We start from the raw sequence: 61,153 nt of genomic DNA, 5'->3' as shown, positions 1-61,153 counted from the left end.
AAACAGTATTACAGTGGATGCACATGGTGTACATTTCTGCAGATGATTATGCCAGCTGACAGTATTCCCTAACTAAGACACACAAGCAGAATTCAATATATTCATTGAGGAATGTTCTTAAAATATGGGAATCATGGAATGAGGGGTTGTTAGCATTTGGAAATGATTGTTAGGGGCCCCTAAAGTGTTTAATCATATGCTGGACGGAACTTAAAAGTTCTTGTGCTAACATGGGTGTAGAAGTTGGACAGCACTGCCTTATGTCAAAGGCCCAGAGGTGGTATGGAAATATAACTGGTTCTTATGAATCTCAAATACCCTCTTTATGGTCTTTTCTACTCGCCACAATCTGCTCCTGGGTGGGAATGGAGGCAAAATGATTTAATCAATAACTGTACTGTTGTTGGAAATGTTGTACCACTATCCCACCTTTAAAACAGGCCTGGGCTCAGAAGTAGAAGTATCCTAGTGAACCTTTCGCTGGTGGACTCTCTCGATCTTACCCTTCTTCCCCCAATTCTAGTAAATTTACCATCAATATGATTCAGTGAATAATGACAAATACTGTAGAACCTCAATTTTACATCTCCTGATTTTTCTTCATTTTACATTGTTGTTTTGTGGGCCAAACTTTTTGCATAATACATTCCCTGATTTTACATTTTCCTGGATTTTACACCATTTTTTTCTGGTCCCCTGTAAAAAACGTTAAATGGGGGTTCCTTTTCATTCCACATGTAACAGCTGGGCTGAAGTCAGGGCTTTGTGCAGACCAGTCAAGTTCTTCCACTCCCATCTAAGTAAACTTATTCTGTACAGACTTGTGATCATTATTGTGCAGAAACTGAAAAGTGCCTTCCCTGAACTGGTCCTACAAAGAAGGAAACAAGAATATCACTTTATGCTGTGGCCTTAAGGTTGGTTTTCACTGTTACAGGTACAGTTGGAAACTAAGATTTCTTTTGGACTGTGGCAATAAAATGAATTAACACATTTTAATAAAAATAGCTTCATTAGAAGAATTAAAAACTTAGTGGAGTGACTTTTGAATTATTTTATATTGGCAAGTGGTTTAGAGTAGTATTTTCTTTCATTATGCAAAAAAAAAAAAAAAAGCAGTTTATGGGGTGTAGCTTCCCTTATATGTATAAATGTAGAACACACAGAAATACAAAATAAAGTTTTTTGTAACTATCACAAATTATTATTCCAAGAATAATTTAACATTTTATTCCCATTACAATTGGCTTAATATTATAAATTGATACATGCATTCATTACAGAAAGGCTAATGTGGAGAAATACAGCCTCTCTCTCCATTGGTCACTGATGAGCACTGCAACCAAGTGATCAATTGCAAGTTTTAAAAACAGTCCGTTCTCCCCATATTAAATAAAAACAGACTATATTACTAGGCGTTATCCAAACTTAAAAATAATTTGAGGCTCTGTCACCTGCTATGTTTATAACCATTACATAAGGGTCACCAGTTCCATAATAATCACCTCCAAATTAGCATTAAAAAAGTCTAGAAAGAATGTGAAACTTTTGGAGCAGAATAAAGAAAATATAGAAAGTATGTAAAGTTAATGAGAAACCTGATATGCATCTTACAGAAAAAAAATGTTTTTCCCTGTGTAAAAAGTCAAAGAGTTTAATGGGATAATGAAATAAAATAAAAAAAAGTTGGATGTTATATACAATACCCGATTTCCTTGGGATGACATTTTCTAAAATTTCCAGATTTTCAGCTTCCTAAAATTCCCATTCTGGCTCACTAAATGTGGCCATAGACGCACCAATTAATATCATATGAAACAATGTGATATTCGGTGGGTCTATGACAAGAGACAAGCCGACAGATATCGGTAGAAGACTTGGACATTGGTTGGCTCCTCGATCTGGTTGGGCTGAACATCGGCCACTGTTCTGTGCTGAAATCACATACAGGTAGAATTCTATTGTTTCTACCTGTATATCTAATGGGGATGCACTGAAGTCCCAATGATTTTTTGATGTGCGCTGGGTTTCGGGCAATACACCAAAGTTTTCGGAGTTTTTGGGTGAAAATTATGAAAAAAATCATGAAAATCAGATGGAAAAAGGTAAAAAATTTGTGAAAATCAGATTTTTTCCCGCAATGCAAATTTTCGGGAAAATGTAATAATAAATAAGCGTTAAAAACCTGAGCGGATTTGATCGAAGTTTGTAGTTGAAAATACTGAGATAAACTAGGACTTTGATAAATAACACCCTCAGTATTGAAAACAAACGATCTTTCGGTCCCAGGAAAGTAATTGTAGCGTCTATTGCCACCTTAAGAAGTGTTTAGGAGGGTAATTGTAGCGACTATTGCCACCTTAAGAAGTGTTTAGGAAGGTAATTGTAGCGTCTATTGCCACCTTAAGAAGTGTTTCGGAAGGTAATCTTAGTGTCTATTGCCACCTTAAGAAGTCTGGGAAGTTTCAGGAGGCAAAGCAGTAATAATCTGACTTCCGTGCTCCTTGTTAAAACAGGCAGCTGCACAAAAAATAAGTCCTTCCCAAAGAATTTAATTCTGGGGATATCATAACAGTGATTTTATAAATATTTACCCTTAGAAAAAAGAATGACCTCTGAAATTGCACCTCCCCATTGAGTGTTCACGGATTCCCACGAAAAAGAAATAATTTTAACTTTTAATAGCCAATTATAGAATTATATAAAAAAATAAATAATACAATTTTTAACTTTTGGCTGTTTGGATTATTATTTTATAATTGGTTAAAGTAATTTGTAAAAGTTAAATGGTATTTATTTTTCGTCTGAATCAGTGAACACTCAATGGGGAGGTGCAATTTCAGAAGCCATTCTTTTTTCTTAGGGTTATATTCAAAAAGTATTTAACTTGAACCTGCACACCATTTTTTGTTTCTCCATATAATGGAAAGTGCTCCCAACTCCACAATTTTGCATGATTTTATAAATATGTAGGAAGCAGCAAAATGTAAAAACAAATCTATACTTTTAAGGCAATGACACACTTGGGAGGTTATTTACTAAACTCTGAATGCAAAAATCACGAAAAATTTGTGATTTTTTTTTTATATAATCAGACTTTTCCAGATTTTTCGGAATTTATTAAACCCTGAGGATGGAAAAGTCAGAATCAAAGAATACAGAATCTCAAACCTGTCGAGGTTTTAAAAATCAATAGGAGAAGTCCCAATGATTTTTTGATGTGCGCTGGGTTTTTGGAGTTTTTCAGATGAAAAATCTGATGAAAAATCAGAAAAAAATCGTGAAAATAGGATTTTTTTTCAACAAAGCAAATTTTTGGAAAAATGTAATAATAAATAAGCCCATAAAACACGAGTGGATTTGATCGTTGTATTTTATAAATAACCTCCTTGGTGTTTAGTCTCCAATGTTTTGTTGCAGAGATAAAACGATAACAGGTATAAAAGGAACCGAGACAGAGAAAACACTCTAAAATATGTAAAAATGCATTTTCTTGTGATTCTCAGAATTATGGCAAATCATTTTCGTTATGTGACCCGTTTATCTCCATTTAAACATTAAGGACCATGACAGATGGAGCTGTTTGTGCTTGTGGGACTTGTGGGAAAATCTTCTCTCCTGCAGGCCACGAAGCGACTATAACTACCTGCCACTCAGTACTAGTGATGGGTGAATTTATTCGCCAGGCGCGAATTTGCGACGAATTCCCACGATTAGCTGCAGGCGAATAAATACGCAAAACTGTCGTGAAAATTCGTCAGCGAAAATTCCATCTGTTTTTTTTGGACGCTGGTGCATTTTCACCAACGGATGTGTGCTGGCGTCCGAAAAACGAGATGTCGGTGCCATTTCACGAATTTTTGCCGTTTCTAGGGAAATTCGCTAATTTTTCGGAAAAGCAAAATGCCCCAAAATCGCCCATCACTACTCAGTACCCATTGGCATTGCTCGATGCAAAACACTTTAAGCTGACCATAGACGTGCAGATTTACCTTCATATCGGACGAACAATCGTTGCTGTCTCCCGACCTGCCACCAACCATTCAGATCAAATAAAGTAGTAAAATAACAGATCAGCTGATGTTCTGCCCCTGACAGCAATCGTACAAGTTATGTCCGACAAAAGCTAGTGACAGTCTCCCACTGATATCGGCAGACAGGCAATACATGCAGAGATATTATCGGTATCCGTCAGAAATTTTCTAACCTGTCCGATCAACTGAACGAACAACGGCAACTTCCGAAAAATGTCATGACACTCCATACACGGGCCGAAAATCGTACAAATCGCCATTGCGTACGATCAAATCTTTACATAGGGTAATCCTGGGTAATTGTGCAAAAAATGCAGAAGAAAGAATATTCACGTGATTGTTGCATGTAAACTGTTATGCATGCAGAGAATTCAAAGGAACAGGTATTTTCAGGGTGCTTAATTGCCAGCGGGAGACGAGAATTCCCACTAGCAATAAAGCACCCTGTCGGCCAGGGCCCTTACACTATTGCATTCTAATCAGCTTATCTTTTATTAGCTATGAAAGGTGGGTTCTAAGGCCATTTTGATTTTGGCAGCCCCATTTCTACATATAAACTTACGTATTTACTCTATATTGGAGCTTCAAAATGAAATACAAATTTTCAAGCTCAGAGTACAGCTGTCCATACACGTAATGAGTAAAAGAGTTTATGGGGCTTGTTTATCAAAGTCCGAATTTATCTCAATGTTTTCTGCTACAAACTCTGATGAAATCCGTTCAGGTTTTTCATACGTAGTTATTATTACATTTTCCCGAAAATTTGCTTTTGTGGGAAAAAAAATCAGATTTTAACAATTTTTTCCATCCAATTTTCTTGATTGTTTCAAAAATTTTCACCCGAAAACTCACGAAACCCAGCGCACATCAAAAAATCATTGGGACTTCTCCTATTGACTTAAATGCAACCTCGACAGGTCTGAGATGCCGGATTTTCTGATTCAGACTTTTCCATCCTCAGGGGTTTAATAAATTCCAAAAAATTCGTGATTTTTTAAAAGTCTAGTTTTATAAAAGAAAATCACAAATTTCTACATATAAACTTACGTATTTACTCTATATTGGAGCTTCAAAATGAAATACAAATTTTCAAGCTCAGAGTACAGCTGTCCATACACGTAATGAGTAAAAGAGTTTATGGGGCTTGTTTATCAAAGTCCGAATTTATCTCAATGTTTTCTGCTACAAACTCTGATGAAATCCGTTCAGGTTTTTCATACGTAGTTATTATTACATTTTCCCGAAAATTTGCTTTGTGGGAAAAAAAAATCAGATTTTAACAATTTTTTCCATCCAATTTTCTTGATTGTTTCAAAAATTTTCACCCGAAAACTCACGAAACCCAGCGCACATCAAAAAATCATTGGGACTTCTCCTATTGACTTAAATGCAACCTCGACAGGTCTGAGATGCCGGATTTTCTGATTCAGACTTTTCCATCCTCAGGGGTTTAATAAATTCCAAAAAATTCGTGATTTTTTAAAAGTCTAGTTTTATAAAAGAAAATCACAAATTTCTACATATAAACTTACGTATTTACTCTATATTGGAGCTTCAAAATGAAATACAAATTTTCAAGCACAGAGTACAGCTGTCCATACACGTAATGAGAAAGTTTATGTGGTTTATTTATCAAAGTCCGAATTTATCTCAATATTTTCTGCTACAAACTCTGATCAAATCCCCTCGGGTTTTTTGAGCTTATTAATTATTACATTTACCCGAAAATTTGCTTTGCGGGAGAAATCCTATTTGGATTTTTCATCCGATTTTCAAGATTTTTTCCGAATTCTTCACTCGAAAACTTCGGGGTATTGCACGAAACCCAGAGCACATCAAAAAATCATTGGGACTTCTCCTATTGACTTAAATGCAACCTCGACAGGTCTCAGATGCCGGAATTTCTGATTCGGACTTTTCCATCCTCAGGGGTTTAATAAATTCCAAAAAATTCGTGATTTTTTAAAAGTCTAATTTTATAAAAGAAAATCATAATTTTTTTGTGATTTTTGCATTCGGAGTTCAGTAAATAAGCCCCTATGTGTAGAACTCTATGCCAGAAAGGAAGAGTCCCAACAGGAAGTGTTATGAACACCCCAGAACTTTAGCATTTGTGACAAATATACTTTTTGTATCCAGTCTCAAAGATACACAAGTGCTGCGTAGATAATAGCACCACAAAAACATGTCACAGTTGTAAAGAACTTTGTCCAGTATCAAGACAGGAATTTGCCTTTTCTTGTGAACTGGAGAACTTGGTAGAGAGGAGATTTATGTCATGTATTTTAGCAGTAGTAGTATAAATAAACCATGAACTGAAAGAATGAAAAGATTGGTTTCTTTCAATTTGGTACATGCTTTGTGTATGTATTAGAATTTTAATTAAAAGTGTCGGACTGGCCCACAGGGATACCAGGAAAACTCCCGGTGGGCCCAGGTGTCTGTGGGCCCTTGTGCTGCTAAACATTTGGCCTATTTCATGGCCATTCCCTATTTCTATGAGAAAAAGAGGCTAAATAGATGAAATAATTAATTATAGTATGTAAAGAAGAGAGACTAGGAGAATAGAGGTTGAGTGATGAGAGGAATATTAATAGTTCTGAGAGTGGACCCTGGTCTAAGGTTTTTGGGTGCTTCTCACTTTATCAATCCCATAAGAACCACAGCCAAGAGCAAATCAACATAGCAGACATCTCACTAAGCTTTAGAAATGGCCAACCTGGTTGACTCTTTAGCTTTTGTATGAGGTCCTCCAGAATCGTTCCCTTTGTAGCTGTTCTCCATAATGAGCCTGGTAGAATTCATAAAACATTGGTTTGGTGCTTTTGAAGAGGCCCGACTTTGGGCTGAAGTCCCTTTCCAGCTGGGATAAAATAATCCAGTTTCTTTTCTTTTGCAGTTTTATAATGAAACTATAAAAGTATACACAGAGGTAAGAAAACTTGTATTTCATTTTTTTTTTTAATTATTTTTTTATTAGACAACAATATCATTACATACATCTTACATTTGTGAAATTGTTTTTTTCTGTTACAAATTTACAATAAAACATAACTTCACTTCAAACAACCTTGGTGTCTTCATTTCTTTCATATTATCTCAAAAGACCTTTACAAATTTATATCCTAACCTTTGCATGCATTTCCTTACCTTTCCCTATTGGTTTAAAAGGTTAGTGGCTTAGGTGGCGTCTGGGTGGGTTTTTTTTGGGATCTTCATCTGTCCATAGTACCCAGATCTTGTTGAATTTCTCCAGACAACCCCTTCTCATATAGGTACGTTTGTAGCGTGGTAGGGATTTTTCAATTAATTGTTCCCAGCCCTTTATAGTTGGCCCTTGCCTTCCATTTTTGTGCTATTGCTTTTTTGGCGTACATAGAAGATATAGCAATAACCTCTGTGCCCTTATTGGAGATATATCTTCCATTTGGTTAAGTAATAATGTTTTTGGGTCCATTGGCAATGATATATTCGTCTTTACTCGGATCAATAGTATTACATGCCTCCAAAATGTTTGAATACATGGACATTCCCAAACCATGTGTATAAACTCAGCTGGGGAGTAAGGACACTTGGGGCATTCATCCTTTACATTTGGGCATAATTTGTGTAACCTGTACGGGGTGCGGTACACTCAATGGGGGTTATTTACTAAACTCAGAATGCAAAAATCACGAAAAATCGGACTTTTAAAAAATTTAGAATTGTTTGGAATTTATTAAACCCTGAGGATGAAAAAACCAGAATTAGAAAATCCAGCATCTCAGACCTGTCGAGGTTGCACATAAGTCAATAGGAGAAGTCCCCATTATTTTTTTAATGTGCGCTGGGTTTCATGCAATACCCCAATGTTTTCTGAGTTTTCGGGAGAAAAATCTGAAAAAATTGTGAAAAACGGATAAAAAATCTGAGAAAAACGTGAAAATCAGATTTTTTTTCCCCACAAAGCAAATTTTCAGGGAAAATGTAATAGTAAATAAGCGTAAAAAATTTGAAAAATTGATCGGAGTTTGTATCAGAAAATATTGAGAAATATTCGAACTTTGATAAATAACCCTCTATGTATATATTTCAGTTGGGTAATTTTGTCACTACTACAAATAACCCCTTCTAACCCTGTTTCTAAGATTTCTACCCTGCTCTCTGGAGTGATTTCAGGTATATCTCTTTGCCATTTCATTAACAGTTTGTTCAGCAAACTACTTCCTACTTCCAATTGCGCATAAAAGTGTAACAGTCGTTTCTTTAGACTCTCCTTGCGTATTTCTAGCTCAATTTTCCTGGGGGTGGTATCTACCGCTAGATGCTTAAATTGAGTCTCAATCGCATTCTTCAATTGTCATTATCTGAAGAGCATTGAGTTTGGAAGGGAACATTTTTTGTTTAAGGTCTTGAACTATAGTTACCCTCTGTCATAACGTCTATTTAATGCCAAATTTCACCCAAGCCTGTGGGTCTGTAACTGTTTGAAGCTGTTGTAGTTTGGGGTTGCTCCACAATGGGGAGTATTCTGAGCAGTGCAGAAAACTTGTATTTCTAATATTAGTTTGCTGTTCTTCTTAGCCCACAGTTTGGGGGAATAGAGAAAATATACATTATTTGTTTTTTATTGTGCTCACCTGCAGAAGCCTATTGTGCCTACCCCTAGTTTCAGCTCTAATGGATATGCACAACCCGAATATAAAATTTTATGGGGAAACACAAGAGAGTCATAGGGGTAAATTTACTTACCTTCGAAGTTGCACCAGCGTTGGCTTTGCTGCACTTCGGCCGGTGATGTTTCGCCAGGGCACCGCTAATTCACTAAAATCCGAAGTTGCACTCAGGGAGGCAAAAGGTAGCGAAGTTGCGTTACCGTTAATTCGTCAAGCAAAGCGTAGTTACTCTAGCGATGCCTAATTTGCATATGGCGCCAAGTTAAAGTACAATGGACTTATATGTAACAGCAAATACATTACACTACACAAGCCTGGGAAAGCTTCATAAAATAAAATAGAGTTGTTATAATGCCCTATACATGTGCCCACTATATAGTTTAGGTGCCTTATGTTAGGAAATGTAGGGGGAAGTAGGCTACCCCAAAAAAACTTACAATCTTTTTCAGCCTATCACCCTTAAAAAAGTAAAAGACGCCAGCGTTTTTTAGGACTTCAAAAAAATTTCAACTTTTTTTGAAGCAAGCCCTATCTGCTCTTTTGCACTTCGCCTGTCTGTTGTGGCGAAGGCAAGTAAGGGTGGTGTAAGGGTGCCGAGTAGCGCTAGAGTAGGTCCATTTCGCTAGCGAATTTACGCCAGCACCCTTTAGTAAATCAGCGAAGTAACGAAATTACGTCACACTGGCGAATTTGTGCTAGCGTTAGCCGCTTCACGCTTTAGTGAATTTGCCCCATAGACTTCAGTCTGTACCTGGAGCATTGGGAGGAGAGCGCCCTCTGCTGCTCTACCTGGAGACTTTCTGTCCGGCTAGAGTCCGGCTGGGAGAGGGCTGGGGAGGGGGTTAACCGCAGCTGGTGCAAGGTGGAGCCCGTGTTTGAGTCCCTAGAACCCTACAGGGGCCCTGGGCCGGAAGGAAATGTTACAGTGCAATCAGAGTGTCTGAGCAGCGGGAACCTCTCCAACCTCTTCAGCACTTCGTCCCATTCCAGTCCCCTCGGCACCCCTAACCCCCTGGAAAGCAAGAGAGAGGGCATGTCAGGGACATCTGGAGTGGATCGGGCAAATCGAAAAAGTCACTGCACGGCGGGCTGCAGAGGCGGCCATCTTTACTAAGGGGCTGTGCATTCCACAACTGAACACACATTCCTTTACCAGCAGCGGGAGTGGCGACAGGTGTTCCATATCCCCTCCTCTCTGGTCCAGGCAGCTGGCAGGTCACGGTCTACCAGAAACATCACTGGGATCTACTGGTAGACCACGATCAACGAGTTTTGCATTTTCACACTGAAATCCGGCACTTTTGCCTGCATCCGGGCCCAGGGCCGCCATTAGAAATCACGGGGCCCCATACAACAACATTTTTGGGGCCCCCTGGGCCCTGCCCACCCAGGCCCCACCCCAGATCCCGCCCACTCCACACCACAGTTAAAAGACCACACAGACATCAGTACTAAAAAGGTACCCCCCCCACACACACAAGTTATAAAAAGCAATTGATGGTCAGGGCCCCCTTACAAGTAAAAAAAAAAAACTGTGGTGAAAGGGCCCTCCACAAAAGTTTTTTTTAAAAAAAAAATTGGTGGTCAGGGCCCCCCTACAAGTTAAAAAAAAATAATTGGTGACCAGGGCACCCCTATAAGTTAAAAAAACAAAAAAACTTTGGTGCCAGGTCCCCCATAAAAGTTTTTTTACAAAAACATTGGTGCCAGGGCCCACCTTACCAGTTAAAAAAATTGGGGCCCCAAGAATATATGGCGCTAGGGCCCCCTTACAAGTTATAAAAAAATTCAATGTCGGCTCCTTTCGTGACTTCGGGTCTTTCGGCACTTCCGCATTCGGCATTTCGGGACTTCGATCGAGCGGCACCGCTTTGGAGCTGTCAAGGAGGGCCCAGCTCTTCAAAAAAATGCAGCCCTGCCGGGCCCCCCTGTCCCCCCCTGATGGCGGCCCTGTCCGGGCCTATACAGTTGTTTTGGTTGCAGGCAAAGTAGAACACTCAGCGTTGGGGCTGACATCATTAGGCTAATGCCACATGAATAGGCATTAGCCTATTGGTGTGCCTTTCTATTGCAGAAATCAGTGAGTCACAGTCTGGAATTGGCTTCTGTAGTCAAGGCATTCTTTTATCAGTAGAAACATTGATGTATTTGTCTGTCTGAAAGTGCTGTCAAGGACAGGCTCCCTTTTCAGCTCCAGGACAGACACACACAATAAGAAGTTTGAGTCATGCTTGCTACAAGGCGCTGGCATGTTTTCCTGCCTCTCACATTGTAATAAGAAACAATTATAAGCGCAGCAGCATATTCTTTTCTACTTGTGTTCTTTATGGCTGAGATTCTATTTATTTACAACATATTGTGCCTGCCGTGACCAAACATCCTGAAACTTAGGCAGCCGCACCAGTACAGTTAAAGAAATGTGCTTTAATGATACCAGCCACCCTAAGAAATCATTTCCAATCATTTTCTGTCATGTTAATTGAGCCTGAGGTATAGAGGCGGTGCAGGCAATTTATCAGATTCGATTTTTAATTGCATTTGTAACAGGTAAGGATGTTATAATAAAAAAAATTGGCTTTTATGCTTAATTTGCAAAGGACTTTTATTACACAGCATTTTATGTGGCAGGTCCCCTTTAAAAGATAAGAAAACTATTTTGGATTCAGCCGAATCCTTTGTGAAAGATTCGGCCGAATACCAAACCGAATCCGAATCCTAATTCGCATATACAAATTAAAGGTGGGATGGGGAAAAACTTTTACCATATTTTGTGACAAAAAGTCACGCAGTTTCCCTCCCTGCCCCTAATTTGCATATGTAAATTAGGATTTGGTTCGGCCGGGCAGAAGGATTCGGCCGAAACTGAATCCTGCTGAAAAAGGCTGAATTCTGCCCGAATCCCGAACTGATCCTGGATTCGGTGCATCCCTAAAATTTGTGGCATCAAACATGATTCTGCAGATTTAAAGGTAAAAAAAAAGACTACGGTAAAGAAAATTGGATGATACATACTTTAGTTATTAATATGGATGCTATAAGAATTTCCAATATGGTGGTGCTTGGTTGGTAAATATACATATAAGAAAACAAACAGATATGACATCCAATCAAACTGGAGCATTTAATTTGAGAAATCAGCAAATATTATTCACTGACTGCTGGGCCCGTTAGTTTTTTAATTAATTAGTTGGCAAGGTCTGGGTGCTGCATATTAATCGGGCTTTACATCTATGTTTTTATTCCCTATACATAAAAATATTCTGAGTGGGCCCTAATGTACTGCGTGAGTCTATGAAATCTTTGGAACTGGAACCATAGCAGTGTGACATGTAACGCTTCAGTCTGGCCACATGATGGCACTTTTCTCCCAGCAATAGGGAGCCAGCGTTAGCACCGGGATGCAGCTGCAGGAAAGCTCTGGACCCCTATGGAGAAAATCCCTTGAGCAGCAGGGGCTCTGTGATCTACTTTCTGAGGCTCAAACTGTGCTAGCGACCCGCTGATCTGACATCTTATGGGATGCCATCTTCTTAAAATAACAGACAGTAAACATGGAGATACCAGTGTTGATTGTAGTATAATAGCGGCGTTGACCAGGTGCACAAGCCCCAGACCTTCAGCTTTTCGGAGGTAATAAATGCGATTAGATATACATGATAGGACTGGCACAAACCCCACTTCACTCCACTGCTTGGTGCGATTAAAAGTATATTTTATTTAACAAAAAAAACCATCCCAAATGATGTAGCCTTACGCGTTTTGCGCCTTGTGGGCACAAGGCATCGTGTATATCTAATCGAATAATTGTACCTGCAAACTTTATATAAATCATTTCATATATCTGTAAAAAGTTACTGTGATGTCCATTTTATTAAGGATAATGATAGAGCCACACAGCTGCACAGATTCATGCTGGAACAGGCCATCTTCTATATATATACATATACATATACATATATATATTTATATATATATATATATATATATATATATATATATATATATATATATATATATATATATATATATATAACCATTATATAGCAAGCTGTACCAAAGGAAAGTAACACTAACAATATATATATACTATATATAAACTGGATTAATGTTTCAGTTATTTCTATACATATGATATGGCAAAGGTCGAATTTCGGATTCATCAAAGTTTTTCTAAATTCGAATATACTCGAAATTCGATTGGGGGGTTATTTATTAAAACAAATTGAATATCTAAAACTCGAACGAATATTACTGACACGAAAATTCGAATCGAATAGTAAGGATGCACCGAATCCAGTATTCAGTTCGGGATTCGGCCAAGATTCGGCCTTTTTCAGCAGGATTCGGATTTGGCCGAATCCTTGTGTCTGGCCGAACTGAATCCAAATCCTAATTTGCATATGTAAATTAGGGGCAGGTAGGGAAATCGCATGACTTTTCTTCACAAAAGAAGATTATTTTCGACTTTTTCCTTTCCTGCCCTTAATTTGTATATGCAAATTATGATTCGGATTCGGTTCGGTATTCGGCCAAATCTTTCACAAAGGATTCGGGGATTCGGCTGAGTCCCAAATAGCGGACTTGGTGCATCCCAATCGAATTCGAACCGAATTCGCCTAAACTCAACTTTTTGATTTGATTTTAACATAAACAAGTGACAGCAAATACCATGCAGATTCTACAGTAATAGGTACAATGGCATTAAGATAAAATTAATAACATTAATAGACAATAAACATGGAAAAATGAACAAAAACTAACTACACCAGTGGATGTAAAGACAACTAAAAAGAAAATAAAGAAAAAGCCCATTGTTTTCGGGAAAGTCGAAGTACGATTAAGCTTGAATCAAGTTTTTTCACTGAAAAAACTCGAATGTCAGGAAGGCTAGTAACAGCTTAAAAATGGTCACTGGACCTCTCCCATTGACTTATACATGAAGTCGGCAGGTTTTCGGTGGCGAATAGTGGAATTCGAAATTTTAAAGGGCAAGGCTTGATAAATCTCAAATTCGAATTAAAATTCTAATTGAATTTGAATTAGTCATGATTCGAATTTGAAAGTTTTGAATCAAATTTGAATTGTCAATTCGAACCTTAATAAATCTTTAATTGAAGCAAATCATGGATTTTACAGTGTGCGTGTGTGCTCAGGGCTGGATTTACATAGCAGGCACCCCTAAGCCCGCTGCAGTTCATTGCCCCTGTCCCCTCCCTTTGATTCGTTCAAATTTTAATCTGGATCGGAGCAATGGGGATTGGTGCATAGGAAGTTAAAAAACTTTTGTATCTCCTGCGCCTCCCCAGTGTTTCTGAACCAATGTGGGTGTGCAGCATGCCGCCCCTAAAATCCTGCCCTCTAGGCCCAGATCTTGGTGGCCTCTTCACAAATCCAGGCCTGTGTGTGCTTGCAGTTATCTGGTGTATCAAGGCACCTTTTTGAAACATAAGGTGCTTTTAATGTCTGCAGTGATCACACGGGAAAATCACAGTGTTTCAAGCTGCTTGCCATTCATTTAACCCTTTACTATAGAATCTGCTGCACCAACCTAAGCCATCATCACAGAGTCTACACTTCCGGCTGCCAATACATATAGCAAGAGTCAGTGACCCTAGCACAGAAAGGGTTAAATGGTAAAGCTGCTGCCTAAAGCCGGAGCGTATATTGTCAGACAAGGGTATCGTTTGGGACAGAGATGAGAGGTTCTGAGCATTCTCCTTCTGACATCTGTCATAAGTAGGGTTGCCACCTGGCCGGTAAAAATGATGGCTGATCCCAATGTTATTAACAGGGGAAAAAGATAAATATATAGGAAGGCCGGTATTTCCAGAAAAGGTGGCAACCCTAGTCATAAGGACCAAGATGCCCATTAACCTGCATTGGAAAGGGAAAAAGCTGCTGGTGGAGGACATTTTTGACTCCCTAAAACTGGCTTTAAGCAGTCGGACTGGCCCACCAGGATACCAGGAAAACTCCCGGTGGGCCAAAGTGTCAGTGGGTTCTCATGCTGCTAAACACTTGGCCTATTTCATGGTCATTCCCAGTATATGAGAGCAAAGAGGCTAAATAGATGGAATAATAGATTATAGTATGTAAAGAAAACAAACTAGGAGAATAGAGGTTGATTGATGAGATGAAGAATATAAGTACTGAGAGTGGCCCCTGGTCTAAGGTTTGATGGTGGGCCCCTGGCCTAACGTTTTTGGGTGGGCCCCTGGTATCCCAGTCCGACACAGGCTTTAAGTAAAGGTGTCAGTGCTGCAGCTGCTCATTGTGTGTTCTGGTTCTTCAGCAAATTTTAAGAGTAGGGGGTATGAAACACATTACATGCATGGTTTTTGCATAATCACACAATTGCATGCCCTAGACACTTGGCACTGGAGAACACAACATAAGCTTTCTCTAGACATAATATTTTTAGCATGTAATGGATTTAATACCTCCGACACTTAGGCTAATGTAAAAAGTATTATTTCCCTAGGGGAGATAATACTTACAGTATATGGCCCATTACCACTCTGTGTATGTTACCCTTAGAATGTGGCGGATTATAGAAAATGTGGCAAGAAGCCTCAGGAGAACAATCTACCTTCCAAACAAAACTAAAGTTATCTTTAAGCTGGCCATGTCAGCTTTAGTAGTCATTTCTGTGCTGCCTTCCATGGCCAACAATCCTTTGCAACATTCAAATGTAAATAAAAGTTGTATAGCAACATAAGCTTGCTAAAAGTCCATGGGGGTGCCAATTACAGGCTGTGGTTGACTATATTGATAGCCCCTATGTGGACTGGCAGCCTATAAGAGGTCTTCTGTTTGGCAGTACACCTGGTTTTTATGCAAACAAAACTTCCTCCAAGTCTGGAATTCAAAAATAAGCTCCTGCTTTGAGGCCACTGGGATCAACATCCAAAACATCCTAAACCAGTGGCTCTGGTACAACATTTCTCACCAAACCCCTGGATGTTGCTCCCAGTGGCCTCAAAGTAGGTGCTTATTTTTGAATTCCTAGCTTGTGGCAAGTTTTGGTTGTATAAAAAAAAAGATATACTGCCAAGGTCCACATTGAGGCAAACAAAAAACTAACCACAGCCTTTATTTGGCACCCCCTGTAACTATTTGTATCCTTGTATAGCTCCCCAACTTTTCACATTTTATTGTGGCTCACGGGTAATAAAAGCTTGGGGACCCTTGTCCTAAACCAACTCTCCTCCATCCCCAACCTCTGTCTTCAGTTGAGTTGTGTGTGGGCAGGGTGCAGTTCAGGCCATGGTAAAAGTTTGTAGGTAGCAATACATTTGGCCTTCTAACTGCCATGGCATAGAATTACTGATCATGGAATGTGCTCTTTTACTGTTAATTTATATGCAAAATTCCTGTAGTCGTACTCTCTTCTAATAGTTCGTCATCATTAAAAAATCATCCTAAAAATAATTGTTTCATATCAATTGTGGTCCTATTTCCCATACCTTTAAGTGTATTGTGAGCAGTTTAACTAATGGCTATATGGTTAACACCAATGTCAATTAGGGATAATATCAAGTCAATAGGGATAAATTATACTCACATGTACTGAGCTATGTCTGTGCTGCTGTGAAATGAGTGCATTAAAGATGGCAGTATATGGCATGTATTCGTATGCTGTCTGTCTGTCCAATCGACCAATATACAGTACATACATGGCATGGCTGCTGGTTTATGTGTATCAGTAAGTGGATGATTATAACCTAAGTCTTCACAGAGAATTCTATTAATTAAAAAAATGTTTCGGTGAATCTGAATACATCCCTTTAGGATCTCAGAGATAAATTCGTTTTGTGAAATCGTTTTGTTTGGCATGTGTTTTAATCTTCCAATAACTTGCATAACAATCTATTCAGGCATGGGATCCATTATTCATAATACACTTATCCAGAAAGCACCACATTTTCTTTTTCAGGCATCCATAGTAAAGAATTAAACTTGTACATGCAGATTTGCATTTGGAAAATCTGTCTCTACTGTACAGACCTATGGCCAAATGAAAGTGGTGATGCCTGGGAATGAGTTAAGATGAACATTTGCCCCCTCGGGGAAAAAGGTAAAAACAGTTGGATTAGCTATGGGGTTGCCTAACATTCCTTTGTCCTTTAAAATAAAACTGCCATGAGACTGAACAGATTAAGTGTATTTTAAAGGAGAACTAAGCCCTAAAAATGGATATATATATATATCTTATATATTGATTTTATTGTACCAACCTAAAAGTTCGGCATCTCTACAGTAGTAATGATTCAGGCCTTCAAATTTGTTACAGAATTTTCCATCTTGGATTTTGTTAGGAGTGTCTGTGACCAGGGCTTGGCCGCGCCGCACAAACGCCCAAGGCAAGCCGGGCTGTTGCGGCGCCAGCGTGGAGCGGAAAAGTAGAAAGTGCAGAGTCGGCCAGAGAGGGGATCGAACAGACAGAGGAGTTACGTGCCTGGCACCCCCCCCCCAGCTTTGCGCCCTGGGCATGTGCCTATTCTGACTACCCCTTGGCCCGGCCCTGTCTGTGACACTCACATGCTCAGTGGGCTCTGAGCAGCTGTTGAGAAGCTAAGCTTAGGGGTCGTCACTAATTATCAAGCAGAAAATGAGGTTGGTCTGTAATATAAGCTGATATACTGTGGCATTTCTATTTTATGTGTACTGTATATTACACAGTAAGTGACAGCAGCACAGATCATGCGCAATGAATCAGATGATGCGGAGCTACTGGAGGCATATATAGAGGCACATGTCTTCACAGCTTTAGGACTGAGTTGTTTAGACTAAATATGCGCAGGCCAGGCAGCCATTTAGATGCTTATTTTAACCTACTACATGTGCCAATTGTACTTTGTATGACCATTGATCTGTGCCTGCCTCATTTTCCTCCATTTCTTCCCCCCCAACTCATTTTCCCAGTACCTCCATTTCTTCATATAATGCACCAATCCAGATCTCTCCATTTGCTCCATGAGAATTGTAAGTTACCATTTCTTCCAGTTCTGGCCCTGCACCATTTTTTCGATATTCTCTTTTGTCCCACAACAGATTCATATTCTGATTTTCCCTTGTGCCAGGTTTCTTTCCCATTTCCAATTTTTTTGCCTGTATTGCTAAAGGGGGTTATGCAATAAAAGGCACTAATTTTGCTCAGGAGCAGTAACCTATAGCAACCAATCAGCTGGTAGGATTTCCTGTCACCTGCTAAAAAGCAAACGCCTTATTGGTTGCTTTGGGTTACTGTTCCAGGGCAAACTTAGTGCCTTATATTACATATGGGGGTATGTAATTCTGTATGTTTATTGTATAAACCCATTTATTGTACAGGACTGCGGAATATTAGGCTGATATGTAGGGGGGGCATGGGGGCCCCTGAAGTAGCAGCAGTCTGACACTGGTAAGAATAATTTCCCTAGCTGACACATTAAAGGATACGTTTCAAATACGAACATAAAATTGATAGGAGTGCTTTTCTAAGCACTTTTGCAATTAACATTATTTTATTTTTTTTATTCCAAGATATTACGATATACATATACTTTTTTTTTTAATAGGTAAGTTTTATTGTTTTTACAACATAAAACAAACAACCCAAAACAGAATTAATAGACAGTTTTCAGTTATGGTTACGAGTGAAGGTTTTGTTGGTGCAGGTGCAGTGGCATGCCTTTAATTAGTTATTGATTCGAACAATGTTAATGCCCACATGGGTGTCAGAGATACAAAGCAGATAATGTAGGTCATGTGTGGTCCAGGGAGTCTAGGTCGCACCAAGCCCCCCACACCTTGTCAAATTTGTCTGTTGCCCCTCTTGTTTCATATGTCAGTTTGATCAGTGGAAGAGCTCAGTCTATCAGCCGTCTCCAGAAGAGTATGGTAGGAGGAGTATTCCCCATCCAGTGCATGATGTTTTTTTTTGCATGAGGGAGCGCAACCGGGTTCTAGCGCGTTAGTGGGTATTACATGGTCAATCACTCCCAATAAGCAGACCACCGGATCAATTATCGATGTTGTGCCCAGTTCAATGACTAGGGTTTTCATTACCTTGGCCCAGAATGTCTTTACCGGGGGGCAGGACCAGATCATATGAATAAAATTGGCACCCGGGGATTTGCATCGGGGCACAGATCATCTTGGCTTTTCCCAATTTTTTTCATTTTGAGAGGGGTTATGTAAACTTGATGAAGGACCTTAGATTTGATCAGTCTGTCTCTTCAAGAATAAAGAGCTGTAGGCCGTTTCTATTGCCTCTTCCCACTGCTCTTGATTGAGGTCTGGAATGGCTTGTCTCCATAGGAGGTAGGCTCTATCTAAGGGAGGTTTGATCGTTACCACGATGTTCTGTTATAGTCTAGACAGTAATTTAGCAGGGATGGGGTGGTAGAGAGTATTCTGTATACTAACCATAGTCATTGCTGGGGTAAGGGTGTGGAACATCGCCTGAAAGGCGTGTCTGAGCTGGAAGTACCTATAGAGTAGATTTGTTGACCAGGAAGTTGCTCTTGTAAGTCTTGTAATGTGGGAAACTGCTCATCCGGTACTAAGTCAGACAGCCTTTTAAGGCCTAGTTGTGCCCAGTACACAAAGTCAGGCAGGTCATAAAGGGGAGGAAGTAATGAGTTGCCCCACAAGAGGAGGTTGCGTGTGGTACTGGGTGGCCCAGAAGTTTTAGCGCTATAGACCATGCTTTGTACAGGGTGGCAAGGGTGCCATGTCAGATGGGTGCTTGAAGGGGTAGGTACCAAGGCCCTCAATAGATTGTAGGCAAGGAGGACCAAATTAGGATTGAAGGGGTTGGAAGGAAGCACCATTGCAGGTAGTAAATTTGGGAGGCTAAGTAATAGAGGTAGAAGTGTGGGAAGGCCAGTCTCCTTTTGGTAATGGGGGCCGTCAACCTTTCCCAGGAGATGCTTGGCCCAGATTAATGGAAGTATACGTTTATTACGTTTCTTGAAAATGGATCGGGGAATGGTGAATGGAGTGTTATGGAATATGTAAAGGAGTTTAGGAAAGTATATCATCTTTATGATATTCATGCTCCCCCATAGAGTCAGCGGGAGATTTGTCCAGTATTGGAAAGGGAGTCAATGATTGGGTCTAGATTGTGCTGTATGAAGGAGTGTGGATGTGTGTGTAAGTGAACACCCAGGTATTTGAATGAGTTGGCCCATTTCAGGCATAGGTCTGAGGGTGGTGGTGAGGGGAGGTTAGAGTCAATATTATAGAGTTGTGATTTTTCCCCAGTTAATTCTCAATCCAGAATACTTCCTAAAGTTCTGGACTGTGGCCAGGAGGGCAAAGAGAGATCTTTTCCATAATGTTAGCATATTGTAGCCCTTGTATAGGTGGACAGTCTTGTATCAGAATGGCTAGGGGTTTTGATTGCCAGGGTGAAGAGGACAGGGGGAGAGGGATTCATGTACTTTTAAATATAAATGAATATTGTTACCACAGCACCACCTGCTGAGCAGTTTCAGGCCATTCTAACTACCAAGTAATTGAGGAAAGAATAAGGGCTGGTCTGATATTCTCCTGGTTAGGAAAGATGTGAGAAAAGTTATCTGAGGGTTCTAAACCAGAAGAACATCAGGGTAGCCTCTTTCTTTCTCCTGACTTCCTCAACTACTTGGTGGTCAGAATGGTTGGAAACTGACCAGCAGGTGGCGCTATTGTATTGCTAATGATTGAATTTTGTTACATGTATCCCTTAATATCTAGGAATTGAAAAAAAAAATAATGTAAATTTCAAAAGTGCTTACAATTGCACTCTCATCCTCTTATCCTTAATCTGGTTCCCTTGCGTTTTATCAGGATTCCCATTTTTATGCTCACAAACGCAATCTAACACATAAAAATCATCATCCAGTGCAGCTCAGTATAGTGATTGCAACGCACACGTGGATCTCTTTGCTAAGATCTCCTCAAACTCATATCTTTTATTAAATGCCACACAAGGGGGTGCAGACAAAAAAAAAAAAACACACAAGAAAGAATTAACATCAAATATAAAAACTCTCCTCACACAGCATGCTGGTGAGCAACCCCTTCAGAGCTGGGAAGTATTGGCAGCACTGAAAGGATCAGCAACTGACTGGTACAAGCCGTAAGGCACATCAGGACTCAGTTTGCCATCACTGACTCGACTGATTGTGCTGCGTCGCCTTGCGGTCACTTCCCCGCCACTCCCCAACCCATAACACAGAGACGTACACAATGTACTTGGTGGTGCACCAGTGGAGGTAGCCAGTACAGGCTGTTAACACATAACGGCTACCCAGCACTTCCAGGACATAAATACATTTCATGGCGACCAAAGGCCATTACACAACAGTGATGCCAGCTCTGGGTTGAGGTGGATTGCGCACACACACACACATACCATATCTGCATATGTGATCACAGAGACACATATATCTAGACATTTTTCTTACAGAGTTACAAAAAGGAATGTATTTACCCAGATACAAAAAGAACTCAAAATGGCACCCATCCCTCTTCAAAAGAGTTGCCGGAAGAGGGTTCACATAAAACAGATTCCAACTTTTAAACAAGTTAAACCAAACACTGAGCCCCTGTCATGCAAAAAGGGAAATTGTCACGGTCTCCAGCACATTGTCCCAGTTCAAAGCATGAAGAGTGCAATGGATGAAGTCAAATAAGATGGTCTGGCTTTGCTTGGCACTTACTCCCAATGATAGGGTCTAGTTGGCTGCTGAAGAGGCAGATTCTTCTGTGAACCCAAAAGGCATCTGGTGGGCAGTGGAATGGATAATAAAGGCTTTGGAGGAATGATAACCCTCTGCCGCATCCTTCAAACACCTGTAGGAGTCCAATAACTGGGAAACTCTTTGCAAACGAAAGGATATCATAATGGCAAACACAGCTTGGTTAGTAGGCTAAGCTTGTTATGTCCCATCCACCCCATCACGCAGAGTATAGTGAGCCTCTTCCTGGGTGTGTGCACTGGGTTACAACAACAGGGTTGTCATGCAGAGGGGCTCTCCACTCAAAAAGTGTTTTTATTTTTTTGTTTTTTTCCACTGCCAGTGCCTTGTTGGACAGGGCACGCACTGTGTGCTGCATATCTCTTCCTATGTCCAGAACATGCATTCTCTGCCGGTCGCCTTATGCAAAAATCCCTCCAAACGTTGAAGCAATGACAATACCCAGAACCACACAGCAGATGATGATCATGATTTTCTTCTGCAGGAGAAAAAAGATCACCGTTACATTCACAGTACAAAAGTACAGTCACACTCTTACAACGGGACTCGCTAACTCTTTAATGAAATAATTAAGTGCAATATTAAAAATTTTCTTCTAGAATAAAAATACTAGCATTCAAGGCCCTTAGAGGAGAACTAAAGCTTAATGAAAAAAGTAGCTAGAAATGTTGTTTGGGGCTTCTGTACCAGCCCAAGGCAACCACACCCCTTTAGCAGTAAAGATCTGTGTCTCCAAAGATGCCCCAGTAGCTCCCCATCTTCTTTTCTGCTGATTCACTGCACATGCTCTGTGCTGCTGTCACTTACTGAGCTTAGGGACCCACTCACAATATACAGTACACATAGAATAGAAATGTCACAATATAAGGCTGATCAATAATATTGATTGCATCAATTCTGCATAGAGAATATATTGCTTGGCTATTTCTTGTTTAACCCTTTCCCTGCCAGCCGTTTTGTCCTAGATGCGAACATCTACTGCCAAGCAGTTTTTAGATATTTTGCACTCTTTCACTTTAAGGGCCTTTCCTGGGGTGGTCTTTTAGTTAACCCAGGAAAACAATGTATTGTTTTTTTCAGGACAACCTGAACTTTCACAATATGCAAGAATTTTGGTGTAATTCTACTTCTCTAATAAAATATTGGATTCTAAGTGTCAAATAAAATGAAAAAAATCATGTTGCACGAAGAACAATCACATATATCAGAAACATCATTCATTTTATGTACGAGAACACAGCCGATTTAGAAAGGTCTATGTCTCCTGAACGCGACAATATCAAATATATATAGTTTTATGGAGATTTCTCACTTGTATAGCTCAAAATCTACAAGCAGTACACAACCAAATTTCCAAAGCAACACTTCCCAAACGGCATACTTTTGATTTCAAGGCCAAACATTCCGCTAACAGTAGGTTTACCCTAGAAAACTACCCATTACTAGAAAGAACAGATTCTGGTGAATCAAAAATGGGTAGAAATATCTTTGTACTCCAAACCACCAAGTTGCAATTGTTTCCTAAAGTTATAATGTTTTATAGAAATTGGTGAATTTTTTGAAAAATGACCTCAAAGCTTCCACTCTACAGCAACATATCTCCCACACATCATTAGGTATCAATGTAAAACACCCCAAATATAAAATCCTGGGTCCACTGAACAGTTTGATGCCCAATATGAATAGATGTACCCAAGCACGTGGCATAGGAGGCCCCAAAAGGAAGACCCCCCATTTGTTCTGTCATTTCAGATACTGCAAAATCAACACATTTACATCGTTTTGTGGGGCGGCAAAGGTAGAAAAAAGTATGTTCACCCCAGAAAACCATATATTTTCGGAAAGTATACATTCCCCTGAATCCAAATTGGGTATGCATGTCTTTCTACACCAAAGTACCAAGCGGCAAACCATTACTAAAGTTGGTGATTTTGGCGACATTTCCAAAAATCACTTAAAAATTTCTACCCTGCAGCATCGTATTACCCACATACTTTTAGGTATCAAGACAAATCACCCCAAATATGAAAGCCTAGGGTCCTCTGAACAGTTTGATGCCCAATATGTATAGGTGTACCCAAGCAAGTGGCATATAGAGGCCTGAAAAGGAAGACCCCATATGGTCTGTCATTTCAGATACTGCAAAATCAACACATTTACATCGTTTTGGGGGGCGGCAAAGGTAGAAAAAAGTAAGTTCACCCCAGAAAACCATATATTTTCGGAAAGTACACATTGCCACGAATCTAAATTGGGTATGCATGTCTTTGTACTCCAAAGTACCAAGCCGCAAATCATTCCTAAATTTGGTGATTTTGGTGACATTTCCAAAAATCACTTAAAAATGTCTACCCTGCAGCATCGTATTTCCCACATACTTTTAGGTATCAAGAGAAATCACCCCAAATATGAAAGCCTAGGGTCCTCTGAACAGTTTGATGCCCAATATATATAGGTGTACCCAAGCACGTGGCATATAGGGGCCCCAAAAGGAAGACTCCCATATGGTCTGTCATTTGAGGTACTGCAAAATCAACACATTTACATCGTTTTGGGGGGGGGGCAAAAGTAGAAAACAGTAAGTTCACCCCAGAAAACCATATATTTTCGGAAAGTACACATTCCAACGAATCCAAATTGGGTATGCATGTCTTTCTACGCCAAAGTACCAAGCCGCAAATCATTCCTAAATTTGGTGATTTAGGTGACATTTCCAAAAATCACCTCAAAATATCTACCCTGCAGCATCGTATTACCCACATACTTTTAGGTATCAAGACAAATCACCCCAAATATGAAAGCCTAGGGTCCTCTGAACAGTTTGATGCCCAATATGTATAGGTGTACCGAAGCATGTGGCATATAGGGGCCCTAAAAGGAAGACCCCCATATAGTCTGACATTTCAGGTACTGCAAAATCAACACATTTACATTGTTTTGGGGGGGCAAAAGTAGAAAACAGTAAGTTCACCCCAGAAAACCATATATTTTCGGAAAGTACACATTCCCACGAATTCAAATTGGGTATGCATGTCTTTCTACGCCAAAGTACCAAGCCGCAAATCATTCCTAAATTTGGTGATTTAGGTGACATTTCCAAAAATCACCTCAAAATATCTACCCTGCAGCATCGTATTACCCACATACTTTTAGGTATCAAGACAAATCACCCCAAATATGAAAGCCTAGGGTCCTCTGAACAGTTTGATGCCCGATATGTATAGGTGTACCCAAGCACGTGGCATACAGGGGCCCCAAAAGGAAGACCCCCATATAGTCTGTCATTTCAGATACTGCAAAATCAACACATTTACATCGTTTTGGGGGGGCAAAAGTAGAAAACAGTAAGTTCACCCCAGAAAACCATATATTTTCGGAAAGTACACATTCCAACGAATCCAAATTGGGTATGCATGTCTTTCTACGCCAAAGTACCAAGCCGCAAATCATTCCTAAATTTGGTGATTTAGGTGACATTTCCAAAAATCACCTCAAAATATCTACCCTGCAGCATCGTATTACCCACATACTTTTAGGTATCAAGACAAATCACCCCAAATATGAAAGCCTAGGGTCCTCTGAACAGTTTGATGCCCGATATGTATAGGTGTACCCAAGCACGTGGCATACAGGGGCCCCAAAAGGAAGACCCCATATAGTCTGTCATTTCAGGTACTGCAAAATCAACACATTTACATCGTTTTGGGGGGGGGGCAAAAGTAGAAAACAGTAAGTTCACCCCAGAAAACCATATATTTTCGGAAAGTACACATTCCAACGAATCCAAATTGGGTATGCATGTCTTTCTACACCAAAGTACCAAGCCGCAAATCATTCCTAAATTTGGTGATTTAGGTGACATTTCCAAAAATCACCTCAAAATATCTACCCTGCAGCATCGTATTACCCACATACTTTTAGGTATCAAGAGAAATCACCCCAAATATGAAAGCCTAGGGTCCTCTGAACAGTTTGATGCCCGATATGTATAGTTGTACCCAAGCACGTGGCATACAGGGGCCCCAAAAGAAAGACCCCATATAGTCTGTCATTTCAGGTACTGCAAAATCAACACATTTACATCGTTTTGGGGGGGGCAAAAGTAGAAAACAGTAAGTTCACCCCAGAAAACCATATATTTTCGGAAAGTACACATTCCAACGAATCCAAATTGGGTATGCATGTCTTTCTACGCCAAAGTACCAAGCCGCAAATCATTCCTAAATTTGGTGATTTAGGTGACATTTCCAAAAATCACCTCAAAATATCTACCCTGCAGCATCGTATTACCCACATACTTTTAGGTATCAAGAGAAATCACCCCAAATATGAAAGCCTAGGGTCCTCTGAACAGTTTGATGCCCGATATGTATAGGTGTACCCCAGCACGTGGCATACAGGGGCCCCAAAAGGAAGACCCCCATATAGTCTGTCATTTCAGGTACTGCAAAATCAACACATTTACATCGTTTTGGGGGGGGGGCAAAAGTAGAAAACAGTAAGTTCACCCCAGAAAACCATATATTTTCGGAAAGTACACATTCCAACGAATCCAAATTGGGTATGCATGTCTTTCTACGCCAAAGTACCAAGCCGCAAATCATTCCTAAATCTGGTGATTTTGGTGACATTTCCAAAAATGACCTCAAAATATCTACTCTGCAGCATCGTATTACCCACATACTTTTAGGTATCAAGAGAAATCACCCCAAATATGAAAGCCTAGGGTCCTCTGAACAGTTTGATGCCCGATATGTATAGGTGTACCCAAGCACGTGGCATATAGGGGCCCTAAAATGAAGACCCCTCCTTGTATGTTCTGTCATTTCAGGTACTGCAAAATCAACACATTTACATCGTTTTGGGGGGGGCAAAGGTAGAAAAAAGTAAGTTCACCCCAGAAAACCATATATTTTCGGAAAGTACACATTCCCACGAATCTAAATTGGGTATGCATGTCTTTCTACTACAAAGTACCAAGCCGCAAACCATTCCTAAATTTGGTGATTTTGGGGACATTTCCAAAAATGACTTCAAAATTTCGACCCTGCAGCATCGTATTACCCACATACTTTTAGGTATCAAGACAAATCACCCCAAATATGAAAGCCTAGGGTCCTCTGAACAGTTTGATGCCCAATATGTATAGGTGTACCCAAGCACGTGGCGTATAGGGGCCGCAAAACGAAGACCCCCATATGGTCTGTCATTTCAGGTACTGCAAAATCAACACATTTACATTGTTTTGAGGGGGGCAAATGTAGAAAAAAGTAAGTTCACCCCAGAAAACCATATATTTTTGGAAAGTACACATTCCCACGAATTCAAATTGGGTATGCATGTCTTTCTACGCCAAAGTACCAAGCCGCAAATCATTCCTAAATTTGGTGATTTAGGTGACATTTCCAAAAATCACCTCAAAATATCTACCCTGCAGCATCGTATTACCCACATACTTTTAGGTATCAAGACAAATCACCCCAAATATGAAAGCCTAGGGTCCTCTGAACAGTTTGATGCCCAATATGTATAGATGTACCCAAGCACGTGGCATATAGGGGCCCCAAAAGGAAGACCCCCATATGGTCTGTCATTTCAGGTACTGCAAAATCAACACATATACATAGTTTTGGGGGGAGCAAAGGTAAAAAAAAGTGCATTCACCCCAGAAAACCATATATTTTCGGAAAGTACACATTCCCACGAATCCAAATTGGGTATGCATGTCCTTGTACTCCAAAGTACCAAGCCGCAAGCCTTTCCTAAATTTGGCGATAAAAGCAACAGTTTTTACATTTTTGAAAATTGCCTAAAAATATTGCAATTGGCCGCATTTATCTCACCCAATTTCTTACATACAATTCTAAAACACCATAAATACTGATGCCAAGGGTCAATTGAACCGTTTGATGCCCAATATGCATTGATATACCAAGGCAGCTGGCATGTGCGGACCCAAAATGAAAATAGTGCATATGATTTTTCTCTGCTGCCGATTCGCCTTCTGTGAACATAGACCCTTGACTTCATATTATATGCCTCAAGACCCTCCTAACAGCAAAGACCCCCCCAAAACCATATATTTTTGGAAAGTACACATTCTGACGAATCCAAAAAAGATAAAGACGTCTTTCTACACCAAACTGCAAAGCTTTTCTAAACGCAGAGGTTTTTACATTTCTGAAAATCGCCTAAAATTGTTGCAGTTTGCCGCATTTATCACACACACTGTTTTACGTATAAAGAAAAATCACCCTAAATATGGACGTCAGAGGTCTACTAAATAGTTTGATGCCCAATATGCATAGATTTACCAAAGTATGTGGCGTGTACAGACCCCAAATGAAAAACATGCCTATGAATTTTCACGCTAGCCAACTAAGCTGCAGAAAAGAGAGCCCCAACTGTGCGTTATGTGCCATAAGACCCCAAAACTGTAAAAAGACCCCCAGAAACCCATATATTTTTGGAAAGCATATATTCTGGCGAATCAAACTAAGTAAAATAAATCTTTCTATACCAAAGCACCAAACAGCAAAACTATACTAAAGATACATAAGGAACAATAATGCATGGATAAAATTGCAATAAAACCACAAAAATAGCGTAAATCAATGAAATAACAAAATAATTGATCCGGCAGCGTAATTAGTGGCCGAAATCGATTATCCAATAGTCACGCTGTCAAAATAACATGCTTTTAGGCAAAACAAACAGTACAATGAATAAGTAAAAAAAAAAAAAAAAACCCTGTTTGTGAGTTTTTGTGTATACATATTTGTGCACTAATAAAAGTTGTCTGAGTGTGCAAATACATGTAATTAAGTGTAAATAAGTGTACAAAATCGACTAAGTGTGCTAAAATAAAAAAATAAAAAATAAAAAAACACAAATTTTTACTAAAATGTTCATGTAAGTGTATAAATGTACTGTAGGTATGTGTAAGTGCAGGTAAGTGTGTAAAAAAAAGTGCACTTACCGTTTTTGTAGCAGGAGGATCGCTGGAACCGAAGGACGACTCCTGGCAGCGTGTCTGCAGAGTTACTGCGCAGCAGGAAGTGACTGGGCGCGTGGTGCGACGAGGAGGAGGTAAGCCAGCAGCAGCAGCGCTTACATTGCGCTTCTGCTACTTTGAAGTCGGATCTGCGACAATCGCGTCGCAGATCCGACTTGACAGCCCCCCAGCCACGTTGCCCAGGGGGCTGTCTACCCTCCTGACTCTCTGCAGAGGCGGCAAAAGCCGCCGATGCAGAGAGAAGGGCTCAGCTGCAAAAGAACGTACGAGGTACGTTCTTGGCAGCCTGAGCCCTGAACCGCCAGCACGTACGCCGTACGTGCTTGGCGGTTAAAGGGTTAAAATGAAGCATTTCTTTCAAAGCTAATTGAATGAAAGCATTAAGCACAGTTTTCAAGTGTAAATAGTGTGATTTGTGCTTTGTTTATTGTTATTTATGTTGTATTTATTTATGTATCTTTCTTTTTCATTTAAAATAGTTTTTATTCGCACCATGGTGGGGGGGGGGGTGCTTGGGTGGAAGGGAAATATTAATATACTGTAACTAGGGATGTACCGAATCCAGGATTCGGTTCGGGATTCGGCCTTTTTCAGCAGGATTTGGATCTGGCCAAATCCTTCTGCCTGGCCAAACCGAATCCGAATTTGCATATGCAAATTAGGGGCGGGAGGGAAATCGCATCACTTTTGGTACAAAACAAGGAAGTAAAAAATGTTTTCCCCTTCCCACCCCTAATTTGCATATGCAAATTAGGATTTGGATTCGGTATTTGGCCGAATCTTTCAAGAAGGATTTGGGGGTTTGGCCGAATCCAAAATAGTGTAATAACTGTAACAAGTATATTGACAATAAAGCTTTCTTGTCTTGTCTTTGTACCTAGGCCGCACAAACAAATAACACAGTTGTAATACTCCTCCTGTGTATATAAAAATAAAGATATAAAAATAGGAGTGCTGTCTATATATCTTCACTGTATGAGACATAATGGCACTTTCGCATTAACACCTGCTCAGTCGCACCTCTGTAGTTGTGTGTCATTCTGTTACTGCATTAAGATTATCTCTGCCTCTCGCTATAGTGATGGACGAATTTATTCGGCAGGCGCGAATTTGCCCGTTTCGCCTCCAGTGGATAAATTTGCGAATTTGCAGCAAAAATTCGAAGGTTTCAAAGCTGGCATCAAAGCTTTTCCGACGCCCATTTAGACGCCGGTGACAATAAGCGGACGCCCATTGACTTTAATGGGCACCGCCGTCAACTTTGACACCAGCTCCCATTTTGACACCGGCGAATTGTTGCCGGCATTCGCGAAATTCGTGGCGAAGCAAAACGGAACAAATTCACCCATCACTACTCGCTAGAGAAGAGTGAACCCCCTACACAGGTAAGATTTAGCACCTCTCTTTGTACATAAGCCTTCATGTCAGTAAATACTCGACTTAGAATTAATTTCACATACCACACATTCAAGATAACATACTACAAATGTTCATCCTTCTCTCATTTGTCATACAGAGAAAAGTTAGTTCCAGTACATTGGCTGGCAACATGATGCCTTCTGTGAAGAGTTTGGTAGTTTGTTTGACTCAATGGCTACGATGGGGCATATTTACTGTATAAATCTGCGTGAAAAATATACACCAGACGCCACCATATTAAGGGCTTGTTCACCTTTCAGATAACTTTTAGTATGATGTAGAGAGTGATATTCTGAGACAATATGCAATTTGTTTTCATTTTGTATTATTGAAGGTTTTTGAGTTATTTAGCTTTTTATTCAGCAGCGCTTCAATTTGCATTTTAAGCAATCTGGTTGCTAGAGTCCAAATTACCCTAGCAACCAGGCCCGGACTGGCAATCTGTGGGTTCTAGAAAATGCCAGAGGAGCTGCTATAAGGTGCCATAGAAAGTCAGTATTTAGTGTTCTGGTGGGGGCTGTTTGGGCCTATGTGTACCTGAAATGTCAGGGCCTATTTTACTTCTCAGTCCAGACCTGCTAGCATTCATGCACCGATTTCAACGAGAGACTGGAATATGGAATAGGAGAGGAACTGAATAGATGGAAGAGTAAAAAAAATAGCAATAACAATAAATTTGTAGCCTTACAGAACATTTGTTTTTAGATGGGGTCAGTGACCCCCATTTGAAAGCTGGAAAGAGTTAGAAGTCGAAAGTAAATAATTCAAAAAAAAATTCTGGCATTAAAAAAAAAGAAAACAGTGTTGAATGTGATCACGTTTACATTAAAATGAAAGAAATTGGGTCATGTACACATCTGGGTTGCCACCTCAGGGGTCCCCAAATAACCCTGGGCCCCCTGCACACACTGGCACCACAACCTCACCGCATACCTTGTTCTTTTCCTTTGGAGCCACGATTGGGGGGAGGTAAGGGAGAGTGCCAATAGTGTGAGAAATGGAGAGGGTCTGGGTCTGGCCCACCTGTTTTTTCTCAGAGTTCCACCAGTCCAACCCTGAACCCCAGAGGTGCAAGAGCAGAGACCTGCAGCTATTTGCACAATGCAGAGCCTATGAGTAAGTGCCGAAACTCGTTAGGTCTCATTAGGGGGTGGAAAACCGAAATACACAGCAAAAATACACTTCGCCCATGAATAAGTACCTTGCAAGTACGAAACTCGCAAGGCCTATGGAGATGCACTTATACTATTAACTATGATTAATAAAGACTTATTTTTTTAACTTACACCTTTGGCCCTGTGCCCTGTCTTTGTGGTGTATTTGCTTAGGGGCAGAAGCACATGGGGCACTTTGTTACCCACAGGAAATTGTACTTCCGGGCAGGTGACATTTAGGGATGCACCGAATCCAGGATTCGGTTCGGGATTCTGTTTTTTTCAGCAGGATTCGGATTCGCGAATTCTTTGCTGGCTGAACTGAATCTTAATTTGAATAAGCAAATTAGGGACAGGGCTGGAAATCACATGACAATCAATGATCACAAAACAAGGAAGTAAAACATTTTTTCCACTATATATTTTCCCAGACCCTAACTTGCATATGCAAATAAGGATTCGGTTCTGTATTCGGACGAATCTTTCACAAAGGATTCAGGGATTTGGCCGAATCCAAAATAGTGGATTTGCTGCATCTCTGCCCAAACATACCCTCTCCTTGCCCCGCAAAGCACATGAATCACATAATGGCACACAAATGACCTTCCAGCTTCCTCTACATTATTGCAACAATATGAGATTTAAAGATTGGACACCTGTGTGGGGCGAGCAGTGTCGGACTGGGCCGGCCTAGATCCGCTTCTCAGGGGTCGCGGTAAAATCAGATTTCGGTTGTGCGCACTAGCGTTGCGCCGCATGCATGCGCACTAATGTGGCATTAACATGACACTGACGCACTTACACACATACCCGGCGCTGGAGCAACAGGGGGGCCCGGGGCCAGTAGCCCCGTGGGCCCCGAGCCCCCAGTCCGACCCTGGGGGCGAGGACAAGGTATTTTCAGGCATTTAGTCTTCCACGTGTAGGCACAATTTCCTGTGGGTATCCTATGTTCCCTGTGTGCCATTCCACTAAAATATATTTGCCAATTTAATGAAGAGAAAAAGAGATACAATAAGAAGGTTTTGGTAAAAAAATTAAAATAGATGTACTAAGCTAAAGAAAAATATGAAATCTATACCTCTAATGTGAGAAATGTAAGAGAACATTAATAAAGCTTGTGTAAAACAATAATATGAAATAAAAGGGATTATTCTGTTAGTATCCATTTAAAAAGGGACCTTACATAGTAAAGCAGGAGAAAGCAAAGAAGTGAGACCTGTTGCAGACTGTTAGGCTACGGACTAGGCAAGCTTTCCCTCTTCAAGGAAAAAAAATGAAACTCTGTACATGTATGGGATCCATTATTCAGAAAGCTCTGAATTGTAGAAAGGCCGTCTCCCAATGGACGCCACTTTATCTAAATAATCTAAAATTTTAAAAACAATTTCCTTTTTCTTTGTAATATTAAAACAGTACCATGTATATAATTTAAACTAAGACATAATTGATCCTTATTGAAAGCAGAACCAGCCTATTGGGTTTATTTAATGTTTACATGATTTTCTAATAGATATAGGGAATGCCCATTAGAAGGAATTCTGGAAAGGAAGCCCAGGACTGCACCTAAAATTCCCATGTACATGGAATACCCTTGTGACAAGAGTTCATCCACGGGGATTTAAAAGGGCGTTTTACCTTCAAGTTAACTTTTAGTATTCTATAAATTGCCCAATTCTAAGCAATATTTAAATTGGTCTTCATTATTTAGCTTATTAAGTCTTTGGAGAACTGTAAATGACTGAAATTAATCCATTGACCCAGATGATTTTAAAGAATCTAAATACCAGACTTTTGTTGTGATGTAAGTAATCACCCAGTAGATTAGACTAAAGGGCAGATTTATTTTTTGGTGTAAAATGGCGGAATAATTCACCTCACATTTCCAGACATTACGGTTTAAAAAACGGCATAAAAATGGTGTCATTTTTTACGTGCTTTTTCTCAGAGCAACTTCCGCCGGAACTTACTTACAGAGGTCTGAAGCAGTGTAAAATAACTGGGGCAGATCTAGTGTTCGCATGGCATAAATAAAACACATCTTGATAAATTCAACATTTGTTACATAACAAAATGTCTCAATTCGACCCTTGAAAAATCTGCCCCTAAGATTACTACGTTTGTAAGACACAGGTGAATCATGACAAGAAACCCTGCTTTTTATTGGCATTCATTGTTTATTTAGATAAATGGTTTACAAAAAACAGTAAATAAGGAGTGAATCAGAACATTGTCACGCCATTCCTTCGATGTCGATGGGTACGGAGGCAGTCAATGAGCAAAAAGCCACAGCATAGTTCATAATTTCAGTCATATTGAGAGAAGGTTTCTTGTCTTTTCTGGGGTTTTTTTGTGTTCCCAGCATTTCAGTTCCATCACAAGCTTTGCACAGCGATTTCCAAAAGTGATGTCCAGTGATTTGGACAGTGATTTCCAAAGCTTGTCAGTGATTTTCTCCTTAAGTGCTTTAATCTGACACAACATGCAGGGCTTGTACATGTGTGGATGCCGTACCATTCCTCCGCTGTTGTCGTACTTTCATTTCAGTACTTTGGGGAACTCTGTCATTTCTCCTTTTTCTAAACACTTGAAGAGATGTTCCCTCATTTTTTCATAATCATATTTACAGCAGACATTGCCATTGCTTAGTATCTCATAAGCATTTGCAACTGCATATATCACACAGCTCTTACAACCGGAAACTTGTCTTTCGGCAGGAGCAAATTTGATTGTTTTAAAAGGGTCAGAAACCACTTTTCTGTAGAGTTTCCTTATCTCCTTCCGGGTTCGTTTTGAAGGGATTCTTGGAACGCTGTCTACAATCTCTACATGATCCTTTCTATAACAGGTTAGAAAGACGTGATTTCTCTTTTTATCAGCATGAAATTGTACTGATGGTCCAGACACAGGAATAAAACGTTTCTTCACTATGGACTGCAAGCCTTCAGGATTAAACTGCTTTTTTAGAAGTGTTTGTACAGCATCAACAAATACTCCTGGCAGCCCTCTTCTGGGAGTTAGCAACCTTTCTCTGTGCCTTACTGTAAGACCCAATTCAGGGATCCATAACTCTTTCTCCTTGTTTTTGTGCTTTGCATGAGACTTCAATGGAGCACCTGGGTTATTTTCTTGTCGCCCGCTTTCAGTATTTTGCTTCACTTCATCAGGGACAAGTTTTCGGGTTTTGTTAGCAATTTCACTTTCAAATGAGATTTTCCTCTTCCTCTTGGGGGATTGTTGGTTGTTGGACAATTCAGCAATATTATTAACAGTTATAAAGTCCATGTAATTCTTCTATATAGATTGATATAAAACTTGAAAAATAGTCAATAGATCTAAAAAATTCTGTAGACTCTGAATCTCGCAGGACTAAAAGGAAAGAAGTGAAAAATATAAACTGTAAGTTAAAATATAAAAAGTGAAAACTATTAACCATAAGATAGAATACTACATTATTTCTGTTGTAAAAAGAATTGTAAAAGTACGTCGGAGAGAATTAAACCAATTGAACACATAACAAGATAACTGGTCTGAAGAGACTTCGCTACTTTTAACAGTTTACAGAAAAAAATGCCATTTTATAACACATTTAAATGCATAAATGTGAAGCATGTCTGTACTCACCTTCAGTCGGTCTAAGAATGAAGAGCAGTTGGCTGCAACAGGTTTCATACACATTACACTCATTGTGATGTCATCATGTTATGTCACAAAGGGACATGCACAACCGCTTGAAGGCTGTTATTGGCAGTTATAGAAATGTTTGCTGTTCATGTTTTAAACTTGATGTGTATATGTTTGATTTGTATTAAAGCATAACTATAATTTGTGCACATTGAGAAGTTAAAAATAAAATGTAGTCAATTAAAAATGTCAGTGTGTCACGCAGAAACATCAATTCTTCTTTGCTCAGGAAAAGTGCTGCTATTCTTCCACATTTGTGGGAGCAATTGATCTATAAATTGTAAAACACAAAAAAAAGAACCACACTCGATCAAGGAAATATTACCACTTTATTAATGAATATTTAAAATTGCACATATTGAACATTTGTTTTTAAATGGGGTCAGTGACCCACATTTGAAAGCTGGAAAGATTCAGAAGGAGACGGCAAATAATTAATCCTATATATGTAAATACTTGAAACAGTATTGAGCATACTGGGCACATTTCCAAGGCTTTCATGATTGAATGCAGAGAGAATCAACAGATCAACAGTGAGTATTAGGACTATGAAGATTTTCATTCATCCAGGTCATGGTATATCTAATGCAAGTAATTCAAAAATAAACAATTATTGAAGACATTTCACTGCTCATCCAAGCAGCTTCTTCAGTTCAACTGAAAGGTGTGGGATGTCCTTGACATATAAACTCTTCCACTAATCCAATCACAACGGCACATTGTAACTCTTCAGAGAGGTGACATCTAAAATTCACAGAGGTGTTGATTCTATGTAGTTAAAGTGATAGCAACAGTGAGTATTACCAGCCATTTGAGTATTTGTGTTAGAGAAGATGCACCAGACACTTAGCGGCAGATTTACTTAGGGCCGAATATTGCGGGTTAATTAACCCTCGATATTCGACTGTCGAAGTTAAATCCTTCGTCTTCGAATATCGAAGTTGAAGGATTTACCGCAATTCGTTCGAACGAAAAATCGTTTGATCGAACGATTAAATCCTTCGAATCGAACGATTAAATCCTTCGAATCAAACGATTTGAAGGATTTTAATCCATCGAACGGACGATTTTTCTTCAACCTGAAAATTGTTAGAAAGCCGATGGGGACCTTCCCCATAGGCTAACATTGATGTTCGGTAGGTTTTACTTGGCGAAGTAGGGGGTCGAAGTTTTTTTTAAAGAGACAGTACCTCGACTATCGAATGGTCGAATAGTCGAACGATTTTTAGTTCGAATCTTTCGATTCGAAGTCGTAGTCGAAGGTCGAAGTAGCCAATTCAATGGTCGAAGTAGCCAAAAAAAATCATTCGAAATTCGAAGTTTTTTTTTTTATTCTATTCCTTCATTCGAGCTAAGTAAATGTGCCCCTAACTCAGTCACTACTGCCTGCAGATTCCAGCCAGCACAATGTGACAGTAACACAATATTTTCCCCAAACATCCAAGCCGAATGCTGGGGAAGTGTTTTGTGTGGGTGGCCAAGTGAGCGCTGTAAGAGCACACTGAGCAAATAGAGCGAAACTGTTCAGTTTACACTTAACCAGATCATCTATTTCCATCTCTGAATCCTTCCGATTTACAGTAAGAGGAGGGCTACAAAAAAAACAAACAAGAGTTTAGCCATCAGATGTATGTATTTAGGCACAATGCATGTTTTCCCATCGGTCGGAAAATGTAGACTGAGGAAACGCTCATGCCGTCCTCTCTGTACCATAACTGGCATGAATGTGTTACATGTTTCAATGCTCACATGGGACATAGCTTGTTACTACACTAGGGGGCAGATTTACACAGGGTCGAATATCGAGGGTTAATTTACCCTCGATATTCGACTGCCGGATGTAAATCCTTCGACTTCGAAGGATTTACCGCAAATAGTTCGATCGAACGAAAAAATCAAATGATTCGAAGGATTTTAATCTATCGATCGAACGTTTTTTCTTCGATCAAAAAATTGATAGAAAGCCTATGGGGACCTTCCCCATAGGCTAACATGGCACCTCGGTAGGTTTTAGGTGGCGAAGTAGGGGGGTCGAAGTTTTTTTTAAAGAGACAGTACTTTTTCAATTTCTTTCTATCTTTCAATTTGAAGTCGTAGTCGAAGGTCGAAGTAGCCAATTCAATGGTCGAAGTAGCCAAAAAAATCATTCGAAATTCGAAGTAAATGGGCCCCACAGTGTTTTTCCCGCCAGCTTTGAAAATGCATTTTGTGATATTAGCCTTACCCTTTTGGCTATAGAGGGCATTCAGGGCAGTTTGACTGCTGCTGCCCAGGCACAGAACAATGACAATCAAAACACCTCTGTCAGCCTGTCAACTATCCCAATACCATTGAGACAAAAGTGGTCACAGTCTGCACGTGACTGCTGTGTGTCCAGTAGGGAGTTCTATGTAGTAGGAGCAATGATAGGAGGACAATCACATCTGACTGGATGTCTGATGGAAGCGCTTCCTTAGAGCTGATGGCTGTGGATTAATCATACATACACAGAGTGATATTTGAAAAGGAAAACCATCAGCTTCTGCAGGGAATCATGGCTGAGGGCAGGCCCAGGGAAATGCCAAGTTTTACCCATCTATCATAGGGGCAAATTTACTAAAGGGCAAAGTGACTAACGTTGGCGAAAATTCGCCAGCATGACGTCATTTCGGAACTTCACCAATTTGCTAACGAGCGTTGGCGTAACTTCGCTAGTGAAGGAGTACCGACTCCTGCGGTACTTCGCACCCCAACGCCCAGGGCCGGATTTACATAGTGGGTGCCCCTTGGCCCACTACCGTTCGTCGCCCTTGTCCCCTCCAAGGGGACAGGAGCAATGGGGTTTGGCGCACAGGAAATAAAAAAAATGATTGTATCTCCAGCGAGTCCTCAGTGTTTTTGAACCAATGTACGGTGCAACTTCCGCCGGAACTTACTTACAGAGGTCTGAAGCAGTGTAAAATAACTGGGGCACATCTGGTGTTTGCTTGGCATAAATAAAACACATCTTGATAAATTCAACATTTTTCTTACATAACAAAATGTCTCAATTCGACCTTTGAAAAATCTGCCCCTAAGATTACTACGTTTGTAAGACACAGGTGAATCATGACAAGAAACCCTGCTTTTTTTATTGGCATTCATTGTTTATTTAGATAAATGGTTTACAAAAAACAGTAAATAAGGAGTGAAGCTTGAAAGAACATTGTCACGCCATTCCTTCGATGTCGATGGGTACGGAGGCAGTCAATGAGCAAAAAGCAACAGCACAGTTCATAATTTCAGTCATATTGAGAGAATGTTTCTTGTCTTTTCTGGGGGGGTTTTTGTGTTCCCAGCATTTTAGTTCCATCACAAGCTTTGCACAGCGATTTCCAAAAGTGATGTCCAGTGATTTGGACAGTGATTTCCAAAGCTTGTCAGTGATTTTCTCCTTAAGTGCTTTAATCTGACACAACATGCAGGGCTTGTACATGTGTGTATGCCGTACCATTCCTCCGCTGTTGTCGTACTTTCATATCAGTACTTTGGGGAACTCTGTCATTTCTCCTTTTTCTAAACACTTGAAGAGATGTTCCCTCATTTTTTCATAATCATATTTACAGCAGACATTGCCATTGCTCAGTATCTCATAAGCATTTGCAACTGCATATATCACACAGCTCTTACAACCAGAAACTTGTCTTTCGGCAGGAGCAAATTTGATTGTTTTTAAAGGGTCAGAAACCACTTTTCTGTAGAGTTTCCTTATCTCCTTCCGGGTTCGTTTTGAAGGGATTCTTGGAACGCTGTCTACAATCTCTACATGATCCTTTCTATAACAGGTTAGAAAGACGTGATTTCTCTTTTTATCAGCATGAAATTGTACTGATGGTCCAGACACAGGAATAAAACGTTTCTTCACTATGGACTGCAAGCCTTCAGCATTAAACTGCTTTTTTAGAAGTGTTTGTACAGCATCAACAAATACTCCTGGCAGCCCTCTTCTGGGAGTTAGCAACCTTTCTCTGTGCCTTACTGTAAGACCCAATTCAGGGATCCATAACTCTTTCTCCTTGTTTTTGTGCTTTGCATGAGACTTCAATGGAGCACCTGGGTTATTTTCTTGTCGCCCGCTTTCAGTATTTTGCTTCACTTCATCAGGGACAAGTTTTCGGGTTTTGTTAGCAATTTCACTTTCAAATGAGATTTTCCTCTTCCTCTTGGGGGATTGTTGGTTGTTGGACAATTCAGCAATATTATTATTAACAGTGATAAAGTCCATGTAATTCTTCTATATAGATTGATATAAAACTTGAAAAATAGATCTAAAAATTCTGTAGACTCTGAATCTCGCAGGACTAAAAGGAAAGAAGTGAAAAATATAAACTGTAAGTTAAAATATAAAAAGTGAAAACTATTAACCATAAGATAGAATACTACATTATTTCTGTTGTAAAAAGAATTGTAAAAGTACGTCGGAGAGAATTAAACCAATTGAACATATAACAAGATAACTGGTCTGAAGAGACTTCGCTACTTATAACAGTTTACAGAAAAAAATGCCATTTTATAACACATTTAAATGCATAAATGTGAAGCATGTCTGTACTCACCTTCAGTCAGTCTAAGAATGAAGAGCAGTTGGCTGCAACAGGTTTCATACACATTACACTCATTGTGATGTCATCATGTTATGTCACAAAGGGACATGCACAACCGCTTGAAGGCTGTTATTGGCAGTTATAGAAATGTTTGCTGTTCATGTTTTAAACTTGATGTGTATATGTTTGATTTGTATTAAAGCATAACTATAATTTGTGCACATTGAGAAGTTAAAAATAAAATGTAGTCAATTAAAAATGTCAGTGTGTCACGCAGAAACATCAATTCTTCTTTGCTCAGGAAAAGTGCTGCTATTCTTCCACATTTGTGGGAGCAATTGATCTATAAATTGTAAAACACAAAAAAAAGAACCACACTCGATCAAGGAAATATTACCACTTTATTAATGAATATTTAAAATTGCACATATAGAACATTTGTTTTTAAATGGGGTCAGTGACCCACATTTGAAAGCTGGAAAGATTCAGAAGGAGACGGCAAATAATTAATCCTATATATGTAAATACTTGAAACAGTATTGAGCATACTGGGCACATTTCCAAGGCTTTCATGATTGAATGCAGAGAGAATCAACAGATCAACAGTGAGTATTAGGACTATGAAGATTTTCATTCATCCAGGTCATGGTATATCTAATGCAAGTAATTCAAAAATAAACAATTATTGAAGACATTTCACTGCTCATCCAAGCAGCTTCTTCAGTTCAACTGAAAGGTGTGGGATGTCCTTGACATATAAACTCTTCCACTAATCCAATCACAACGGCACATTGTAACTCTTCAGAGAGGTGACATCTAAAATTCACAGAGGTGTTGATTCTATGTAGTTAAAGTGATAGCAACAGTGAGTATTACCAGCCATTTGAGTATTTGTGTTAGAGAAGATGCACCAGACACTTAGCGGCAGATTTACTTAGGGCCGAATATTGCGGGTTAATTAACCCTCGATACTCGACTGTCGAAGTTAAATCCTTCGTCTTCGAATATCGAAGTTGAAGGATTTACCGCAATTCGTTCGAACGAAAAATCGTTTGATCGAACGATTAAATCCTTCGAATCGAACGATTAAATCCTTCGAATCAAACGATTTGAAGGATTTTAATCCATCGAACGGACGATTTTTCTTCAACCTGAAAATTGTTAGAAAGCCGATGGGGACCTTCCCCATAGGCTAACATTGATGTTCGGTAGGTTTTACTTGGCGAAGTAGGGGGTCGAAGTTTTTTTTAAAGAGACAGTACCTCGACTATCGAATGGTCGAATAGTCGAACGATTTTTAGTTCGAATCTTTCGATTCGAAGTCGTAGTCGAAGGTCGAAGTAGCCAATTCAATGGTCGAAGTAGCTAAAAAAAATCATTCGAAATTCGAAGTTTTTTTTTTTATTCTATTCCTTCATTCGAGCTAAGTAAATGTGCCCCTAACTCAGTCACTACTGCCTGCAGATTCCAGCCAGCACAATGTGACAGTAACACAATATTTTCCCAAACATCCAAGCCGAATGCTGGGGAAGTGTTTTGTGTGGGTGGCCAAGTGAGCGCTGTAAGAGCACACTCAGCAAATAGAGCGAAACTGTTCAGTTTACACTTAACCAGATCATCTATTTCCATCTCTGAATCCTTCCGATTTACAGTAAGAGGAGGGCTACAAAAAAAAAAAACAAGAGTTTAGCCATCAGATGTATGTATTTAGGCACAATGCATGTTTTCCCATCGGTCGGAAAATGTAGACTGAGGAACCGCTCATGCCGTCCTCTCTGTACCATAACTGGCATGAATGTGTTACATGTTTCAATGCTCACATGGGACATAGCTTGTTACTACACTAGGGGGCAGATTTACACAGGGTCGAATATCGAGGGTTAATTAACCCTCGATATTCGACTGTCGGATGTAAATCCTTCGACTTCGAAGTCGAAGGATTTACCGCAAATAGTTCGAACGAAAAATCGATGAAATCCTTCTAATTGCATGATTCGAAGGATTTTAATCCATCGATCATTTTTTCTTCGACCAAAAAATTGATAGAAAGCCTATGGGGACCTTCCCCATAGGCTAACATGGCACCTCGGTAGGTTTTAGGTGGCGAAGTAGGGGGGTCGAAGTTTTTTTTAAAGAGACAGTACTTTGACTATCGAATGGTTGAATAGTCGAACAATTTTTAGTTCGAATCTTTCAATTCGAAGTCGTAGTCGAAGGTCGAAGTAGCCAATTCAATGGTCGAAGTAGCCAAAAAAAATCATTCGAAATTCGAAGTAAATGGGCCCCACAGTGTTTTTCCCGCCAGCTTTGAAAATGCATTTTGTGATATTAGCCTTACCCTTTTGGCTATAGAGGGCATTCAGGGCAGTTTGACTGCTGCTGCCCAGGCACAGAACAATGACAATCAAAACACCTCTGTCAGCCTGTCAACAATCCCAATACCATTGACACAAAAGTCGTCACAGTCTGCACGTGACTGCTGTGTGTCCAGTAGGGGGTTCCATGTAGTAGGAGCAATGATAGGAGGACAATCACATCTGACTGGATGTCTGATGGAAGCGCTTCCTTAGAGCTGATGGCTGTGGATTAATCATACATACACAAAGCGATATTTGAAAAGGAAAACCCATCAGCTTCTGCAGGGAATCATGGCTGAGGGCAGGCCCAGGGAAATGCCAAGTTTTACCCATCTATCATAGGGGCAAATTTACTAAAGGGCAAAGTGACTAACGCTGGCAAAAATTCGCTAGCGTGACATTTCGGAACTTCACCGATTTACTAACGGGCGTTGGCGTAACTTCGCTAGCGAAGGAGATAGACTCTAGCGGTACTTCGCACCCCAACGCCCAGGGCCGGATTTACATAGTGGGTGCCCCTTGGCCCACTACCGTTCGTCCCCCTTGTCCCCTCCAAGGGGACAGGAGCAATTGGGTTTGGCGAACGGGAAATTAAAAAAAATTATTGTATCTCCAGGGCATCCTCAGTGTTTTTGAACCAATGTACGGTGCAACTTCTGCCAGAACTTACTTACAGAGGTCTGAAGCAGTGTAAAATAACTGGGGCACATCTGGTGTTTGCTTGGCATAAATAAAACACATCTTGATAAATTCAACATTTTTCTTACATAACAAAATGTCTCAATTTGACCTTTGAAAAATCTGCCCCTAAGATTACTACGTTTGTAAGACACAGGTGAATCATGACAAGAAACCCTGCTTTTTTTATTGGTATTCATTGTTTATTTAGATAAATGGTTTACAAAAAACAGTAAATAAGGAGTGAAGCTTGAAAGAACATTGTCACGCCATTCCTTCGATGTCGATGGGTACGGAGGCAGTCAATGAGCAAAAAGCAACAGCACAGTTCATAATTTCAGTCATATTGAGAGAATGTTTCTTGTCTTTTCTGGGGGGTTTTTGTGTTCCCAGCATTTTAGTTCCATCACAAGCTTTGCACAGCGATTTCCAAAAGTGATGTCCAGTGATTTGGACAGTGATTTCCAAAGCTTGTCAGTGATTTTCTCCTTAAGTGCTTTAATCTGACACAACATGCAGGGCTTGTACATGTGTGTATTCCGTACCATTCCTCCGCTGTTGTCGTACTTTCATATCAGTACTTTGGGGAACTCTGTCATTTCTCCTTTTTCTAAACACTTGAAGAGATGTTCCCTCATTTTTTCATAATCATATTTACAGCAGACATTGCCATTGCTTAGTATCTCATAAGCATTTGCAACTGCATATATCACACAGCTCTTACAACCGGAAACTTGTCTTTCGGCAGGAGCAAATTTGATTGTTTTAAAAGGGTCAGAAACCACTTTTCTGTAGAGTTTCCTTATCTCCTTCCGGGTTCGTTTTGAAGGGATTCTTGGAACGCTGTCTACAATCTCTACGTGATCCTTTCTATAACAGGTTAGAAAGACGTGATTTCTCTTTTTATCAGCATGAAATTGTACTGATGGTCCAGACACAGGAATAAAACGTTTCTTCACTATGGACTGCAAGCCTTCAGCATTAAACTGCTTTTTAAGAAGTGTTTGTACAGCATCAACAAACACTCCTGGCAGCCCTCTTCTGGGAGTTAGCAACCTTTCTCTGTGCCTTACTGTAAGACCCAATTCAGGGATCCATAACTCTTTCTCCTTGTTTTTGTGCTTTGCATGAGACTTCAATGGAGCACCTGGGTTATTTTCTTGTCGCCCGCTTTCAGTATTTTGCTTCACTTCATCAGGGACAAGTTTTCGGGTTTTGTTAGCAATTTCACTTTCAAATGAGATCTTCCTCTTCCTCTTGGGGGATTGTTGGTTGTTGGACAATTCAGCAATATTATTATTAACAGTGATAAAGTCCATGTAATTCTTCTATATAGATTGATATAAAACTTGAAAAATAGTCAATAGATCTAAAAATTCTGTAGACTCTGAATCTCGCAGGACTAAAAGGAAAGAAGTGAAAAATATAAACCGTAAGTTAAAATATAAAAAGTGAAAACTATAAGTTAAAATACTACATTATTTCTTTTGTAAAAAGAATTGTAAAAGTACATTGGAGAGTATAAAACCAATTGAACATATAACAAGATAACTGGTCTGAAGAGACTGCGCTACATTTAACAGTTTACAGAAAAAAATGCCATTTTATAACACATTTAAATGCATAAATGTGAAGCATGTCTGTACTCACCTTCAGTCGGTCTAAGAATGAAGAGCAGTTGGCTGCAACAGGTTTCATACACATTACAGTCATTGTGATGTCATCATGTTATGTCACAAAGGGACATGCATAGCCGCTTGAAGGCTGTTATTGGCAGTTATAGAAATGTTTGCTGTTCATGTTTTGAACTTGATGTGTATATGTTTGATTTGTATTAAAGCATAACTATAATTTGTGCACATTGAGAAGTTAAAAATAAAATGTAGTCAATTAAAAATGTCAGTGTATCACGCAGAAACATCAATTCTTCTTTGTTCAGGAAAAGTGCTGCTATTCTTCCACATTTCTGGGAGCAATTGATCTATAATTGTAAAACACACAAAAAAAACACTCGATCCGAGAAATATTTTAATAATGAATATTTAAAATTGCACATACAGAACTAACGCCAGGCAAAGTTGTGCTCTGGCGAACGAACGTAACTATGCAAATTCACAAAGATTGAGATTTTACTGAACGTTACCTCTTGTGCCAGACTTGCCTTCGCTACCTCAGACCAGGCGAAGTGCAATAGAGTAGATAGGACTTGGTCAAAAAGTCTTTGAAAATGTTTCTGTCGAAAAAACGCTGGCGTATTTACTTTTTACAGGGTGACAGGCTGCAAAAGATCGTAATTATTTTTGGGCTACCCGGCTTCCCCTTTACATTTCCTAACATATGGCACATAAACTATACACTGGGCTCATGTGTAGGCCAATATAACAACTTTATTTTATTTTATTAAGGTTCCCTGGGCTTGTGTAGTGTAATGTATTTGCTGCAACATAAACGTCCATTCAACTTTAACTTCCCGCCGTATGCAAATTAGCCAACGCTAGCGTAACTTCGATTTGCTTGCTGCAGTAATGCTAGCGCAACTTCGCCAGCGTTCGCCGCCCTGGACGCAACTTCGGATTTTAGTGAATTAGCGTTGTCCTGGCAAATGTACACCTGGCGAAGTGTTGCAATGGCAGCGAAGTGTCGCTGGCGCAATTTCGGAGGTAAGTAAATTTGCCCAATAGTCTAATAAAACAGCCCTTGGCACAAAATATTTGGTGAATTAATAAAAAGGAGTGTGAGCCTACACATTTATTTACTACGTGAATGAGGGAAAATCATTTTGAGGCACAATATTTGGTCATGCAATGGGAAACAGGGTCAAAATTTGTCCAGAGATGCCGAGAGCTGCAGGTGAACAGGTGGATCCCTCATTAAAGCAGTTTTTCCTCCCTTAAAGCGATAGTGACAAGTTCCTATAAAAATCATAGGAACGTGTCAGTATGAAGTAAATGCTGCACCCGTAATTGTTCCCAAAAGCCACCCCAGCCCCCACAAACCTGCATTCACCCGACCCTCCGACACAGCTAAATGACCTTCTGAGCCGTTTCATTGACGCTGGGCTGGGTGTGACACGATACTTCCATAGGCTGTTTACGAATGAAAACAGGAATTCAGCCTGTCGATGGATCGCTCAGCCCCCAGCCCAGCGTCACTGAAGCAACCTGGAAGATCTGTTAGTAGCGTCAGCAAGTGGGCAGCACACAGGTTTGCTGTGCTGGGGCGCAGCATTTACTTTATACTGACACATTCCTATGATTTTTATAGGAATGTGACAGTATCGCTTTAAGTTGAGGGCCCAGGAATCTCATCACTGCCTAGTTCCCCTTCTATAGGGTCTCCACACACAGATCTCAAGTATTTTATATCTATATTGTAAGCAAAGTGTTTCTCGTTATTTTAGTCACCTTACCTTATCATATGTTTGGAATTTTGCCATCATAAAATACTATTAGACACATTTAACCCCCAGGATAATACAAAAATGTGTTCTTGGGTCCCTTGCCTACCAGATTCTCTGTTGCAGGAGATGAGGAGCATTAGAGAATCTGATCCCTACAGAAATTATTTTCAGATCTCAAGAAATGCAGGAACATGAATCCAATAACAGGAGAATTGTAGCTGCACATTTTATGGGATTACACCAGTGATTCCCAACCAGTAGCTCGTAAGCAACATGTTGCTCCCCAACCCCTTGGATGTTGCACTCAGTGGCCTCAATGCAGGTGCTTATTTTTCAATTCCAGGCTTGGAGACAAGTTTTGGTTGTATAAAAACCAGGTGCCCTGCCAAACAGAGTCTCATGTAGGATGCCAGTCCATATAGGGACTACCAATAGCCAATCACAGACCTTATTTGGCACCATCCAGGATCATTTTTCATGTTTGTGTTGCTCCCCAAATCTTTTTACATCTGAATGTTGCTCACGGGTGATAAAGATTGGGGACCCCTGGGTTACACAAATCAAGTCCAATGCTGTTGGGCTTAATCTGTGTAACCCCATTCAATTCCAGCAATTGGACTACATAATGCCCTATGGGAGTAGACACAGGGACTTACCCTTCTGGCTTTACTCTGGTACTTGACTGCCTTCTTGGTGTCAGACACTGCTCTTTCCACATAGTCCACGGAATGTTCCACATTATACTCTATGCGGTCGATCATTTCACCCTGATAAAGTTCAGAAAGAAGGAAGGAAAGGAAAAAGAAGAGACCAACAAGAAGGAACAGGAAAGTTTGGGGAAACATTGAAAGAGGAGACATAAAGACCATGAAAGAGAGAGTGTAACACAGAGGAGAGAAGCAGCAGCAGATTTACAGAGGGAGACATTAAAGTGAAACATAAAGGCAGTGAGAATATAGAGCAAGCAGATGAATGGCATTAAAGAGAATATAACGTGCATTTAGATTACAATTCAGAAAGAATTAAGTAAAGTGAATCAGTAGCAAATGACAAGAGAAGTCACACAAAGGGTGAAGAGATAATAGGAGTATAGAAGAGAGGCCATTGAAAAAGGAAGGTATAGGGACAATATATAAAAAAGTAGGAGAAGCAGAGAACAGAAAAAGTGATGAAAGTGTACAGGAAAATAGAAGTAGCAGGAATTAAGAGAAAGGAAGAGTGACACATTGTGTACAGAAGGAGACATTAGAAGGAGCAGGTGAAAATGATGACAGGTAGCAGACAAGATAGTGAAAAAAGGAACAAGAGAGAAGGGCCAGAGAAAGAAAATCTTAATAAATCGGCATTAAACCTTCCTGCCTTGCTTGTTACCTGTTCTTCTGCAGGTGACTTTTACCCCCACTTGCTGCTCCAGTCAGCTTTAATCTATATAAACCAAGAGAGAAAGAGACAATTTGCCACTGGGTCTCCCTATAAAACATTCAAATATCAATTACAACAATCACTAATCTACATGCAGAAAAAAAAAGACAGGAAAAAAGGGCAGGACACAGCTAGAACAATTAGAACATCCAGAAAACAACACTTCCTTCTGTGTTTGATTTCTGATGTGTACCAGAACAACAGGCCAATGTAGTGACAATTCAAACAAATGCACAACATGAATTTAGCAAAGCAAAGGGACACTGGGGCTGGCTTTCAAAGTCCCCATCACTGGTCTATATATGCAGGCCTGCTGCTTTGTTTTCTGCCTGTGTACAATGATTTAGGCCAGAAAAATAAGCGGTGTAAAAAATATGATGTATTGATAATGCTCCTTAAAGGGGACCCGTCACCCAAAAAAATTATTCAAAATCCTATTTTATCACATCAATCAAGCAAAATGAACTTTAATTACACTATATGAAATTATTTGAATCTTGTTTCCTTCAGTCTGGGATTTCAAAATGATAGCAAGCAGGCAGGAGCCATTTTGTGGACACTGTTATTAAGGCCAGTGGCGTAACTACCGGGGGAGCAGGGGGTGCGATTGGGCCAGGGGCCCACACCCCCTCAGGGCCCCCCCCGGCAGCTCGCGCCACTGTTCTAATGCGGCCGTTTCTGGCCGTACGGAGGGGGGCGGGGCCCGGCTGCATGTCCTGCGCCAGGGCCCACCCCCCTCTAGTTACGTCGCTGATTAAGACAAGCCTTGTATCATCTCAGAATCTTGTTTGTGCACCAGAATGGGGACCTGATGTCCATCCCCATGCCCTGGCTACACAATTAAATGGTAAAGAGAACGGGGGAAATGTGGGGAGAGCAGTGACATCTAGGAAGTGCTGAATGGAAAGTTAAAGTAATTGTCTGCCCCACCTCTATGCCCATGGCATAGAGGAGGGGCAGACAATATTTGACAGCTGAGATTTTTAAATGAGCTTACAACAGCTATGAATGCTTTAATAAAAAATAGAAATTGGTTTTTATGTTTAATTTTAAAATTACTTTTATTATACCGATTTTTGTGTCTGGGTGACAGGTCCACTTTAAGTGTGATTTGATGTGTTCAATCCCGATTAGAGAAATGATAGATTAAAAGAACTGGTTATGAAAGTTGAAGTACTTTTTGTTACACTCCATGAAAGCTATTTTAAGGCTATATTATACACCACCTCATGTAAGCCAGTCTAATCAATTGGAAAATTGTATACAGCGTCAGTATCATGGAAGCCATCGAAAGTCAATGGGAAAAATGTAGACAGCACACTGCTTTATACTGTCAATTGGTCAATACATAAGGGATTAAAGAGTCAATGCTGGGCCAAATGTGATGTGTGCCCAAGGTACACCCAACACCCTCAAACACCCCCTTCCCCGCAATGAGGTAGTGGAGAAGTGAGGGTGGGGATAAAATGCACAATATGAGTGGATAGCACATAATATTGCTGCTGTATTAGTCAGCCAGAACTAGAGTAGGTACGTGGGTAGGTAGGCAGGCAGCTGAGCTACCTGACTAGTGCTGTCCTACTGTTGCACCATTGGCATGTGCCTCTTGCCTAGCCCAAGTTCTGCTCTGTAAAAGCTTCACTGCCAAGTTCAGTTGCCTTTCCCTTTACTCATAAGGAGACTTGCCTTTCTGACCCTATCCAGCCCCAAATAGTAGAAACTAAATTTTTGTCACATAGTTTGGGGAGTGTCGTTCATTATGTTGGATGTTCTGTAACATAAGTTTAAACTTGTCTATATGACCTCCCAAGCTTTATGTCATAAGAAAAATATTGTTTTATAAGGCAACAAATGTAGTTACTTTTTATAATTTTTTTATTCTATTTTGGTCTTCTCCTATTCATATACCGGTCTCTTATTCAAACCACTCCCCAACACTAAGGAATTTCAGACCCTAGCAACCAGAAAGCTTCAGAAACTGCAAGCTGGAGAGCTCATGAGCAAGAAATGAAATATAAAAAAACAAACAAAATGCAAATAATAAAAAAGGTTTATTGCAAATTGTCAAAAACAAGAGTCCTCTGCACTCAACCCATTAGCAATATATTTAAGACAATACCTATACCTATCAATACCCAGAATAAGACCCATGGTAGAGAATCTGGAGTCGTATGCTAGAGACACATTAGATGTCTTGTCCCAGATAGAGGAGTTAAGGAATAATAAATCTGTGTTACTCATGACTATGGATGTGGAATCCTTATACACATCGATTAAGCATGACCTGGGAATAGAGGCATTAAGATTCTTCTTAACCAAGTACCTGGGGGAGGATGAATCCATGATAGAATTCCTATGTAAACTTATGAAATTTGTGTTGAACTATAACTATTTTACATTCAACAACAAGTTCTATTTACAAACACAAGGGACAGCCATGGGAACGTCATGTGCTCCCTCTTATGCCAATTTATTCCTGGGGCATTGGGAACAAACTATCGTTAAGAACATTTAGTCATCATACCAATCCAAAATATTAAAATGGATTAGGTATATCGACGATATACTAGTAATATGGGATGGCACCAAGGAAGAGGCTATAGAATTTGTCACCCTACTTAACGATAATGATCGTAACATCAGACTAACTATGGAACTCTCTGAGAAATCAATTTCATTTTTGGATCTTCAGATAGAAGTCACACAGGAAGGAAAGTTGGTGACAAAAAATTTTAGAAAAGCTACGGCTACCAATTCACTCTTGAATTTCTCCAGTTTCCATCCTCACTCTGTAAAAAAATCAATCCCTACTGGCGAATTCCTAAGACTTAAACGTAACTGTTCAACAATTGAATATTTCAAAGAACAGGCCACAGAATTGAAAACCAGACTTAAACAGAGGGGCTATTCTGGTAAAATAGTGAAAAAAGCATACCACAGAGCACTAGTTACAGATAGAAACAATTTGTTAATAACAAAAGATAGAACACAGCAATCTAACAATCTGGTTCGATTTATAACCACCTATAATGCTGATAGTTCACAGATACAAACTATTCTGGACAAACACTGGCCTATATTGTTGGAAGATGATACTCTGGGAACAATATTACAGAAATGAGCATCAATATGCTATAAGAGAAGTCCGAATTTGAGGGACTTGTTGACCAGGAGTCACTTCCAAACATCACGAAATATTAGGCACAAAAATTGTGGTTGCTTTCCCTGTGGGGATTGCAATATGTGCAATAGGATGCGTAAAATTACTAACTTTGAGGATCGTTTCGGCACTATTCATAATGTTAACAACTATATAAATTGTCGGACCCAAGGGGTAATATATTGCATTGAATGTCCCTGTAACAAACGGTACATAGGAATGACCACTCAAATGCTCAAAACAAGAATGCAACAGCACTGCAGTACAATCAGAACTGCAGGTAATGAAAGTAAGAATGACAAAACAATCTCCGCTGTAGCTCAACATTTAAAAAAACTACATAATAAGGATCCTTCTACTATGAAGTTCTGGGCATTGGAGAAAGTTGAACTGGGAATACATAAAGGAAACCTGGAACAAGCTCTGTTGAAAAGAGAGAGCTTTTGGATCTTTAGGATGGATTCAGTATCCCCTAAGGGAATAAATGAGAACAATTTATTTACACCATTTATTTAAATAATTTTTATAATTCATTCATTTATTCCAAACAAAAGAAACATGTCTATTTTTTAACCAGGATATATTTATGTATAGAAAAAAACGAGTAATGGATGGTTTTTTAATTGATATTTTTTTAATTGATATTTAATAAATATGGTATTTTAAGATAATTTATATACAGTAAAAAAGTCCAATCCATTCAAGACCAATAGGCTAAAAATAATCGGTTCATTTCAAGAAGATAAGTTCCCCAGATGCCTTAAGAATACTGGCTGTGTTATCAGTGATTCGTTATATATATACCAAACAGTAACAGTATCTGTATGATTCTTTGTTTCAAACGCTACACGAACGTTACATGGTATCCATGACAACCCATGGACGCTAATCCTCGCGATAGATACACGGACCAGTGCGAGTGGGGTTTAAGTCTCGCGATAGTTCCTCCGGTGACGCACCTTCAGGAATTGATTTAAACCCGACACTGGGGCTACGCTCTTACTACCCTTGACAAAGCTATTAATGCGAAACGCGCGTCGGCGTTTGGATTCCTCCTTTAAACTTAAATTTAGAAGGATTTGAGTCTATTGGGTTAACGGAATAGAAGGGGTGGGGAAGATATTCACTTCAACCAGTGCTCGGTTATCTCTCTTTTCTCTGCTACTAAAGTTCACAAGAGCCCGTGGATTTGTGGTTTTTTAGGGTTACATAGCTCTTTTCAGAATAGGATTTAGATTAATATACGAGACCACAGTCCCGGATACTCTGCCTCCTTTGTCTTTGTGGTGTCCCAGGGATAGAAAACAATTTAGGTAGTAGTTTTTGGGACAACTCCACCTCTTCTAATTTCCTTTTCTTGCTAAAACTTTTTAACCTGAGCATCATGTGTATTTTTTAAAAGCAATTTATCCCATTAATTGTGGTCCTCTTTATATCAACTATTGTATTTTTACCTATTTATTAATATCAATTACTTAGTACTGTTAAGCACTTTATAATAAATTAACCTTGAAGCAATTATGAATTTATGGTAATTGCCATCTAACAGCAATCATATCAGCACTTGAAGCACTTTATTAACTTTAATTAATTCTTTGATCAGATTGATTGTGGATGCAAACCTAACGTACCAGATAACACACTGTATCATAAGGTTATTAATTTGTGTGAAGGTAATTAATTAAGTATTTATTAACCTTTAAGCTATATCATAATTAATAGAATGAATTATATTGCACTTGCACTTTAATGTAATTTTATTTGGTTAAAATTAAGCACTTTACTTTTTAATCAGTTAGTGGTTGCCATTTGACAATCACAAAACACTTAATAAGTATTCTAATAATTGAGGAACCGCTGAACGAGTGAGAGGCTATTGGGGTTCTTTTTCTCTTCATAGAATTATTTTTTCTAAGGGTTATATTCAAAAAGTATTTAACTTGAACCTGCACACCATTTTTTGTTTCTCCATATAATGGAAAGTGCTCCGAACTCCACAATTTTGCATGATTTTATAAATACGTAGGAAGCAGCAAAATGTAAAAACAAATCTATACTTTTAAGGCAATGACACACTTGGGAGGTTATTTACTAAACTATGAATGCAAAAATCACGAAAAATTTGTGATTTTTTTTTTATATAATCAGACTTTTCCAGATTTTTCGGAATTTATTAAGCCCTGAGGATGGAAAAGTCAGAATCAAAGAATACAGAATCTCAAACCTGTCGAGGTTTTAAAAATCAATAGGAGAAGTCCCAATGATTTTTTGATGTGCGCTGGGTTTTTGGAGTTTTTCAGATGAAAAATCTGATAAAAAATCGTGAAAATAGGATTTTTTTTTTAAAAAAGCAAATTTTTGGAAAAATGTAATAATAAATAAGCCCATAAAACACAAGTGGATTTGATCGTTGTATTTTATAAATAACCTCCTTGGTGTTTAGTCTCCAATGTTTTGTTGCAGAGATAAAACGATAACAGGTATAAAAGGAACCGAGACAGAGAAAACACTCTAAAATGTGTAAAAATGCATTTTCTTGTGATTCTCAGAATTATGGCAAATCATTTTCGTTATGTGACCCGTTTATCTCCATTTAAACATTAAGGACCATGACAGATGGAGCTGTTTGTGCTTGTGGGACTTGTGGGAAAATCTTCTCTCCTGCAGGCCACGAAGCGACTATAACTACCTGCCACTCAGTACTAGTGATGGGTGAATTTATTCGCCAGGCGCGAATTTGCGACGAATTCCCACGATTAGCTGCAGGCGAATAAATACGCAAAACCGTCGTGAAAATTCGTCAGCGAAAATTCCATCTGTTTTTTTTGGACGCTGGTGCATTTTCACCAACGGATGTGTGCTGGCATCCGAAAAACGAGATGTCGGTGCCATTTCACGAATTTTTGCCGTTTCTAGGGAAATTCGCTAATTTTTCGGAAAAGCAAAATGCCCCAAAATCGCCCATCACTACTCAGTACCCATTGGCATTGCTCGATGCAAAACACTTTCAGGTGACCATAGACGTGCAGATTTACCTTCATATCGGACGAACAATCGTTGCTGTCTCCCGACCTGCCACCAACCATTCAGATCAAATAAAGTAGTAAAAGAACAGATCAGCTGATGTTCTGCCCCTGACAGCAATCGTACGAAAGTTATGTCCGACAAAAGCCGGTGACAGTCTCCCACTGATATCGCAGACAGGCAATACATGCAGAGATATTATCGGTAGCCGACAGAAATTTTCAAACCTGTCCGCTCAACTGAACGAACGATCGGCAACTTACGAAAAATGTCGGGACACTCCATACACGGGCCAAAAATCGTACAAATCGCCATTGCGTACGATCAAATCTTTGCATCTTTACATAGGGTAATCCTGGGTAATTGTGCAAAAAATGCAGAAGAAAGAATATTCACGTGATTGTTGCATGTAAACTGTTATGCATGCAGAGAATTCAAAGGAACAGGTATTTTCAGGGTGCTTTATTGCCAGCGGGAGACGAGAATTCCCACTAGCAATAAAGCACCCTGTCGGCCAGGGCCCTTACACTATTGCATTCTAATCAGCTTATCTTTTATTAGCTATGAAAGGTGGGTTCTAAAGCCATTTTGATTTTGGCAGCCCCATTTCTACATATAAACTTACGTATTTACTCTATATTGGAGCTTCAAAATGAAATACAAATTTTCAAGCACAGAGTACAGCTGTCCATACACGTAATGAGAAAGTTTATGGGGTTTATTTATCAAAGTCCGAATTTATCTCAATATTTTCTGCTACAAACTCTGATCAAATCCCCTCGGGTTTTTTGAGCTTATTAATTTTTACATTTACCCGAAAATTTGCTTTGCGGGTATTTGGATTTTTCATCTGATTTTCAATTTTCAAGATTCCAAGATTTTCAAGATTTTTTTCCGATTTTTTCACTCGAAAACTTCGGGGTATTGCACGAAACCCAGCGCACATCAAAAAATCATTGGGACTTCTCCTATTGACTTAAATGCAACCTCGACAGGTCTGAGATGCCGGATTTTCTGATTCAGACTTTTCCATCCTCAGGGGTTTAATAAATTCCGAAAAATTCATGATTTTTTAAAAGTCTAGTTTTATATAAGAAAATCACAAATTTCTACATATAAACTTACGTATTTACTCTATATTGGAGCTTCAAAATGAAATACAAATTTACAGCTGTCCATACACGTAATGAGAAAATACAATGCAAAGTTTATGGGGTTTATTTATCAAAGTCCGAATTTATCTCAATATTTTCTGCTACAAACTCCGATCAAATCCCCTTGGGTTTTTTGAGCTTATTAATTATTACATTTACCCGAAAATTTGCTTTGCGGGAGAAATCCTACTTGGATTTTTCATCCGATTTTCAAGATTTTTTCCGAATTCTTCACTCGAAAACTTCGGGGTATTGCACGAAACCCAGCGCACATCAAAAAATCATTGGGACTTCTCCTATTGACTTAAATGCAACCTCGACAGGTCTGAGATGCCGGATTTTCTGATTCTGACTTTTCCATCCTCAGGGGTTTAATAAATTCCAAAAAATTCATGATTTTTTAAAAGTCTAATTTTATAAAAGAAAATCATAATTTTTTTGTGATTTTTGCATTCGGAGTTCAGTAAATAAGCCCCTATGTGTAGAACTCTATGCCAGAAAGGAAGAGTCCCATCAGGAAGTGTTATGAACACCCCAGAACTTTAGCATTTGTGACAAATATACTTTTTGTATCCAGTCTCAAAGATACACAAGTGCTGCGTAGATAATAGCACCACAAAAACATGTCACAGTTGTGAAGAACTTTGTCCAGTATCAAGACAGGAATTTGCCTTTTCTTGTGAACTGGAGAATGTGGTAGAGAGGAGATTTATGTCATGTATTTTAGCAGTAGTAGTATAAATAAACCATGAACTGAAAGAATGAAAAGATTGGTTTCTTTCAATTTGGTACATGCTTTGTGTATGTATTAGAATTTTAATTAAAAGTGTCGGACTGGCCCACAGGGATACCAGGAAAAGTCCCGGTGGGCCCAGGTGTCTGTGGGCCCTTGTGCTGCTAAACATTTGGCCTATTTCATGGTCATTCCCTATTTCTATGAGAATAAAGAGGCTAAATAGATGAAATAATTAATTATAGTATGTAAAGAAGAGAGACTAGGAGAATAGAGGTTGAGTGATGAGAGAAATATTAATAGTACTGAGAGTGGGCCCCTGGTCTAAGGTTTTTGGTAGCTTCTCACTTTAACAATCCCATAAGAACCACAGCCAAGAGCAAATCAACATAGCAGACATCTCACTAAGCTTTAGAAATGGCCAAGCCTTACCTGGTTGGCTCTTTAGCTTTTGTATGAGGTCCCATCTTTGCCTTCAGAATCGTTCCCTTTGTAGCTGTTCTCCATAATGAGCCTGGTAGAATTCATAAAACATTGGTTGGGTGCTTTTGAAGAGGCCCGACTTTGGGCTGAAGTCCCTTTCCAGCTGGGATAAAATAATCCAGTTTCTTTTCTTTTGCAGTTTTATAATGAAACTATAAAACTATACACAGAAGTAAGAAAACTTGTATTTCATTTTTTTTTTTTATTATTTTTTTATTAGACAACAATATCATTACATACATCTTACATTTGTGAAATTGTTTTTTTCTGTTACAAATTTACAATAAAACATAACTTCACTTCAAACAACCTTGGTGTCTTCATTTCTTTCATATTATCTCAAAAGACCTTTACAAATTACATTTATAACCTTTGCATGCATTTCCTTACTTTCCCTATTGGTTTTAATGGTTAGTAGTCATGGGCGAATAAATTTGTGACACTGCCACGAAAATTCGCAGTTTCGCAAATTTTTCGCTATTTCACAAATTTTTTGGAGAAGCAAAAAGCCCCAAATTCGTCTATCACTAATGGTTAGTGGCCTAGGTGGCATCTGGGTGGGTTTTTTTCAGGATTATCATCTGTCCATAGTACCCAGATCTTGTTGAATTTCTCCAGACAATCCCTTCACATATAGGTACGTTTGTAGAGTGGTAGGGATTTTTCAATTAATTGTTTCCAGCACTGTATAGTTGGCCCTTTCCTTGCCTTCCATTTTTTTTTTGTTGTACATACATAGAAGAGATAGCAAAAGCCTCTGTGCCCTTATTGGAGATATATCTTCCATTTGGTTAAGTAATAATGTTTTTGGGTCCATTGGCAATGATATATTCGTCTTTAGCCGGATCAATTGTATTACATGCCTCCAAAATGTTTGAATACATGGACATTCCCAAACCATGTGTATAAACTCAGCTGGGGAGTAAAGACACTTGGGGCATTCATCCTTTACATTTGGGCATAATTTGTGTAACCTGTATGGGGTGCGGTACACTCTATGGGGGTTATCTACTAAACTCAGAATGCAAGAATCGGACTTTTAAAAAATTACGAATTTTTTGGAATTTATTAAACCCTGGGGATGAAAAAACCCGAATTAGAAAATCCAGCATCTCAGACCTGTCGAGGTTGCACATAAGTCAATAGGAGAAGTCCCCATTATTTTTTTAATGTGCGCTGGGTTTCGTGCAATACCCCAATGTTTTCTGAGTTTTCGGGAGAAAAATCCGAAAAAATTGTGAAAAACGGAGAAAAAATCGGAGAAAAACGTGAAAATCTGATTTTTTTTTCCCACAAAGCAAATTTTCAGGGAAAATGTAATAGTAAATAGCGTAAAAAATTTGAAAAATTGATCGGAGTTTGTAGCAGAAAATATTGAGAAATATTCGAACTTTGATAAATAACCCTCTATGTATATATTTCAGTTGGGTCATTTTGTCACTACTACAAATAACCCCTTCTAACCCTGTTTCTAAGATTTCTACCCAGCTCTCTGGAGTGATTTCAGGTATATCTCTTTGCCATTTCATTAACAGTTTGTTCAGCAAACTACTTCCTACTTCCAATTGCGCATAAAAGTGTAACAGTCGTTTCTTTAGACTCTCCTTGCGTATTTCTACCTCAATTTTCCTGGGGGTGGTATCTACCGCTAGATGCTTAAATTGGGTCTCAATCGCATTCCTCAATTGTCAATATCTGAAGAACATTGAGTTGGGAAGGGAACATTTTTTGTTTAAGGTTTTTGTTATACAGTTATCCTCCCCTTTGTCATAACGTCTATTTAATGCCAAATTTCACCCAAGCCTGTGGGTCTGTAACTGTTTGTAGCTGCTGTAGTTTGGGGTTGCTCCACAATGGGGAGTATTCTGAGCAGTGCAGAAAACTTGTATTTCTAATATTAGTTTGCTGTTCTTCTTAGCCCACAGTTTGGGGGAATAGAGAAAATATACAGTATTTGTTTTTTATTGTGTTCACCTGCAGAAGCCTTTTGTGCCTACCCCTAGTTTCAGCTCTAATGGATATGCACAACCCGAATATAAAATTTTATGGGGAAACACAAGAGAGTCATAGGAGTAAATTTACTTACCTTCGAAGTTGCACCAGCGTTGGCTTTGCCGCACTTCGCCAGGTGAAGTTTCGCCAGGGCGCCGCTAATTCACTAAAATCCGAAGTTGCATTCAGGGAGGCGAAAGGTAGCAAAGTTTCGCTACCGTTAATTCGTCAAGCAAAGCGAAGTTACGCTAGCGATGCCTAATTTGCATACGGCGCCAAGTTAAAGTACAATGGACGTATATGTAACAGCAAATACATTACACAAGCCTGGGAAAGCTTCATAAAATAAAATAGAGTAGTTATTTTGCCCTATACATGCCCACTATATAGTTTAGGTGCCATATGTTAGGAAATGTAAGGGGAAGTAGGCTACCCCAAAAAAATTCACAATCTTTTTCAGCCTATCACCCTTAAAAAAGTAAAAGACGCCAGCGTTTTTTAGGACTTCAAAAAAATTTCAACTTTTTTTGAAGAAAGCCCTATCTACTCTATTGCACTTCGCCTGTCTGATGTGGCGTAGTTAAATTTGCAACTTCGCCTGGTGTAAGGGTGCGAAGAAGCGCTAGAGTAGGTCCATTTCGCTAGCGAATTTACGCCAGCACCCGTTAGTAAATCAGAGAAGTAACGAAATTACATCACACTGTCGAATTTGTGCTAGCGTTAGCCGCTTTACGCTTTAGTGAATTTGCCCCATAGACTTCAGTCTGTACCTGGAGCATTGGGAGGAGAGCGCCCTCTGCTGCTCCACCTGGAGACTTTCTGTCCGGCTAGAGTCCGGCTGGGAGAGGGCTGGGGAGGAGGAGTACCTGCAGCTAGTGCAAGGTGGAGCCCGTGCTTCAGTCCCTAGAACCCTACAGGGGCCCTGGGCGGGAGGTAAATGTTACAGTGCAATCAGAGTGTCTGAGCAGCGGGAACCTCTCCAACCTCTTCAGCACTTCGTCCCCTTCCAGTCCCCTCGGCACCCCTAACCCCCTGGAAAGCAAGAGAGAGGGAATGTCAGGGACATCTGGAGTGGATCGGGCAAATCGAAAAAGTCACTGCACGGGGGGCTGCAGAGGCGGCCATCTTTACTAAGGGGCTGTGCGTTCCACAACGGAACGCACTGGCCTTTACCAGCAGCGGGAGTGGCGGCAGGTGTTCCATATCCCCTCCTCTCTGGTCCAGGCAGCTGGCAGGTCACGGTCTACCAGAAACATCACTGGGATCTACTGGTAGACCACGATCAACGAGTTTTGCATTTTCACACTGAAATCCGGCACTTTTGCCTGCATCCGGGCCCAGGGCCGCCATTAGAAATCACGGGGCCCCGTACAACAACATTTTTGGGGCCCCCTGGGCCCTGCCCACCCAGGCCCCACCCCAGATCCCGCCCACTCCACACCACAGTTAAAAGACCACGCAGACATCAGTACTAAAAAGGTACCCCCCACACACACACAAGTTATAAAAAGCAATTGATGGTCAGGGCCCCCTTACAAGTAAAAAAAAAACTGTGGTGAAAGGGCTCTCCATAAAAGTTTTTTTTAAAAAAAAATTGGTGGTCAGGGCCCCCCTACAAGTTAAAAAAAAATAATTGGTGACAGGGCACCCCTATAAGTTAAAAAAAAAAAAACATTGGTGCCAGGTCCCCCATAAAAGTTTTTTTACAAAAACATTGGTGCCAGGGCCCACCTTACCAGTTAAAAAAATTGGGGCCTCAAGAATATATGGCGCCAGGGCCCCCTTACAAGTTCAATGTCGGCTCCTTTCGTGACTTCGGGTCTTTCGGCACTTCCGCATTCGGCTGTTCGGGACTTCGATCGAGCGACACCGCTTCGGAGCTGTCAAGGGGGGCCCGGCTCTTCAAAAAATGCAGGCCTGCCGGGCCCCCCTGTCCCCCCCTGATAGCGGCCCTGTCCGGGCCTATACAGTTGTTTTGGTTGCAGGCAAAGAAGAACACTCAGAGTTGGGGCTGACATCATTAGGCTAATGCCACATGAATATGCATTAGCCTGTTGGTGTGCCTTTCTATTGCAGAAATCAGTGAGTCACAGTCTGGAATTGGCTTCTGTAGTCAAGGCATTCTTTTATCAGTAGAAACATTGATGTATTTGTCTGTCTGAAAGTGCTGTCAAGGACAGGCTCCCTTTTCAGCTCCAGGACAGACACACAGAATAAGAAGTTTGAGTCATGCTTGCTATGAGGCGCTGGCATGTTTTCCTGCCTCTCACATTGTAATAAGGAACAATTATAAGTGCAGCAGCATATTCTTTTCTACTTGTGAACTGTAAAGTTTCTTTATGGCTGAGATTCTATTTATTTACAACATATTGTGCCTGCCGTGACCAAATATCCTGAAAATTAGGCAGCCGCACCAGTACACGTTAAAGAAATGTGCTTAAATGATACCAGCCACCCTAAGAAATCATTTCCAATCGTTTTCTGTCATGTTAATTGAGCCTGAGGTATAGAAGCTGTGCAGGCAATTTATCAGATTCGATTTTTAATTGCATTTGTAACAGGTAAGGATGTTATAATAAAAAAAATTAATTTGCTAAGGACTTTTATTACACAGCATTTTATGTTTTTGTATGTCTTATGCAAACAATATTCAAAACACATTTTTTTGGGGGGGGTGTTTGATGCACATGCACTGAGCTGAACAGCTTAGTTCACATTAAAAGCAATTTGCTTTTATAGTATAGGATCGACCTGCAAACTCGAATTGAGCCGAATTTGATGTAAGTTTTTTCACCCCAAAAGGCGGTAAAAGGTAAAAGGTAAAAAAAAAGACTACGGTAAAGAAAATTGGATGATGCATCCTGTGGTTATTAATATGGATGCTATAAGAATTTCCAATATAGTTACATAGTTACATAGTTAAATTGGGTTGAAAAAAGACAAAGTCCATCAAGTTCAACCCCTCCAAATGAAAACCCAGGATCCATACACACACCCCTCCCTACTTTTAATTAAATTCTATATACCCATACCTATACTAACTATAGAGCTTAGTATCACAATAGCCTTTGATATTATGTCTGTCCAAAAAAATCATCCAAGCCATTCTTAAAGGCATTAACTGAATCAGCCATCACAACATCACCCGGCAGTGCATTCCACAACCTCACTGTCCTGACTGTGAAGAACCCCCTACGTTGCTTCAAATGAAAGTTCTTTTCTTCTAGTCTAAAGGGGTGGCCTCTGGTACGGTGATCCACTTTATGGGTAAAAAGGTCCCCTGTCATTTGTCTATAATGTCCTCTAATGTACTTGTAAAGTGTAATCATGTCCCCTCGCAAGCGCCTTTTTTCCAGAGAAAACAACCCCAACCTTGACAGTCTCCCTCATAATTTAAGTCTTCCGTCCCTCTAACCAGTTTAGTTGCACTTAGTCTCTGCACTCTCTCCAGCTCATTTATATCCCTCTTAAGGACTGGAGTCCAAAACTGAACTGC

The 61,153-nt window shown here is 39.7% G+C and overlaps 1 protein-coding gene across 2 annotated transcripts; it reads right to left on the bottom strand.

Moving 5' to 3' along the window:
* Positions 1–20,597: 20,597 nt before the first annotated feature.
* LOC121400443 (syntaxin-1A-like) lies at positions 20,598–47,161 on the bottom strand. 2 transcript variants are annotated; one of them, XR_005965751.1, is made up of 3 exons: positions 47,061–47,161; positions 46,346–46,456; positions 20,598–21,898 (listed from the first exon to the last, which is right to left on the bottom strand). XR_005965751.1 is itself a non-coding variant. In XM_041583565.1 (2 exons), exons 1-2 carry the CDS (start codon positions 46,556–46,558, stop codon positions 21,821–21,823), a joined length of 291 nt encoding a protein of 96 aa, XP_041439499.1. In that variant the 5' UTR covers positions 46,559–47,039; the 3' UTR covers positions 20,598–21,820. The 2 variants fall into 2 exon arrangements, 1 of the variants encoding a protein (XP_041439499.1); XM_041583565.1 differs by lacking the exon at positions 47,061–47,161 and having other exon boundaries at positions 46,346–47,039.
* Between the last annotated feature and the right edge of the window lie 13,992 nt (positions 47,162–61,153).

Source organism: Xenopus laevis, chromosome 2S (genome assembly GCF_017654675.1).
Source record: "Xenopus laevis strain J_2021 chromosome 2S, Xenopus_laevis_v10.1, whole genome shotgun sequence".
Classification (NCBI taxonomy): Eukaryota; Metazoa; Chordata; class Amphibia; order Anura; family Pipidae; genus Xenopus; species Xenopus laevis.
The sequence above is the reverse complement of the archived record's forward strand: the minus strand, read 5'-3'. Positions and strand labels throughout refer to the sequence as shown.

Bases quoted from the DNA above. Each gene is read 5' to 3' on its own strand.
- LOC121400443 (XM_041583565.1), bottom strand. From the start codon at position 46,558: ATGGTCTTTATGTCTCCTCTTTCAATGTTTCCCCAAACTTTCCTGTTC. The intron at 21,899-46,345 runs GTAAGTCCCTGT...TTTCTCCTGCAG, and splicing joins ACCAGAGTAAAGCCAGAAGG to AAGAAAATCATGATCATCAT.